Source organism: Ovis canadensis, chromosome 13 (assembly GCF_042477335.2).
Source record: "Ovis canadensis isolate MfBH-ARS-UI-01 breed Bighorn chromosome 13, ARS-UI_OviCan_v2, whole genome shotgun sequence".
Classification (NCBI taxonomy): Eukaryota; Metazoa; Chordata; class Mammalia; order Artiodactyla; family Bovidae; genus Ovis; species Ovis canadensis.
In genome coordinates, this window is record NC_091257.1 from 58,285,978 (window position 1) to 58,358,066 (window position 72,089).

At 41.3% G+C, this 72,089-nt stretch overlaps 1 protein-coding gene and 2 pseudogenes across 1 annotated transcript; all 3 read left to right on the forward strand.

Annotated features, from left to right (window-relative positions):
- The first annotated feature begins 7,218 nt into the window (after positions 1 to 7,218).
- Positions 7,219 to 20,039, forward strand: LOC138416994 (prostaglandin F synthase 1-like). Its single transcript, XM_069546554.1, has 9 exons — positions 7,219 to 7,302; positions 9,211 to 9,378; positions 9,664 to 9,780; positions 11,011 to 11,088; positions 11,504 to 11,626; positions 12,427 to 12,536; positions 13,433 to 13,598; positions 17,841 to 17,923; positions 19,997 to 20,039. The coding sequence occupies exons 1-9, from the start codon at positions 7,219 to 7,221 to the stop codon at positions 20,037 to 20,039; spliced, it is 972 nt and encodes a 323-aa protein (XP_069402655.1).
- An 18,036-nt stretch (positions 20,040 to 38,075) lies between these two features.
- LOC138416996 (dihydrodiol dehydrogenase 3-like) lies at positions 38,076 to 52,129 on the forward strand (annotated as a pseudogene).
- Positions 52,130 to 66,493: 14,364 nt separating this feature from the next.
- LOC138416995 (dihydrodiol dehydrogenase 3-like) overlaps positions 66,494 to 72,089 on the forward strand; it is a 15,338-nt pseudogene continuing 9,742 nt past the window's right edge.

Below are 72,089 nucleotides of genomic sequence, written 5' to 3' on the forward strand. Positions count from 1 at the left end.
GAAGAATCAACGTGCCTGACTTTAGGCTATACTACAAAGCCACAGTCATCAAGATAGTATGCTACTGCTGCTGCTGCTAAATTGCTTCAGTCGTGTCCGACTCTGTGCAACCCCATAGACGGCAGCCCACCAGGCTCCACCGTCCATGGGATTCTCCCGGCAAGAACACTGGAGTGGGTTGCCATTTCATTCTCCAATGCATGAAAGTGAAAAGGGAAAGTGAAGTCGCTCAGTTGTGTCTGACTCTTAGCGACCCCATGGACTGCAGCCTACCAGGCTCCTCCATCCATGGGATTTTCCAGGCAAGAGTACTGGAGTGGGGTGCCATTGTATGGTACTGGCACAAAGACAGAAATATAAATCAAGGGAACAAAATAGAAAGCCCAGAGATAAATCCACGCACCTATGGACACCTTATCTTTGACAAAGGAAGCAAGACTATGCAATGGAGAAAAGACAATCTCTTTAACAAGTGGTGCTGCAAAAACTGGTCAACCACTTGTAAAAGAATGAAACTAGAATACTTTCTAACACAATACACAAAAATAAACTCAAAATGGATTAAAGATCTAAATGTAAGACCAGAAACTATAAAACTCCTAGAGGAGAACATAGGCAAAACACTCTCTGACATAAATCACAGCAGGATCCTCTATGACCCACCTCCCAGAATATTGGAAATAAAAGCAAAAATAAATGAATGGACCTAGTTAAACTTAAAAGCTTCTGCACAACAAAGGAAACTATAAGCAAGGTGAAAAGACAGCCTTCGGAATGGGAGAAAATAATAGCAAATGAAGCAACTGACAAACAACTAATCTAAAAATATACAAGCAACTCATGCAGCTCAATTCCAGAAAAATAAACAACCCAATCAAAAAATGGGCCAAAGAACTAAACAGGCGTTTCTCCAAAGAAGACATACAGATGGCTAACAAACACATGAAAAGATGCTCAACATCACTCATTATCAGAGAAATGCAAATCAAAACCACAATGAGGTATCATTTCACACCAGTCAGAATGGCTGCGATCCAAAAGTCTACAAGCAATAAATGCTGGAGAGGGTGTGGAGAAAAGGGAACCCTCTTACACTGTTGGTAGGAATGCAAACTAGTACAGCCACTATGGAGAACAGTGTGAACTGCCTTATGACCCAGCAATCCCACTTCTGGGCATACACACGGAGGAAACCAGAATTGAAAGAGACATGTGTACCCCAATGTTCATTGCAGCACTGTTTATAATAGCCAGGACATGGAAGCAACCTGAATGTCCATCAGCAGATGAATGGATAAGAAAGCTGTGGTACATATACACAATGGAGTATTACTCAGCCATTAAAAATAATATATTTGAATCAGTTCTAATGAAGTGGATGAAACTGGAGCCTATCATACAGAGTGAAGTAAGCCAGAAAGTAAAACACCAGTACAGTATATTAATGCATATATATGGAATTTAGAAAGATGGTAACGATAACCCTGTATCAGTTCAGTTCAGTTCAGTTGCTCAGTTGTGTCCGACTCTTTGTGACCCCATGAATCGCAGCACACCAGGCCTCCCTGCCCATCACCAACTCCCGGAGTTCACTCAGACTCATGTCCATCGAGTCAGTGATGCCATCCAGCCATCTCATCCTCTGTCATCCCCCTCTCCTCCTGCCCCCAATCCCTCCCAGCATCAGAGTCTTTTCCAATGAGTCAACACTTCGCATCAGGTGGCCAAAGTACTGGAGTTTCAGCTTTAGCATCAGTCCTTCCAAAGAAATCCCAGGGCTGATCTCCTTCAGAATGGACTGGTTGGATATCCTTGCAGTCCAAGGGACTCTCAGGAGACTTCTTCAACACCGCAGTTCAAAAGCATCAATTCTTCAGCGCTCAGCCTTCTTCACAGTCCAACTTTCACATCCATACATGACCACTGAAAAAACCATAACCGTGACTAGACGGACTTTTGTTGGCAAAGTAATGTCTCTGCTTTTGAATATGTTGTCTAGGTTGGTCATAACTTTTCTGTATGCAAGAGAGAAAAAGAGACACAGATGTTTAGAACAGGCTTTTGGACTCTGTGGGAGAGGGAGAGGGTGGGATGATTTGGGAGAGTGGCATTGAATCATGTACAATATCATATAAGAAACGAATCGCCAGTCCAGGTTCGATGCAGGATACAGGATGCTTGTGGCTGGTGCACTGGGATGACCCAGAGGGATGGTATGGGGAGGGAGGTGGGAGGGGGGTTCAGGATGGGGAACACGTGTACACCCGTGGTGGATTCATGTTGATGTATGGCAAAAGCAATACAATATTGTAAAGTTAAAAAAAATCTAACATAAGCAGAGGAGATTAAGAAAAAAGTGGCAAGAATACACAGAAAAATTGTACAAAAAACGTTTTAATGACCTGTATAACCAGGGTGGTATGTTCACTCACCTAGAGCCAGACATCCTGGAGTGTGAAGTCAAGTGGGCCTTAGGAAGTATTACTATGAACAAAGTTATTGGAGGTGAAAGATTTCCAGCTGAGTTATTTCAAATGCTAAGGGATGATGTTGTTAAAGTGTTGCACTCAATATGGCAGCTAATTTGGAAAACTCAGCAGTGGACAAGGTCAGTTTTCTTTCTAATCCCAAAGAAGGGCAGTGCCAAACAATATTCAAACTACCACATAATTGTGCTCGTCTCACAGGCTACCAAGGTAATGCTAAAGATCCTTCTAGTTAATCTTCAATAGCAGATATACAAGTTGGATTTGGAAAAGGTAGAGGAACCAGAGATCAAATTGCCAACATCAATTTGATCACAGAAAATGCAAAATAATTCCTGAAAAACATCTTTTTCTGCTTTATTGACTAGGCTCATGCCTTTGACAGTATGGATCACAACAAATTGTGGATACATCTTAAAGAGTTGGCAATACCAGACCACCTTACCTGCCTCCTGAGAAACCTGTATGCAGGCCAAGAAGCAACAGTTAGAATTGGATATGGAATGACAGAGTGGTTCAAAATTGGGAAAGAGGCACATCAAGGTTATATGTTGTCACCATGCCAATCTATATTACATGCAGAGTACATCCTACAAAATGCCAAGCTGGATGAATCACAAGCTGGAAACAAGATTTGGGGAGAAATATCAATAACCACATGTATGCACTTGCCTGGAAAATCCCATGGACGGAGGAGCCTGAAGTCCCTGTGGTCCATGGGGTTGCTAAGAGTTGGACACGACTGAGAGACTTCACTTTCACTTTTCACTTTTATGCATTGGAGAAGGAAATGGCAACCCACTCCAGTGTTCTTGCCTGGAGAATCTGAGGGATGGGGGAGCCTGGTGGGCTGCCATCTATGGGGTCACACAGAGTCGGACACAACTGAAGTGACTTAGCAGCAGCAGCAGCATGTATGCAGATGATGCCACCCTTATGGCAGAAAGGGAAGAGGAACTAAAGAGCCTTTTGATAAGTTGAAATAGGAGAGTAAAAAAGCCAACATGAAACTCAACATTCAAAAAACTAAGATCATGGCATCTGGTCCCATCACTTCATGGCAAATAGATGGGGAAACAATGGAAACAATGACAGATTTTATTTTCTTGGGCTCCAAAATCACTGAGGATGCTGACCTTAGCCATAAAATTAAAAGCTCCTTGGAAGAAAAACTATGACAAACCTTTGCAGCATATTAAAAAGGAGAGATATCATTTTTCTGACACAGTTCTGTACAGTCAAAGCTCTGGTTTTTCCGGTAGTCATGTATGGATGTGAGAGTTGGCCCATAAAGAAGGCTGAGTGCGGAAGAATTGATGTTTTCAAACTGTGGTCCCAGAGAAGGCTCTTGAGAATTCCTTGGTCAGCAGGGGATCAAACCAGTCAATCCTAAAGGAAATCAACACTGAATATTCATTGGAAGGACTAATGCTGAAGCTGAAGCTCCAATACTTTGGTCATCTGACCAGAGGAGGCAACTCATTGGAATAAACTGTGATGTGGGGAATGATTAAGAAAAAGAGGAGAAGACGGTGATGGAGGATGAGGTGTTTAGATGGTATCACGAACTCGCTGGACATGAGTTTGAGCAAACTCTGGGAGACAGTGAAGGGCAGAAGTGTCTGGCATGCTGCAGTCCATGCTGTGGTAGAGCTGGACACCACTGAGGGACTGAACAGCAAAACACTCCCTCCATTCTTGGTCTAGTAGACTCTCCTGCCATCTCAGAGACAGCGCATAGTGTCTTCAAGTCTCTTATCTAATGCTCCTATCTTCCCACCTTCTCTTTGACTACAACCCTCCCAGGTCCCACGTATAAGGAGTTTGTGATTACACCAGGGTGACCAGGTTATCCAGGAACATCCCCATCTTATGGTTTTAATCATCTTTGCTAAGTAGTTCTCTGACCAGTTTCAGAACTTGTGCCCCCTCCAGTGGAAGCACAGAATCCTCACCACTGGACCATCAGGGAAGTCCCAGGTTCAGAAAATTTTAGCCATATTTTCATCAGATGCATTTTCTGCCCCTTTTCCTTCTCTTTCTGGAACCCCTATCATGTGAATGTTAGTATGTTCTATTCCCTAGTTAGACTAACATTCTTATTACTGTTCTGAATTCTGGTAAATTATTAATATCTATCTTATTAGCAGATTTTTTCAGGTTTTTTTTAAATTGTTTCATTTGAAACAGATTTCTCTGTCTTCTCATTTTGTTTAACATCCTCTGTCTCTATGAAATTAGGTGAAAAAGTTACCTGTCCTGGTTTTTTTGGGCTGTCCTTGTGTGGCTGTGTCCCTGTGCAGTCTGTGTGCCTAGAGGCTTTGGGGCAGAGCTGGAGCTGAGGTGGGCAGGGTCACCCCTTCCCATGGCGTGCTGGCAACTGTCACCTCAGTGGGACGGGGAGGGGAAGACTAGAGCCAGAGCCCAGTGTGAGCAAAGGCTTCTCCTGCGCTCAGTGGCTGTCCCCACCCTACTGGGCCAGGCGGGTCCCAAGATGCTGGAGCAGAACTCTAAGGGTTGGGTCCAGACTGGTTCCACCTCTTGTAAGTGTGCACCCCCCCCCCCCCCCCCACTCTGGCACCTTTGCCCCAGAGGGTGGCAAGCTGCAGGGAGGCATGCTGGAGCAGCTCCTGAGGTGGGCGGCCGTGCCTGTGTTGCAGCCTTGGCACACCGTCAGAGCCCCAGACCCTGCTCCTCAGGCCCGTCTGGCCTCCCTGCCCTGTCCAGATATGTGTGTGTTCCTGTGTGTGTGTGTGTGTGTGTGTGTGTGTGTGTTTGTGTGTGTGTGTGTGTTTGTGTGTGTTCATAATTGGCTACCTGAAACAGCAGGCAAATACTCTTGGTAGATCTTGTTCCCTGTCCTGACTGGCTTTCACTATTTGCCTGGCATTCTCCTTGTCCTTTCATCCCAACAGGAAAGCTAAGGGTGACTCAGTTCATTTCTGAGTCAGCGTCTTGCCTGGCCCATGGGTGGCTTTCTGAGTCCAGTGAACTTATGACTGTTTTTGAATGACTTATGGCTCCCAAATCCACACCCCAGTTCTACTCAGGGTTTTATCAATACATGGTCTAGTCTATGGCTCCACCCTTATTCCTTTGTCCTTGGCTCTGTGTGTATGTATGTATATATATATATATATAGTTCCCCTGCAGCAGCAATAGCCATTCCAGCTGCTCTTCATTTTAAGCTTAGAGTTAAGTGGAACAGGCACCAGTTCCCAGGCAGCCCCCAAGTTGGTTGGAACATTGCACAGTTGGTTTTCTTTGATCACTCTGGATTGAGGGAAGCAACTGGGGGCTGATCAAGAGTGCACTGTCCCAGGCAGGAGGAGGGTACAGGTGAGTAATACACGATGAAATTTCCTACCATTCTGTTCTGGATTTTTCCTAATTGTGTGTTCACTTTGTTGCTGTAGATCTTTGAGTGTTTTCCAGAGATCTTACTAGGTTTTTCAGCTGCTTTCTCTTTCTTTTCTAGCCTTTCCAAGGGAGAATTCAGTCATCTTACTTCACCATTTTGCTGACATCACTATATATGTTAAATTTTATTTAACTTCACCACAGCCCCACATATCAGTACATCACAATTTCCCTTACTCTTTCCAAATTTGTTATAATTTATGTAGCTTATGCAGGAGACTCGGGTTTGATCCCTGGGTCAGGAAGATCCCCTGGTGAAGGAAATAGCAAACTACTCCAGAATTTTTACCTGGAAAATCCCATGGCTGGAGGAGCCTGGTGGGCTACACCCCATGGGTCGCAAAGAGTCGGACACAACTGAGCGACTAACATACATGTAGTTTCTTGCATTTTCTTTTATGAATAATGTTCAACAAGTTAGTAAATTATGTAAAGTATGTATCAGTTACATTATGAAAGTACTCTGGGTGTGTGCTAAGCTGTTTTAGTCCCATCCAACTCTTTGCAACCCCATGGACTGCAGCCCACCAGACTCCTCTGTTCATGGGATTCCCCAGGCAAGAATACTGGAGTGGGTTGCCATGCCCTCCTTCAGGGGATCTTCCCAACCCAGGGATTGAACCCAGTGATTGAAACTGTACATCTCCTGCATTGGCAGCCAGGTTCTTTACCACTAGGGCCACCTGGAAAGCAAGCATACTGTAAAAGTTATATAACTAAGTACAACGTTCTCTTTGCACACTGCACATGGTATCCTAAAGCTATTAATAATTAACCTCTAATAAATACTTTTCCAAAATGTCTGGTTTAGGTATCCTGTTCAGGATTTCACCACAGTCAGGTCTGTAAAGCAAAATAATTTTGCTGGTGGGAAATGTAAAAAGGAAAATTTACTTTCACTTGAAGTTTTGATTCTTCATTAAGGGATAACATTTTCAAAAATGCTGTTATCACTTTACATTTTGTGATATGTGTATGTGTGCTGTTTGTACTGTAAGACAATTGTCTCAGTTTATGTTTGAGATTGGGCCTATAATAGAAAATATAAAAAACTGGAGTGTGGAAATTTCTAGTTTAACTAATGGTCATTAATTGCTCAGCCAATCTCACTTTATATAAAACTTTAGGTTATACTGATAAAAAAATCAAACAAGTTAACTCTCTGACTCCACGGGCATTAGTTTAATCACACTTCTCCTGCAATGCATCTGCTAACAATGGACAGTGCAGCTGGGGTGTTACCTTCTTGTTATTTATAACCTCTGAAGGCAGAAGAAAAAATCAATCTGCTTACTCAGAGGAACAACAGGCAATGGATCCCAAAAGCCAGAAGGTGAAGCTTAATGATGGCCACTTCATTCCTGTCCTGGGATTTGGAACCTATGCACCTCCAGAGGTAACAGTAGTGGTTTGGGGTTGAGATATAAATAGTAGTGGATGTGACATGAGCGAAAGGGACTTGGGTTGTCAAGCACTGAGCTCCTGTGTGACTCTGGGAGGGTGACGTGGTTCCACTAACCAGGTTAGAACCATGCCCTGTGAAAGGAGAAAGAGCATCGAATCTCCACTCTGCATCAGGGTCTGAAGCTGTGCTCACCCGCAGATTACTCTGGGTTTCCTTCCAGTTTCCATCTCTTTCCCAGCTTGGCAGAAGAGGTGAGACTTGGCTGTGGAGAACACTTACGGTCAGCTGCTTTGCTTTAAGGATGATTGCAATGGTGGGGTTTCTCTGTAGATTTTATTATTTCAAGAACTCTTTCCTCCTTCCAAAAAGATATGACCCAGAAAACTTTTTAGGTGGAAGGTCCTGAAGATGAGGTGACAGAAAAATAATGGGAGAAAATTGTTTTTCTACTGTGGGCTGCCTGGTAGGTGCCAGGGCAGAAAAACTTCAGCTGTGTTTTGCCCTGTGCTTCTGTTTCTGCTTGGAAACTTCTGATGGGAACTATAGTATCATTTGAGGTGATAATATGCAATCTTACAGGCCAGGTTTTGTAATGCATCTTTGTGTTGTGCTTTTATTTAAATATTGTTTTCAGTGCTGAGGTATAAGAGAGGAGCTAGTGGACAAGTCTATGCTGTAAGCCAGAAAATTTGCTATCCATCTTGTGTTTATAGTATGTAGTTGTGACAATGGACTGGTCCTTAAACGTTGAGCCTCATGTTTTTCATCTATAAAACCGATGGAACTAATTAGACGCATTTGGAGACAGAAGACAGTACTTTGTAGTACAAATTGGTGTGAGGGGAGGGAAGAGTCCAGGCTGTTACTGAAGCTCACTGGGTTCATTCCCTGGTAAACACACAAATGGCTGAGCATTTAAGAAAATCCAGGACTAACTCTAACAGAGAGAAGCTACACCAACTATCTACTTCCTTGAAACAGGAATGAGTCTGAATCACATAAAAAGAAATGGAATATTATTCAATATGAAAAATGAAATTAATCCCATCATTTCAAACCACACAGATGAACTAACTTTAAGCTAAGTGTAATAAGCCATAAATAGACAGTTACTGTATGATCTCCTTATAGGTGGAATCTAAAACAGTGGAACTCATAGGAGAAAGAGTAGGGTATTGTGACCAGAAGCTGGGGACAAGTCTAGGAAAAATGAAAAGATGTTGGTCAATAGTACAGACTTTCAGTACTAAAATGAATGTCTGAACACTTGATGTATAGCACGGTGATTATAATTAAAGACAATGGGCTATATCTTGAGATTTTGTAGAAACTAGACCTTAAATTTTCTTACAAACATGCTGTAAATTTAAGTATGTGAGGTGATGGATCTGTTGCCTAGGTTGATTGTGGTAATCATTAGCAATGTATACTTATATGAAAACATCACTTTATTCAATATATATGCTTTTTATTTGTATTCTGTGTGGCTTCATTGGTAGACAGAAGTCTTAGAAGCTTTCACATGATTCTTGATGCTCTTACCAGGGATTTTACACCTTTGTTGATTTTGCCTCAAACATCTCACGGTATAAATCTTATCCATGACTACAACTTTATGCTGAGTTCTTTGGGTCTTCCAGCAAACCACTGAACCTGGAGGTTGTCTTGGGGTCCTCTGAGGCCTGTGATCAACCACTGGCCATCTGGGATTGAAGTGTTCCTTGATACCCATTTAATCTCTGGCTGGGAACATTCAGAGAAACTATCATGAATTCATCACAACACTTGCAGAATGAACCATAAACACAAAGAAATGTTGATTCTTAGGAAGATCAATCTTGTGCCTTAGCAATCTCTTGATCATGTAGATATTAAACTTCTACGTTATTGCTTATGTAGGCTGCTAAGAGGGAAGCTCTGGAAATCACCAAATTTGCTATCGAGGTTGGGTTCCGCCATATTGACTGTGCTCATGTGTACCAAAATGAAGAGCAAGTTGGCCAGGCCATTCGAAGCAAGATCGCAGATGGCACTGTGAAGAGAGAAGACATATTCTACACCTCAAAGGTGCTGTGTGTTGAGTGTGTATAGATGTGTGCAAGTGATTTTGCCCAGGTGACAGTTATATAATAGGATCATTTTTCGGTGAATAATTGTTTGGTGAACTATTCTTACATACATTCCTGAAGTATTAGAGTTCCCTCATGGTTCAGTGGTTAAGAGTTGGTGCTTTAATGCCATGAGCCCAGATGTATCCTTGGTCAAGGTAGTAATATCCCACAAGCCAAGTGGTAAGGAAAAAAAGTTACCTAAAGTGTTATTAATACAACTTTCATTCTTTAACCTCTGCAGCTTTGGTTAACTTCCCTTCGACCAGAGTTGGTCCGACCAGCCTTGGAAAAATCACTGAAAAATCTTCAACTGGACTATGTTGATCTCTATATTATTCATATTCCAGTGGCTCTGAAGGTTAGAACTTTCTGCGCTCACATCATTTTGTATCTTGTGTTAGAATGTGCATCAACTTGCTTGGATGGTTGGATAAAGATTTTTTTTAGTAGATTGAAGGGATGATTACACTAGAGTAGAATCCCCCAAATAATCTTTTGTGATCATCTTTTTACTGAGTTTCTTTGAATCCCTTACAAGACTCCCAGGGAAAGGTATTAAATAATCTGAGTTTTTCTGCCTGAAGAGCTTGAGAAATAAGCCAGTTCTGCACACAGTCCTGGTTATGACTCCTGAGTCTCTGGGGATTTCATGAACCAAGAGTTTGGTGCAGCCGTGGTGAGCATGACACTGCCTTACATTGAACATGATGAGTTTATCTTGTCTTTCATCCTTTTAAGTTGAGCAGATTTGGTAGTGCTCCCTCTGGGTGCGTCTAAACCTCATACCTTTATAGGGACTTGGAAGACCTTGCCTACACTCTTGCCTGTCTTCAGGATGATGTTTGTAAATTGCACTTAGCCAATATGAACAGTTTACTTAGAATTCTTGATTTCAAGTTGTAGAAATCAACTCAAGTCTTCTGATGCAAAATCGCTTAGTGGACTAGGTGGATGGCAAGTCCCAGTCACAGACATATTTTAAGAGTTTCAGTACTCTTCAGAAACGTCTCCTAATTTCTATCCCTTATCATGGCTTTGCTCATGGTATGCTGTATGTTTACTGAACATTTTCCATTGGTGGCAAATATGGCCTTGGGGCTGTTCAAGGCTCATGGTCATGAATTTGAGAGCTTGTCTGGATCTTCCACATTCCATATCCACCTAACTTGAGCCTTGCTTGTTCATATGCCTGCCCTATGGCATCTGATCCTCAGAGGGAAAAGAAAGTGATTGCAATATTTATGCTGGAAATAAAGCCCGTATAACTTACTACCAGTTCTAGATCAAGAGAGGCATTTCAAAATAGACAAGTACAAGGAACAGACAAAATTCACAGAAATCACTGTGAGTCACTTTTAGGACCTAGAAAAATTGTATTTCTTCTGACATATATTAAGTATAAGAAATTAGAATAAGCCTTCATCCTAAAGACACTGCTTACAACTCCACAAACAAATCACTTTGCAGATATTAGCATCTAGAAAGTTTAAACCTATCTCATGGATGTTTAATTCCTGATGCCTTTCACCCTGGACAAGTGTTGGGAAATTATTTTGTAACATCTCTAAAACACCTGCTTCTGTTCCAGCCAGGGGAGGAATTATTTCCAAAAGATGAAAATGGAAAACTGATATTTGACTCAGTGGATCTCTGTCTTACATGGGAGGTGAGTCCAGGGAGGAGAGAATCAGGGGAGGAGCCAGGAGAGGGGGAACCTCCTTCATTTCTTCCACCTGTGAGAATGGGCTGTGGCCCATCAGACTCAGCAGTTCATGAATCTAAGGGTTGTGATGTTGAGGTTGTGGGGAGAAAACTGTTGCTGAAAAGTTCACAGAGAAGAACAAGGGAGGAGAATATGGGACAGTGCAGACAGGTATCTCTTTCCTTCCATGTGATATGTCTTCTCCAGGGTTTTTTTCTAAGGAGGAGACAGTAATTCTTCCTGTGTCATGACTTTCCCCACTTTTTTCTTCTTGATAATCAATGCTAATTCTTGATGGATGACAGTGATTACCGATGTTTCTCAGCATTTATTCTTGCTCTATCATTGCATGTAATTGTTCACCACCCCTCCCTCCCAGGCCCTGGAGAAGTGTAAGGATGCAGGGCTGACCAAGTCCATCGGGGTGTCCAACTTCAACCACAAGCAGCTGGAGAAGATCCTGAACAAGCCAGGGCTCAAGTACAAGCCTGTCTGCAACCAGGTGAGCAGCTTGGCTCCTCTCCCTCCTGCTCTTCACAACCTCCTTCTTGCACTGGAGCCTGATGTCTGTCTTTCCTCCCCTCCTGTTCATCCGACCTTTGTGGACAGAAGATTCTAGAGTGCAGAGCCTCTGTCTGGATAGTGTGAATAGAACCCAGAATGGTATCCTTGTCTGATAAATTTGGGTGGAAAAGGTGGGGAAAGCTTCTAGGTAAACTATGGGTAGAACCCAGAGGCATTTTTCTGAGATGAAATCATGACCACAAATTGGATGGAAAACTGCCTTGTAGCAAACCGTGTATAGGAAGGAAAACCATGAAAAGATGGAATGGGAAGTAAATAAATAAGACAAATCATGTAGGACTGGCTTAAGAAATTGTGTGGAGTTTTGACGGCTAAATCCTTAGTCTTGGGGGTCTCATCCTGTATGGGCCTTCAACAGGGAGCACAATACAAAAAAATGTGCTGGGGATGATGAAAACTGTCTAGGTTAGAGGGTGAAATTAAATGTTCATGGTAATATTAACAGTAGATAAAATATTTACTCTGAAACGTTTACTCAGATGTAGAGCCCATATTTTGATTACTCAATCTTGGGCTTGTTCTCCCATCCATTTCCATCATAAAATTAACTATATAAACACACTTTTCTCTATTTCACTCTTGCTGTTGATATTTCAATTTTTCAGTTAGTGTTACAGTTTTTCCCTCAGCATTTTTTTTAACCTTTTAATCTTTCTCTGTCCTGTTACTATTACCTTTGCATATAATCTGACACTCTTCTCTTTGGGCATTCTACAGGTGGAATGTCACCCTTATCTCAATCAGAGCAAACTGTTGGATTTCTGCAAGTCACATGGTATCGTTCTTGTTGCCTTTGGTGCTCTGGGATCCCAACGTGTAAAAGAATGGTACTGAATCCTATTGAAGAAAACTGGAATTTCCCCTGAAATTCAATTTTTGATGAAATAGTTTACATTGTACAGTGCTCAGATAGCTCTCATAGGCGGGGGCGGGGAGGGGGAGAGCGGGAAGGGATGGAATGAATTCTTCTCTTTTATCATCCCATCACCCAGGCTGTTTTTCCGCATTAAATTAGCTTGTCTACTCATCAGTAATAAATGTCTGCATTAAAATCTACATATAGTCCCCCAGTTGAGACCAGAGACACAGCATTATGTCATGATTTACTTATTTATTAACCAAGGAAAACATTTCTAAAAACAGATGTTCCAAGCCTCTTACCTTATGTCTAAAATTAGGATAATAATATGTATCTCATAGATCAATCATGTTAGAAAAAATTCGATGAACCATGTTTGTAAACATCTATAGTAGAATAATGATGAAATAAATGTCTCTTATTTTGAGACTTCTCAATTAGTACCTTAGAAAAGTGAAATTTAAAAATGATCCCTGTTTTTTTTTTTTTTTTTCTTCTTCTGTTTCTCTATTCATGCTCTTGATAATAGAAGAAAAACAACCTCTCAGATTTAAAGAACAATCCGTGAGTTTGGCAGTCCTGGTCTCAACTCAATAATGCATCTGAATCACCTGCAGAGCCCTGTAAACACAGAATGGGAGGTTACACAGTTGAGGTCCTGATTCAGTTTGTCTTCAGCTAAGGCATGGAATTTGTATTTCTTACAAGATCCCAAGTGATGCTGATGCTGTTGGTCCATGGACCACACTTTGAGAAGCCCTGTCTACAGTGGACCTTCTTGGTCTGTTTGAGAAGCTGAGACAAATGAGAAGACAAGTGAGCTCATTTGTCTCAGCTCCTCATCAATTCTGAATTTCCTTCCAGGGTGAACCTGAACCACCCCGTTCTCTTGGAGGACCCAGTTCTTTGTGCCATTGCCCAAAAGCACAAGCAAACCCCAGCTCTAGTTGCCCTTCGCTACCAGATACAACGTGGGGTTGTGGTTCTGACCAAGAGTTTCAACAAGAAGCGGGTCAAAGAGAACATACAGGTGATGATGAGTGGGGCCATGGGCAGAGGGCTTCTAGGGAATATCCTTCATGAGGGGCATTCTGTGTCCATCTCTCAAGACTTTCCTTGAGTCAAAATGAGTTACCTGCTCTTTCCCATGCATGAAAGGCTTGTGTGTATTCCTGGGGGTTTTCTCCACCTGATGTGACAACAGGAGAGTTAGCATGGCTGGAGAGGGTTATGGTTGGACAGAAAACAGAGATTTTTAACTCCAGTGCTATGTCTCCAATTTATTCTGTCATATTGTACAAATGATATCTTATTGTCTTTGTTCTCAATTGATGAAATTGCATTATGTGATTTTTTTAGACCTTTTTGTGTGTTTTAACAAAATACTACAGCCTGAGTGACTGATAAAAAAGTGAAATTTGTTTCTCACAGTTCTGAAGCTGGAGGTCTGAGGTCAGGGTGCCCGTGTGGTCAAGTGAGGGCCCCCCTCCAGGTCACAGGCTTCTCCTTGTACCTTAACATGGTGGAGGGGGCCACAGAGCTGTCCCAAGTCTCTTATATTATATGATATTGAAAAAATCTCATTCATGAGGGCTCCACAATCATGTCCTAATCACCTCTCAAAAACTCCTTTTCTAACACCATCAAGATGTGAATTTTGGGGCACACATTTATGGCAGTGATATTTAACTTCCTTTTTAAAATTAAATTAATTGATTTATTTTAATTGGAGGCTAGTTACTTTACAATACTGTGGTGGTTTTTGCCATACATTGACATGAATCAGCCATGGGTGTACATGTGTTCCCCATCCTGAACCCCCCTCCCACATCTCTCCCCATCCCATTCCTCAGGGTCACCCCAGTGCACCAGCCCCGAGCACCCTGTCTCATGCATTGAACCTGGACTGGCGATCGATTTCACTTATGATAATATACATGTTTCAATGCTATTCTCTCAAATCATCCCATCCTCACATTCTCCCACAGAGTCCAAAAGACTGTTCTTTACATCTGTGTCACTTTTGCGCTCTCACATATACAGTCATCATTACCATCTATATAAATTCCATATATATGCATTAGTATACTGTATTGGTGTTTTTCTTTATGGTTTACTTCAGTGTGTATAATAGGCTCTAGTTTCACCCACCTCATTGTAAATGATTCAAATGCATTCTTTTTAATGGCTGAGTAATATTCCATTGTGTATATGTACCACAGCTTTCTTATCTATTCTCTGCTGATGGACATCTAGGTTGCTTCTATGTTCTAGCTATTGTAAACAGTGCTTCAGTGAACATTAGGGTACACATGTCTATTTCAATTCTGGTTTCCTTGGTGTGTATGCCCAGCAGTGGGATTGCTGGGTCATATGGCAGTTCTGTTTCTGTTTTTTTAAAGAATCTCCACACTTTTCTCCATAGTGGCTGTACTAGTTTTCATTCCCACCAACAGTGTATGAGGAGTCCCTTTTTTCCACAACTTCTCCAGCCTATGTGGTTTGTAGACTTTTGGATAGCAGCCATTCTGACTGGCATGAAATGGTACCTCATTGTGGTTTTGATTTGCACTCTGATAATGAGTGATGTTGAGCATCATTCTATGTGTTTGTTAGCCATTTGTCTGTCTTTGGAGAAATGTCTGTTTAGTTCTTTGGCCCATTTTTTTGATTGGGTCATTCATTTTTCTGGAATTGAGCTGCAGGATTTGCTTGTATATTTTTGAGATTAGTTCTTTGTCAGTTGCTTCATTTGCTATTATTTTCTCCCATTCTGAAGGCTGTCTTTTCACCTTGCTTATAGTTTCCTTTGTTAATTTTAATTAGGTCCCATTCATTTATTTTTGCTTTTATTTCCAATATTCTGGGAGGTGGGTCATAGAGGATCCTGCTGTGATTTATGTAAGAGAGAATCCCTTGGACTACAAGGAGATCCAACCAGTCTATTCTAAAGGAGATCAGTCCTGGGTGTTCATTGAAAGGACTGATGCTAAAGCTGAAACTCCAATACTTTGGCTACCTGATACGAAAAGTTGACTCATTGGGAAAAACTCTGATGCTGGGAGGGATTGGGGCAGGAGGAGAAGGGGATGACAGAAGATGAGATGGCTGGGTGGCATCACCCACTTGGTGGATGTGAGTTTGAGTGAACTCCAGGAGCTGGTGATGGACAGGGAGGCCTGGCGTGCTGCAATTCACGGGGTCGCAAATAGTCAGACATGACTGAGTGACTGAACTGAACTGAGACTGTGACAACTATCTCAGCACAGCCCTATGATCCCGAGCCAGTCAATCAGTTTTGTTACTCAGTCATGTCTGACTCTTTGCAACCCCATGCACCGCAGCATGCCAGGCTTCCTGTCCACTGCCAACTCCTGGAGTTTACTCAAATTCATGTCCATCGAGTTGGTGATGCCATCCAACCATCTTATCCTCTGTTCTCCCCTTCTCCTCCTGCCTTCAGTCTTTCCCAGCATCAGGGTCTTATCCAATGAGTCAGCTCTTTCCATCAGGTGGCCAAAGTATTGGAGTTTTAGCTTCAGCATCAGTCCTTCCAAAGAATGTTCAGGAATTATTTCCTTTACAATTGACTGGTTTTATCTCCTTGCAGTCCAAGGGACTCTCAAGAGTCATTTCCAACACCACAGTTCAAAGCATCAGTTCTTTGGCACTCAGCTTTCTTTATAGTCCAACTCTCACATCCATACATGACTACTGAAAAAACCATAGCTTTGACTAGATGGACCTTTATCAGAAAAGTGACGTCTCTGCTTTTTAATATGCTGTCTAGGTTTGTCATCGGAGAAGGCAATGGCACCCCACTCCAGTACTCTTGCCTGGAAAATCACGTGGATGGAGGAGCCTGGAAGGCTGCAGTCCATGGGGTTGCTAAGAGTCAGACATGGCTGAGCAACTTCACTTTCACTTTTCACTTTCATGCATTGGAGAAGGAAATGGCAACCCACTCCAGTGTTCTTGCCTGGAGAATCCCAGGGACAGTGGAGCCTGATGGGCTGCCATCTATGGGGTCACACAGAGTCGGACATGATTGAAGCGACATAGCAGCAGCAGAGGGTTTGTCATAGCTTTTCTTCCAAGGAGCAAGTGTCTTTTAATTTCCCAATTATGATCCTAAGCTAGGGAGTAGGAAAAAAATCCTCTTCATTTCTAGACTCAGAACTAACTCACCATTTCTTCTGACAAATTTCACTGCCCAATGCAAGTTATGGTTCAGGCCAAGTCAAGGGTCAATTATATGGTCCCCTGAAAAATTGTTTTTGTGTTTGCATTCAAATTTGGCTCTGAAATACACCTGGAACTGATTTTGTAACATGATATAAAATGATTACCTATATATATTTTTTATTTAAATGGAAATCTAAGTGTCCACATTTTCCACCGATTTTCACTACTAACTCTGTTATATATCAAATGTTCGTAAATACATTTCTGGCCTCTCCCTTATATTTAACTATTCAGTTTTCTGTACTGTGTTAGAAAAGTATAAAATAAGTGTTGCTTCTCAGAATGGTATATTCTGCTTCTTTAAGGCTATCTTGACTGCTCTTGACTAGCTATTTCTAATTTCAAACAGTGTCACTTTATTGAATTCCACAAAATAATACGTGTTTAAGTCTTTGGTTCATGTTGCACTGAAACACTACATCACTTTGGAGAAAATGAATTTCTTGATAAAACTGAGCTTTCTGTTTCAAAATTATGATATGAATTTTTAATTATTTAGGTGTTCTCGAATGTCTAAAACACTTTTCATAGCTTTCTCCACAAAGGCATATACATAAAGTTTTTTAGATTCAATTATAGGTAATGAGTATGTTTGATATCAGATTCTTGAATAGGCTTTCATGGAGGAGTCTCCTTCTGACACTGCTTCAGCTGAATGCTGTCACCCTTAGGGCATGTTGAGGAGAGTTAATCAGTCTAATGTTAGCTCAGGTTCAGTATCGAGTCAGGAGTGTCCAACCACTGTACTTGGTAAAAGATTTTGATTTGTTTGTTTTTTCAAGTGATTCACTTAGAAAGACAAGGGACTGATGCATTGTAACATTTGTGAGATGGACAGAGAAGGAGAAGGTATGGGAAGGAGAGGTGAGAACTCAGCAGAGGCTCCCAGCCTTGTTCACCTGGAAGCTGAAGACAGACATGGCTTCCCTGTCCCCTCTTCTTGTCTCCATCCAGTGGGAAAGTCCTCCAGTCCCCAGGGGATGCCAGTTCTTGGGGGGATTTAACATGATTTTTTCCTTTCTTCCAGGTGTTTGACTTTGAACTGAGTCCAGAAGACATGAAAGCAATTGATGGCCTCAACAGAAATAGGAGATACTATGAATTTTTACCGTAAGTGACTTGCATGTTTCACACATATGTTATTTTCTGTAGCAGGCAGTTCAGTAGGGGAACTAAGCTTTTTAAAGCTTAATTCTTGGAAGACAGTCCTGATTTCCAGCATAGGAGTAAACCAGGGGCTTCCTGCAGACCTCACACCAGAGCTTTCCCCTAGGGCTTCATCTCGGACCAACCAAAATGTGATTCGAGCCCAGAACAGAGTATCAATAAAATCCCGAGTTCAAACATAGTGAATTCACTACTTTGTGCCCTTGATCCCTGTGCCTGGTGTACCTCCTCTCAGGGCTGAGAGACTCAGGAAACAGAGGGCACAGTGTCTGCAGCCCAGTGTTCATTCAAGGACTTGTGAACATGTTTCATCTTTAATTCTTTTTACATCAGGAAAATAATTATATTAATAATAACTATATAATAATGACTCCATCATGCATTACATTCTTGTTTTGTTGTTTTTGTTTAATCTCTAAGTCCTGTATGACTCTCTACCATCCCATGCGCTATAGCCCAATAGGCTCCTCTGTTCTTGGGATTTCCTTGGCAATAATACTGGAGTGGATTGCCATTTCCTTCTCCAGTGGATCTTGTGATCCTAGGGATCAAACCCAGGTCTCCTGCTTGGCAGGTGGATCCTTAACACTGAGCCACCTGGGAAGAAGGCATTCGTATTACACCTAACAAAATTACAAAATGTATTGTTGATATTTTTTGTGAAGATGGGCCCATGAAATCCAACGTACATCTGTGCTACGAAGTCCCAGGGGGCCTGCTTCCACTGTGTCCCCTAAGTGTCTGGTGGATTTTCTCCCTAATGGGCATTTTTTCTCCAAACCATCATCCATTTCTTTCAAATTGATCTCTCCATTGGCCTTTTTTTCCCTGTTACAACTCCCACATCTTCACCCTTGTTATCTCACAAAGCTGAATTACCAGTAGATCATGAGCTTAACTGACCCTCCAGTGAGTGACTGCTGTGTCCTTAGCAGGACAAACCCAGGTAAGATCATCTGGGTCTTCTGCTTTCTTGAGTAAAGACTCACGCCTGTGTTGTATCTGTTCTTCAGTGATCCATCCACTGTGGGGTCCCTACTTCCCGTACTTTGACTTAGTCACTAACATGGGATTCCAGCTGCCTAATTACTGCAGGAGGATGTCAAGACTGAAGAGACAGATGACTGATCAAACAGGGAGAAGCTGGAAGGGAGTTTAGAGAGAAGGGAATACAAATTATTGGTAAAATGAAGCCTTTGTTTCCAATGAAGGATCTCAAAACTCTCCCTATTGCTTGTAAAGCTGTATCATGCTTCTGAGAAAAGCCATGATAAAAGAAAAAATGTGGAAGGTTATTTTTCTGTACTTAGGGGCTCTTAAGTATAATTCTATGTTCTTCTTCATAGGCTGTGAATGCCTAGACTTACTCCTCTTTGTGGGCTTGGGTCAACAGCACAGCTCCTGGCACTTGGAATTGCTCAGAGTGCACTTTTTAATGAACTGAAAAGGACAAATTCAGAAAGAAAAGTAAAAAGGCCAAAAAAAGGAAAACAGAAGTAATACTAATACAATTGTTTTAATACACTATAAATTAAAAAAGGAATATTCTGACTTTGAGCTGTGCGATTATTCAGGTGCTTGTGGCAGCTCTTCAGTAGATGACAAGTTCCAGGCACTCTGTGTTTTTGGAGTGGTCATTTGCTTACCCATACACCATGGGTGTATGAAAAAGGGCAACCAATTTGTTCACTGTGCACCTTTCCATCATCTAGGGGCAGAAGTTTCACCTGCGTCTGAAATGACTGTTACCGTTACTGCCTGATCTTGTGGTCTCTTATAAATTGTAACGAGTCAAACTACCTGTCACTGTGGAGTGAATGTCACATGTGGATGTTGGGACTGGATGTGCAGGTGCCGTGTGCACATGGAGCAGGCACCTGCATGTGTGCTTGTTGGGGGAGAAGGAGGGACGTGTGTGTAGATTTGGAGTTTTAGCCCATCCTGACCGCATCATAGAGTAATGCTCTATGACAACATGACTGATTTAATAAATGAATCCTCCTCCTTCTCTTTCAGTGGTGTTGGTCACCCTGAGTATCCATTCTCTGAAGAATATTGACTCTCAACTCTCACTGAGATTCTTTGAGAATTTCTTGCATCTAGGGTGGTGAAGATTTTTGTACTTGGTGGAGGTACTTAAATGAAGTGTCTGTGCTGGGAGCCAGCGTGAGGAATCCCGTCCATGGCAAAGGTCATGAGGAAGTTGGCCTGACAATACGCAAAGGCGTGATCAAGCCTCAGGGGTCCCCCTGGAGATTCTCGAGCATCTACCCCTGAAACCAAAATCTGTCTGTTATACTACAGTCTTCTGACATTAACAGGGGCTATCCCCGACCACCTTTCTCTGGAAAATTAACTTAGAGCTCCAGATAATAATCTCCTGCATATAAAAGGAGTGTCTCAGGTCAAACCTCTCTGCTGGCAGACTAGCTTGTGTGACAGGATTATCCACACTCTTGCTACTATGTACATGATTGTTTACAATCTCTCAACCATAAACAGCACAGAGGGTCTGGAGTGTTTTGAAAGTCTTAGTTAGCATAGGGTTTTTCTAAAGATAAAAATCATGTTGGTGAAGTGTTTCATTACTGAGTTAATGATTGCTGCCAGGCCTCCATATCCTTAGGCACCTGGGAGTATGTTAATCAATGTAATTGGAATGTAGAAAAAGAAATATAGTAGTTTTGATGTTAGCAATACTAGACTTTTGAGTTAATGAATTTTCTCTTTGTTATAGATCACTGTACTCCTCTTTCTTTGTTATAAATCATTGTGTCCTTGCTATGTAAGAATGTAACTTTATCAGTGTCTTAAGACTAAGTAATCTTAAGGGAAAACAAGTTTTCTGATCGACTAACCTTTATCAATAGAAAGAAAGGTGGGGCCATAAAATGTTAATCGATCTCCAGAAGATATTGTAAACAAACGTAAGACCCTTGTAAGAACAAAGATATGCTGAGAACACTGTCTTTAGATAAGGGTCGGAGCAGCTGACCCTGCGTGACTCTGTTTCTTACATTTATCTCTGTGTACAACTAAAAGTATAAAAGTGAACCTGGAAAATAAAGAAATGGACCAATTCCTGGAAAGACTGGTTTCCCGCGTGTGGTCTTTTCTTGTTCTCTTCTTTTCTGGCTGAATTCCCATCTGGAGCGTGAAGGCTCGTCAAGCCTACTAATTTTGCCTGGGCTTCTAAGATCTGAACGGGGAGGCACTTTGTGCCTCCACTCCTTTGGGAGACTGGGAAGACGCCTGTGGCCTACGTAGGTGGTGTAAACTCTTGTCTCGGAGTTTTATTGGTTCTCTGCGTAAACCAAGGTATTCAGCCTCTTTTCTCCACTAATTTTCCTACTACACGATTCTTTCCTAATCTGTCTTTATATCTCTAATTAAATAGTTCTTTCCTAGATGCTGACTCAGTCCCCACTTCGAATTCCCTGGATCCACCGGTACTGGACCCCAGCATGTCTGAACTTTGGAAAGCTTGCCTTTCTCTTTTAAAAAATAAAAAGTTCATGAAACAATAAAGACTTCAAGTAAGAACTCTTGTTTCTGATCATTAAAATAATACCTCCAAATTATAGAAAATTTGGAAAATAGAAGGAACCAGATAGAAAATAAAGATCAGTTGTGTTTACCCATTAAAAATACTTGCCTTTGGTACATTTACTTTGTGATTTTCCTAGATAAATATGTGCATTTGTTTACTTACAAAGACAAATAAACTTTAATTGATAGGTTGTATACTTCTTTTGAAACTTAGCATACATATCTTGGTAAGCTAAAAGAATGATTAAAAAAAATCAGGTGTTGTATTTTGCTTCCTGTAAAGCAGCACATTTTACTCATTTACTCATTTTACTCATTACTCTGCCCCTGCTTAGCATTTTGATGAATCCTTACATATTTTGAGTTCGTTCACTGGTCATTCAGCAAAACTTTATTGAACATTCTTTAGAAAGACATTGTTTCATCAACAAATGTCAATAAGTGAGGTAAATTCTTGAGTCGTTAGTCTCATGGAGAATGAGACTGTGGATGATATCAGGAGAATTCAGCTGTTAGAAATGGGTGTGTCTGTTGAGATAGTTCTACATAACATCTTGCATTTCTGTACAACTATTCGGCAGAGACGCCAACTACCCTTGATCCCATACAACTTCTCATTTCTACAAAATAGCCTTGAAGATAGAGACAGTGATTCCTGCATTTCTCTGGAAGAGAAAATGCTTATTCCAGGAAGGAAGAGTGTTCATGGAACATTTTAGGGCCAGCAAGTTGGCTGATGTGGGTGGAGTTTAGTGAGGTGGGGAGACAGGAGCTGAAGACAAGTCAGAGAGCCGGTGGGGCAGGGGGTCCTTGTCACATAGGCTTTTAAAGGACTTTACTGTGAGGGAAATGGAGAAGGATACTTCCAGAACACTGCTCCTTGGGCCCCTCTCTGATAGCTGATGGCCACCCTGGCCTGTCCAGACGTGCTGCCTGTCTGAGCCGACTCTGCCAGCTGCCTACACTGCCCACTCTGCCCAGCATGGGTGGCCCTCTCCCTGGGGGTAGTAAACTGGATCCAGAGGCACTGAAGTGGTGTCTGTGGGCCGGGGAGCACACAGGCTGCCCAGTAAACTGGCCAAGTCCTGGACAACATCTGGCTGCCTCCTCAGCCTGTTCCAGGAGCAGGAGCAGGTGCATGTCTCAGGAGAGGAGTCAGGTTCCCCGGCCTCCTGTGGGTCCCCATGGGTTCACAGCAGCTGCGGGGCTGTGACCTCCCGGGGTCATCTCAGGGCTGCAGTGCCCAGTATGTGGTGTGCACGGGTCTCTCCAGGGAGGACCTCCGAGCCCCTGTTTCTCCTCGTCTGGGGGCACTTCTGTGGCCTAGTCCTGATCTGACGGCTTCTCTTCCTTTCTCATCCAGCTCCATGGGGATGGTTCTATCCAGCCTTGGTATGGAGGAGTCTTCCTGCTTGTGTCGTGTGTTTTCAGGAGGTGGGACCCCCTAATGTGCCTCTGGGGGAGGTGAGCTCAGCGTCCTCTTGCCCACCTGGAGCTCCTCCCCAGGACAGTGTGTGATACTCACTGTGCACTAAGTGTGGCTCCTGTGATTGTTCAGGAAGAGTCGATGCTGATTTCTTTTCTTCCTTACATGGATCAGGCTTTTCTGGTAGGGCAGTGGTAAAGAATCTGCCTGACAGTGCAGGAGATACAGGTTGCATCCCTGACCCAGGAAGATCCACTGGAAAAGGAAATGGCGGCCCACTCCAGTATTCTTGCCTGGAGAATACCATGGACAGAGAAACCTGTGGGGTCCATGGTGTCACAATGAGAGGTCTTGACTTAGCGCCTAAACATTAACAAAAAAAGTTTCATGGCTCATGTTTTTCTCTCTTTTTTCCTCTTTGTCTCTTTTTTTCAGCTTTGCTGTTTCAGCTTTCTTTATTGTATGCCTTTTCTCTCTCTCCCTCTGTGTGTTCATGACTGGATACTTGGACAAGAACAGGACACCCACTGTTTGCAGGTTCATACCACATCTTGATTGTCCTTCACTAGCTGGCGTGGCAGGTGCCTGGTCCTGGGATCAGCCCAACAGGAAACAAAGGGAAACTCAGTTCATTTCTGAGTCAACAAATTACCTGGCCCATGAGTGGCTTTCTGATTTTGGGAAATTTATGATTGTTTTTGAATGCCTTCAGTTCAGTTCAGTTCAGTCACTCAGTCGTGTCCAACTCTTTGCGACCCCATGAATCGCAGCACACCAGGCCTCCCTGTCCATCACCAACTCCTGGAGTTCACTCAAACTCATGTCCATTAAGTTGGTGATGCCATCCAGCCACCTCATCCTCTGTTGTCCCCTTTTCCTTCTGCCCCCAATACCTCCCAGCATCAGAGTCTTTTCCAATGAGTCAACTCGCCGCATGAGGTGGCCAAAGTACTGGAGTTTCAGCTTTGGCATCAGTCCTTCCAAAGAAATCCCAGGGCTGATCTCCTTTAGAATGGACTGGTTGGATCTCCTTGCAGTCCAAGGGACTCTCAAGAGTCTTCTCCAACACCACAGTTCAAAAGCATCAATTCTTCGGTGCTCAGCCTTCTTCACAGTCCAACTCTCACATCCATACATGACCACAGGAAAAACCATAGCCTTGACTAGACGGACCTTGGTAGGCAAAGTAATGTCTCTGCTTTTGAATATGTTATCTAGGTTGGTCATAACTTTTCTTCCAAGGAGTAAGCGTCTTTTATTTTTTATTTTTTTATTTTTATTTTTTTTTAGTTTTTTATTTTTTAAATTTTAAAATCTTTAATTCTTACATGCATTCCCAAACATGAACCCCCCTCCCACCTCCCTCCCCATAACATCTTTCTGGGTCATCCCCATGCACCAGCCCCAAGCATGCTGCATCCTGCGTCAGACATAGACTGGCGATTCAATTCACATGATAGTATACATGTTAGAATGTCATTCTCCCAAATCATCCCACCCTCTCCCTCTCCCTCTGAGTCCAAAAGTCCGTTGTACACATCTGTGTCTCTTTCCCTGTCTTGCATACAGGGTCGTCATTGCCATCTTCCTAAATTCCATATATATGTGTTAGTATACTGTATTGGTGTTTTTCTTTCTGGCTTACTTCACTCTGTATAATTGGCTCCAGTTTCATCCATCTCATCAGAACTGATTCAAATGAATTCTTTTTAACGGCTGAGTAATACTCCATTGTGTATATGTACCACAGCTTTCTTATCCATTCATCTGCTGATGGACATCTAGGTTGTTTCCATGTCCTGGCTATTATAAACAGTGCTGTGATGAACATTGGGGTACATGTGTCTCTTTCAATTCTGGTTTCCTCGGTGTGTATGCCCAGCAGTGGGATTGCTGGGTCATAAGGTAGTTCTATTTGCAATTTTTTAAGGAATCTCCACACTGTTCTCCATAGTGGCTGTACTAGTTTGCATTCCCACCAACAGTGTAGGAGGGTTCCCTTTTCTCCACACCCTCTCCAGCATTTGTTGCTTGCAGATTTTTGGATCGCAGCCATTCTGACTGGTGTGAAGTGGTACCTCATTGTGGTTTTGATTTGCATTTCTCTAATAATGAGTGATGTTGAGCATCTTTTCATGTGTTTGTTAGCCATCCGTATGTCTTCTTTGGAGAAATGTCTATTTAGTTCTTTGGCCCATTTTTTGATTGGGTCGTTAATTTTTCTGGAATTGAGCTGCATAAGTTGCTTGTATATTTTTGAGATTAGTTGTTTGTCAGTTGCTTCATTTGCTATTATTTTCTCCCATTCAGAAGGCTGTCTTTTCACCTTGCTTATATTTTCCTTTGTTGTGCAGAAGCTTTTAATTTTAATTAGATCCCATTTGTTTATTTTTGCTTTTATTTCCAGAATTCTGGGAGGTGGATCATAGAGGATCCTGCTGTGATTTATGTCTGAGAGTGTTTTGCCTATGTTCTCCTCTAGGAGTTTTATAGTTTCTGATCTTACATTTAGATCTTTAATCCATTTTGAGTTTATTTTTGTGTGCGGTGTAAGAAAGTGATCTAGTTTCATTCTTTTACAAGTGGTTGACCAGTTTTCCCAGCACCACTTGTTAAAGAGATTGTCTTTACTCCATTGTATATTCTTGCCTCCTTTGTCAAAGATAAGGTGTCCATATGTGTGTGGATTTATCTCTGGGCTTTCTATTTTGTTCCATTGATCTATATGTCTGTCTTTGTGCCAGTACCATACTGTCTTGATGACTGTGGCTTTGTAGTAGAGCCTGAAGTCAGGCAAGTTGATTCCTCCAGTTCCATTCTTCTTTCTCAAGATTGCTTTGGCTATTCGAGGTTTTTTGTATTTCCATACAAATCTTGAAATTATTTGTTCTAGTTCTGTGAAAAATGTGGCTGGTAGCTTGATAGGGATTGCATTGAATTTGTAAATTGCTTTGGGTAGTATACTCATTTTCACTATATTGATTCTTCTGATCCATGAACATGGTATATTTCTCCATCTATTAGTGTCCTCTTTGATTTCTTTCATCAGTGTTTTATAGTTTTCTATATAAAGGTCTTTAGTTTCTTTAGGTAGATATATTCCCAAGTATTTTATTCTTTTCGTTGCAATGGTGAATGGAATTGTTTCCTTAATTTCTTTTTCTACTTTCTCATTATTCATGTATAGGAATGCAAGGGATTTCTGTGTGTTGATTTTATATCCTGCAACTTTACTATACTCATTGATGAGCTCTAGTAATTTTCTGGTGGAGTCTTTAGGGTTTTCCATGTAGAGGATCATGTCATCTGCAAACAGTGAGAGTTTTACTTCTTCTTTTCCAATTTGGATTCCTTTTATTTCTTTTTCTGCTCTGATTGCTGTGGCCAAAACTTCCAAGGCGAAACACCCCAAGACACATATTAATCAAATTAACAAAGATCAAACACAAAGAACAAATATTAAAAGCAGCAAGGGAAAAACAACAAATAACACACAAGGGGATTCCCATAAGGATAACAGCTGATCTGTCAATAGAAACTCTTCAGGCCAGGAGGGAATGGCAAGACATACTTAAAGTGATGAAAGACAATAACCTACAGCCCAGATTACTGTACCCAGCAAGGATCTCATTCAAATACGAAGGAGAAATCAAAAGCTTTACAGACAAGCAAAAGCTGAGAGAATTCAGCACCACCAAACCAGCTCTCCAACAAATTCTAAAGGATATCCTCTAGACAGGAAACACGAAAAGGGTGTATAAACCCGAACCCAAAACAATAAAGTAAATGGCAACGGGATCATACTTATCAATAATTACCTTAAACGTAAATGGGTTGAACGCCCCAACCAAAAGACAAAGACTGTCCGAATGGATACAAAAACAAGACCCCTCTATATGCTGCTTACAAGAGACCCACCTCAAAACAAGGGACACATACAGACTGAAAGTGAAGGGCTGGAAAAAGATATACCACGCGAATAGAGACCAAAAGAAAGCGGGAGTGGCAATACTCATATCCGATAAAATAGACTTTAAAACAAAGGCTGTGAATAGAGACAAAGAAGGCCACTACATAATGATCAAAGGAACAATCCAAGAAGAAGACATAACAATTATAAATATATATGCACCCAATATAGGAGCACCACAATATGTAAGACAAATGCTAACAAGTATGAAAGGGGAAATCAACAATAACACAATAATAGTGGGAGACTTTAATACCCCACTCACACCTATGGACAGATCAACTAAACAGAAAATTAACAAAGAAACGCAAACTTTAAATGATACATTAGATCAGTTAGACCTAATTGATATCTATAGGACATTTCACCCCAAAACAATGAATTTCACCTTTTTTTCAAGTGCTCATGGAACCTTCTCCAGGATAGATCACATCCTGGGCCATAAATCTAAACTTGATAAATTCAAAAAAATCGAAATCATTCCAAGCATCTTTTCTGACCATAATGCATTAAGATTAGATCTCAATTACAGGAGAAAAACTATTAAAAATTCCAACATATGGAGGTTGAACAACACACTTCTGAATAACCAACAAATCACAGAAGAAATCAAAAAAGAAATCAAAATATGCATAGAAACGAATGAAAATGAAAACACAACAACCCAAAACCTGTGGGACACTATAAAAGCAGTGCTAAGAGGAAAGTTCATAGCAATACAGGCATACCTCAAGAAACAAGAAAAAAGTCAAATAAACAACCTAACTCTACAACTAAAGCAACTAGAAAAGGAAGAGTTGGAGAACCCCAGAGTTAGTAGAAGGAAAGAAATCTTAAAAATTAGGGCAGAAATAAATGCAAAAGAAACAAAAGAGACCATAGCAAAAATCAACAAAGCCAAAAGCTGGTTCTTTGAAAGGATAAATAAAATTGACAAACCATTAGCCAGACTCATCAAGAAGCAAAGAGAGAAAAATCAAATCAATAAAATTAGAAATGAAAATGGAGAGATCACAACAGACAACACAGAAATACAAAGGATCATAAGAGACTACTATCAGCAGTTGTATGCCAATAAAATGGACAACGTGGACAAAATGGACAAATTCTTAGAAAAGTACAATTTTCCAAAACTGAACCAGGAAGAAATAGAAAATCTTAACAGACCCATCACAAGCACGGAAATTGATACTGTAATCAGAAATCTTCCAGCAAACAAAAGCCCAGGTCCAGATGGCTTCACAGCTGAATTCTACCAAAAATTTAGAGAAGAGCTAACACCTATCCTCCTCAAACTCTTCCAGAAAATTGCAGAGGAAGGTAAACTTCCAAACTCATTCTATGAGGCCACCATCACCCTAATACCAAAACCTGACAAAGAGGTCACAAAAAAAGAAAACTACAGGCCAATATCTCTGATGAACATAGATGCAAAAATCCTCAACAAAATTCTAGCAATCAGAATCCAACAACACATTAAAAAGATCATACACCATGACCAAGTGGGCTTTATCCCAGGGATGCAAGGATTCTTCAATATCCGCAAATCAATCAATGTAATTCACCACATTAACAAATTGAAAAATAAAAACCATATGATTATCTCAATAGATGCAGAGAAGGCCTTTGACAAAATTCAACATCCATTTATGATTAAAAACTCTCCAGAAAGCAGGAATAGAAGGAACATACCTCAACATAATAAAAGCTATCTATGACAAACCCACAGCAAACATTATCCTCAATGGTGAAAAATTGAAAGCATTTCCCCTAAAGTCAGGAACAAGACAAGGGTGTCCACTTTCACCGCTACTATTCAACATAGTTCTGTAAGCGTCTTTTAATTTCATGGCAGCAATCACCACGTGCAGTGATTTTGGAGCCCCCCCCAAGTAAATTCTGACACTGCTTCCACTGTTTCCCCATGTATTTGCCATGAAGTGATGGGACCGGATGCCATGATCTTCGTTTTCTCAATGTTGAGCTTTAAGCCAACTTTTTCACTCTCTTTTTTCACTCTCATCAAGAGGCTTTTGAGTTCCTCTTAACTTTCTGCCATAAGGGTGGTGTCATCTGCATATCTGAGGCTATTGATATTTCTCCTGGCAATCTTGATTCCAGCTTGTGCTTCTTCCAGCCCAGCGTTTCTCATGATGTACTCTGCATAGAAGTTAAATAAGCAGGGTGACAATATACAAGCAGCCTTGACGTACTCCTTATCCTATTTGGAACCAGTCTGTTGATCCATGTCCAGTTCTAACTGTTGCTTCCTGACCTGCATACAGATTTCTCAAGAGGCAGGTCAGGTGGTCTGGTATTCCCACCTCTTTCAGAATTTTCCACAGTTTATTGTGATCCACACAGTCAAAGGCTTTGGCATAGTCAATAAAGCAGAAATAGATAATTTTCTGGAACTCTCTTGCTTTTTCCATGATCCAGTGGGTGTTGGCAATTTGATCACTGGTTCCTTTTCTAAAACCAGCTTGAACATCAGGAAGTGCACGGTTCAGATATTGCTGAAGCCTGGCTTGGAGAATTTTGAGCACTACTTTACTAGCATGTGAGATGAGTGCAATTGTGCAGTAGTTTGAGCATTCTTTGGCATTGCCTTTCTTTGGGATTGGAATGAAAACTGACCTTTTCCAGTCCTGTGGCCACTGCTGAGTTTTCCAAATTTGCTGGCATATTGATTGCAGCACTTTCACAGCATCATCTTTCAGAATTTAAAATAGCTCTACTGGAGTTCCATCACCTCTACTAGCTTTGTTCATAGTCGTGCTTTCTAAGGCCGACTTGACTTCACATTCCAGGATGTCTGGCTCTAGATGAGTGATCACACCATCGTGATAATCCGGGTAGTGAAGATCTTTTTTGTACAGTTCTTCCGTGTATTCTTGTCACCTCTTCTTAATATCTTATGCTTCTGTTAGGTCCATACCATGGCTGTCCTTTATTGAGCCCATCTTTACATGAAATGTTCCCTTGGTATCCCTAATTTTCTTGAAGAGATCTCTAGTCTTTCCCATTCTGTTGTTTTCCTCTATTTCTTTGCATTGATCACTGAAGAAGGCTTTCTTATCTCTTCTTGCTATTCTTTGAAACTCTGCATCCAGATGCTTTTATCTTTCCTTTTCTCCTTTGCTTTTTGCTTCTCTTCTTTTCACAGCTATTTGTAAGGCCTCCCCAGACAGCCATTTTGCTTTTTTGCATTTCTTTCCCAAGGGGATGATCTTGATCCCTGTCTCCTGTACAATGTCATGAACCTCATTCCATAGTTCATCAGGCACTCTATCTATCAGATCTGGGCCCTTAAATCTATTTCTCACTTCCACCGTATAATCATAAGGAATTTGATTTAGGTCATACCTGGATAGTCTAGCGGTTTTCCCTACTTTCTTCAATTTAAGTCTGAATTTGGCAAAGGAGTTCATGATCTGAGACACAGTCAGCTCCTGGTCTTGTTTTTGTTGACTGTTTAGAGCTTCTCCATCTTTGGCTGCAAAGAATATAATCAATCTGATTTCAGTGTTGAGGATCTGGTGATGTCCATGTGTAGAGTCTTCTCTTGTGTTGTTGGAAGTGTGTGTTTGCTATGACCAGTGCATTTTCTTGGCAAAACTCTACTAGTCTTTGCCCTGCTTCATTCCACATTCCAAGGCCAAATTTGCCTGTTACTTCAGGTGTTTCTTGCCTTCCTACTTTTACATTCCAGTCCCCTATAATGAAAAGGACACCTTTTTGGGTGTTAGTTCTAAAAGATCTTGTAGGTCTTCATAGAACTGTTCAACTTCAGCTCCTTCAGTATTACTGGTTGGGGCATAGACTTGGATTACTGTGATATTGAATGGTTTGCCTTGGAAACAAACAGAGATCATTCTGTCGTTTTTGAGATTGCATCCAAGTACTGCATTTCAGACTGTTTTGTTGACCATGATGGCTACTCCATTTCTTCTGAGGGATTCCTGCCCGCAGTAGTAGATATAATGGTCATCTGAGTTAAATTCACCTATTCCATTCCTTTTTAGTTCGCTCATTCTTAGAATGTCAATGTTCACTCTTGCCATCTCTTGTTTGACCACTTCCAATTTGCCTTGATTCATGGACCTGACGTTCCAGGTTCCTATGCAATGTTGCTCTTTACAGCATCGGACCTTGCTTCTATCACCATTCACATCCACAACTGTGTATTGTTTTTGATTTGGCTCCATCCCTTCATTCTTTCTGGAATTATTTCTCCACTGATCTCGTCCAAGTTAAGGAGCAGCGGCTGCACTTTGCTGGAGCAGCCTTGAAGTGATAGCCCACGCCCAAGGTAACAGAAACCCAGGTAGGATGGTAGCCGTTGCAAGAGGGCATCAGAGGGCAGACACACTGAAACCATACTCACAGAAAACTAGTCAATCTAATCACACTAGGACCACAGCCTTGTCTAACTAAATGAAACTAAGCCATGCCCGTGGGGTAACCCAAGATGGGCGGGTCATGGTGGGGAGGTCTGACAGAATGTGGTCCACTGGAGAAGGGAATGGCATGCCACTTCAGTATTCTTGCCTTGAGAACCCCATGAACAGTATGAAAAGGCAACATGATAGGATACCAAAAGAGGAACTCTCCAGGTCATTAGGTGCCCAATATGCTACTGGAGATCAGTGGAGAAATAACTCCAGAAAGAACCTTCCCCTTAGCACTGCTTTTACAGTTTCCCATAGGTTTTGGGTTGTTGTGTTTTCGTTTTCATTTGTTTCTATGCATATTTTGATTATTTTTTTATTTCTTCTGTGATTTGTTGGTTATTCAGCAGTGTGTTGTTCAGCCTCCATATGTTGGAAGTTTTAATAGTTTTTCTCCTGTAATTGAGATCTAATCTTAGTGCATTGTTGTCTGAAAAGATGCTTGGAATGATTTCAAGGTTTTTGAATTCACCAAGGCTAGATTTATGGCTCAGGATGCGATCTATCCTGGAGAAGGTTCCATGTGCACTTGGGAAAAAGTTGACATTCATTGTTTTGGGGTGAAATGTCCCATAGATATCAATTAGGCCTAACTGGTCTATTGTATCATTTAAAGTTTGTGTTTCCTTGTTAATTTTCTGTTTAATAGGTGTGAGTGGTGTATTAAAGTAGCCCACTATTATTGTGTTATTGTTAATTTCCCCTTTTATGTTTGTTAGCATTTGCCTTACATATTGCGGTGCTCCTATGTTGGGTGGATATATATTCATAATTGTTATATCTTCTTCTTGGATTAATCATTTGATCATTATGTAGTGTCCTTCTTTGTCTGTTTTCACACCCTTTATTTTAAAGCCTATTTTATCTGATATGAGTATTGCTCTCTTTTGGTCTCTGTTTGCATGGAATATCTTTTTCCAGCCCTTCACTTTTAGCCTGTATGTGTCCCTGTATTGAGGTGGGTCTCTTGTAGACAACACATATAGGAGTCTTGTTTTTGTATGCATTCAGCCAGTCTTTGTCTTTCGGTTGGGGCATTCAACCCATTTACATTTGAGGTAATTATTGATAAGTATGATCCCATTGCCATTCACTTCGTTGTTTTGAATTCAAGTTTATACACCCTTTCTGTGTTTCCTGCCTAGAGAACATCCTTTAGCATTTGTTGGAGAGCTGGTTTGGTGGTGCTGAATTCTCTCAGCTTTTGCTTTTCTTTAAAGCTTTTGATTTCTTGATGGAGAAGTTTAAGTAAAGTGTCGGAACTTCTGAAACCATGCCTTTCCTTTTAAAAATAAGCAGTTTATGAAACAGCATAGACTTAAAAGTAAAAATACTCTTGTTTCCTGATCATTGAAATAATACATAGGTATGACAGAATATTTAGATAGAGAAGGGACAGGATAGGAAATAAAGATCAGCTGTGTTTACCTATTCAATAATACTTACCTTTGGTGCATTTAGCTTGTAATTTTCCTAGACACATATGTGAGTTTGTTTGTTTACAAAGACATATAAACTTCAGTGTACAGATTGCAACTTCATTTAAAACAGCCTAAGTGTCTTGGTAAGCTAAAAATATGATTTAAAAAATCCAGTATTATATTTTGTTTCCTGTATAGCAAGCAGCACATCTTAGTCATTTATGTAATTTCTTATTTGTCTGCCCATGCTCAGCATTTTGATGAATCCTTACATATATTGAGTTTATTCATTGGTCATCAAGCAAAACTTTATTGACATTCTTTAGAAAGACATTGTCATATCAACAAGTGTCAATAAGTGAAATGAGAAACGTCTTGAGTCATTAGTCTCATGGAGAATGAGACTGTGAATGAAATCAGAAGAATTTAACTGTTAGAAATGGGTAAGTGCTTGTTGAGATAATTCTGCACAATCTCCCCCATTTCTATACTTCTGTTAGACAGAAGCATCAACTACACTTCATTTCACACAACTTTTCATTTGTAAAACACAGCCTTGAAACACAGAGACAGTGGCTCCCTGCATTTCTCTGGCACAGAGAATGCTTATTCCAGGAAGGAAGAGTGTTCATGGAACATTTAAGAGCCAGAAAGTGGACTGATGTGGGTGGAAGTTAGTGAAGTAGGGAGACAGGAGATGAAGACAGGTCAGAGAGCTGGTGGGGCAGAGGGTCCTTGTCACATAGGCTTTTAAAGGACTTACTGTGAGGAAAATGAAGAAGGATATTTCCAGAACCCTGCTCCCCAATCCCCCGTCATAGCCAATGGCCACCCTGGCCCATCCAGATAGCCGGCTCTATACCCTCACTGCCCACTCTGCCCATCATGGGTGGCCCTCGCCCCGGGGGGAGTGAACTGGATCCAGAGGCACTGAGGGGGCATCTGTGGGCTAGGGGGCACACAGACTGCCCAGTAAACGGGCTGAGTCCTGGGCAGTGTCTGGTGACTCCCTCAGCCTGTTTCAGGAGCAGGAACTGGTGCATGTCTCAGGAGAATAGTCATGTTCCCGGGCCTCCTGTGGGTCCCCCTGGGTTCACAGCAGCTGCGGGGCTGTGACCTCCTGGGGTCATCCCAGGGCTGCAGTGCCCAGTGTGTGGTGTCTCCAGGGTCTCTCCAGGGAGAACCTCTGAACCCCTGTTCCTCCTCCTCGTCTGGGGCACTCCTGTGGGCTCAGTCCTGATCTAACGGCTTCTCTTCCCTTCCCACCCAGCTCCATGGGGATGTTTCTATCCAGCCTTGGTATGGAGGAGTCTTCCTGCTTGTGTCGTGTGTTTTCAGGAGGTGGGACCCCCTAGTGCGCCTCTGGGGGAGCTGAGCTCAACATCCTCTTGCCCAACTGGAGCTCCTCCCCAGGACAGTGTTTGACATTCACTGTGCACTAAGTGTGGCTCCTGTGATTGTCTAGGAAGAGTCGGTGCTGATTTTGTTTCTTCCTTACATGGATCAGGCTTTTCTGGTAAGGCAGTGGTAAAGAATCTGCCTGACAGTGCTGGAGATACGGGTTCGATCTCAGATCCAGGAAAATCCACTGGAAAAGGAAATGGCAGCCCACTCCAGTGTTCTTAGCTGCAGAATCCCATGGACAGAGCAACCTGTGTGGTTACCTTCCATGGCATTGCAATAGTCTGACTTAGCGAATAAACAATAACAAAACTGTTTCATGGCTCGTGTTTTTTTCACCTTTTTTTTTTTTTAAGCTTTGTTGTTTCAGCTTTCTTTATTGTATGCCTTTTCTCTCTCTCCCTCTGTGTGTTCATGACTGGGTACTTGGACAAGAACAGGATACCCACTGTTTGCAGATTCATACCACATCCTGATTGTCCTTCACTAGCTGGCATGGCATGTGCCTGGTCATGGGATCAGCCCAACAGGAAACTAAGGGAAACTCAGTTCATTTCTGAGTCAACAACTTACCTGGCCCATGAGAGCCTTTCTGATTCTGGGGAATTTATGATTGTTTTTGAATGCCTTCGGTTCAGTTCAGTTGCTCAGTCGTGTCTGACTCTTTGTGACCCCATGAAACGCAGCACTCCAGGCCATCTTGTCCATCACCAGCTCCTGGAGTTTACCCAAACTCATGTCCATTGAGTTGGTGATGCCACCCAACCATCTCATCCTCTGCCGTTCCCTTCTCCTCCTGCTCCCAGTCTTTCCTACCATCATGGTCTTTTCCAGTGAGCCAGCCCTTCACATCAGGTTGCCAAAGCACTGGAGTTTCAGCTTCTACATCAGTCCTTCCAATGAACACCCAGTACTGATCTCCTTTAGGATGGACTGGTTGGATCTCCTTGCAGTCCAAGGGACTCTAAAGAGTCTTCTCAAACACCACAGTTCAAAAACATAAATTCTTTGGCACTCAGCTTTTTCATAGTCCAACTCTCACATCCATACATGACTACCAGAAAAACCATAGCCCTGACTAGATGGACCTTTGTTGACAAAGTAATGTCTCTACTTTTTAATATGCTGTCTGGGTTGGTCATAACTTTCTTTTCAAGGAGTCCAAGTAGTAAGCGTCTTTTAATTTCATGGCTGCAGTCACTATCTGCAGTGATTTTGGAGCCCCCCCCCCCCCCCCCCCGCCAAAATAAAATCAGCCACTGTGTCCCCATCTATTTGCCATGAAGTTGTGGGACTGGATGCCATGATCTTAGTTTTCTGAATGTTGAGCTTTAAGCCAACATTTTCACTTTCTTTCACTTTCCTCAAGAGGCTCTTTAGTTCTTTTTCACTTTCTGCCCATAACAATTCCTTACTATCCCCCAAATCCATACCCTCGTTCTATCAGAGTTTTACATGGTCTTGTGTGTGGCTCCACCCTTACTCCCTGGCCCTGGCCCCATATATATCTAGTTCCCCTGTAGCTGTAATGAGCCACTCCAGCTGCTCTTCAGTTCAAGCTCAGAAATAAGTGAAATGGACACCAGTTCCAGGCAAGTGCCAAGTAGGGGAAAATATTGCAGGTAAGGATTTCTGCGATGAGTCTGCTTTGAGGGAAGTAGCAGGGTGCTAAGCCACCACATTTTACAGATCAAGGTGGCTCTGTTCAAGTCAGGGGAGAGATGATTGTGAAAAGAAAAACACACAGAAATATCCTTGCAGTCTTCTGGATCTTCCCTAGTTGCGTGTTCACTTTGTTGCTGTAGGTGTTTGTTTGACTATTTCCCAGAACTCCTATGACGTTTTTCAGGTGCTTTCTCTTTCCATACTTTCCTTTCCAAGGGAGATGTCACTCCTCCTAGCTCACTATTTTGCTGACATCACTCTATGTGTTCAATTGAATTTTCCTTCACAACATCCGCTTGTACCAGTGCATCATGATTTCCCTTACTCTTCCCAAATTTGTTGCAATTTCAGATGTTTATAGGTTTTTCTTTTATGAATAATGCTTAGCACAATAATAAACTATGTAAAATATGTAATGATTACATAATAAGAGTACTCTAAAAAGTTATGTAACTTAGTACAAGGTATAAACAGTCAAGAGTCTGTTTGAACCTGCACATGGTATCCACAAATTGTTAATGATTAATGCCAATAAACACTTTGCCCAAATGTCTGGTTTTGGTATCCTTTTCAGAATTTCACCCTAGTCAGGTCTGTAAGGGTTTCTCAGGTGGCCCAGTGGTATGAATTCTCCTGCCAATGTAAGTGACACAAGAGACTTGGGTTGGATATCTGGATCAGGAAGATACTGTGTTGTTGGAAATGGCAACCCACTCCAGTATTCTAACCAGGAAATTCCATGAACTGTGGAGCCTGGCTGGGTACAGTCCATGGAGTTTTAAAAGAGTCAGACATGACTTACTGATTATACCTCCACCACCATAGGTGTGTAAAACAAAATAATATTGCTGATGGAAAACTTAAAAAGGCAAATTTGGTTTGTTTCACATTTTGATTCTTTATTAAGAGATTACATTTTGGAAAATGCTTAATAATTAACACTTAAAATTTTTTATTTATTTCTTTTTTAATTGTTATTATTATTTTTTTACTTTACAATATTGTATTGGTTTTGCCACACATCAACATGAATTCGCCATGGGTGTACATGTGTTCCCAATCCCAAACCTCCCTCCCACTCTCCCCCCCCCCACCCCCCCGACACCATCCCTCCGGGTCATCCTGGTGCACCAGCCCCAAGCATCCTGTACCCTGCTTTGAACCTAGACTGACGATTCGTTTCTTATATGATATTATACATGTTTCAATGCCATTCTCCCAAATCATCCCACTCTCTCCCTCTCCCACAGAGTCCAAAAGACTGTTCTATACATCTGTGTCTCTTTTGCTGTCTCGCATACAGGGTTATTGTTACCATCTTTCTAAATTCCATATATATGCATTAGTATACTGAATTGGTGTTTTTCTTTCTGGCTTAGTTCACTCTGTGTAATAGGCCCCAGTTTCATTCACCTCATTAAAACTGATTCAAATGTATTCTTTTTAATGGCTGAGTAATACTCCATTGTGTATATGTACCACAGCTTTCTTGTCCTTTCATCTGCTGATGGACATCTAGGTTGCTTCCATGTCCTGACTATTATAAACAGTGCTGTGATGAACATTGGGGTACACGTGTCTCTTTCAATTCTGGTTTCCTTGGTGTGTATGCCCAGAAGTGGGATTGCTGGGTCATAAGGCAGTTCTATTTCCAGTTTTTTAAGGAATCTCCACACTGTTCTCCATAGTGGCTGTACTAGTTTGCATTTCCACCAACAGTGTAAGAGGGTTCCCCTTTCTCCACACCCTCTCCAGCATTTATTACTTGTAGACTTTTGGATTGCAGCCATTCTGACTGGTGTGAAATGGTACCTCATTGTGGTTTTGATTTGCATTTCTTTGATATTTTAATTGTGTGACTAGTGTGTCTTTCTGTACTATGAAGTAGTTGTTTCAGTTGATGTTTGATCAAAAGTTGGCTTCATAATTAAAAAAGTGAATTGACTGATATGTGGAGGTGTCTGTGTAATGTTTGGTCAATAATTGTTTGGCAGATATTATCATTATATAATTTAAGTTTTTTCTGATTAAAAAAAAACAATTGTACTGGATTCAATTCTCTTCTTACTCTCTGGGCACTGGTTTAATCCTTATCCTCCTCCAATGTATCTGCTAACACTGGACAGTCAGCTGGGGTGTTAATGTCCTGTTATTTATAACCTGTAAAAGCAGAAGAAAAGATCAGTCTGCTTATTCAGGTTAGAAACAGGCAATGGATCCCAAAGGCCAGAGAGTGAAGCTAAATGATAGCCATTTCATTCCTGTCCTGGGATTTGGCATCACTGTACCTAAAGAGTAACAGAGGTGGTTTGAGGTTGAGATATAAATAGTAGTAGATGTAACATAATTGGAAAGGACTTGCATTGTCAAGCACTAAGCTCCTGTGTGACTCTGGGAGGGTCACATGGTTCCACTAACCAGGCTAGAACCATGCCTTGTGAAAGGGGAGAGAGCATCCAATCTTCACTCTGCATCAGGGTCTGAGGCTGTGCTCACCTGCAGATTTCTCTGGGTTCCCCTCCAGTTTCCATCTCTTTCCCAGCTTAGCAGAAGCAGTGAGACTCTGCTGTCCAGAACATTGACTGTCAGCTGCTTCTCTCTGAGGGGGATTGCAATGGCCAGGTTTCTCTGTATATTTTAGTAGTTTCAGAACTCCTTCCTCCTTCCAAAAAGACACGACCTAGAGAAATATTTGAGGTACAAGGTCCTGAAGATGCAATGGCTGAAAACTAATGGGAGGGAATTGCTTTTCTACTACGAGTGTCTGCTTGGTCCCAGGCCAGACACACTGCAGCTGCAGTTGTGTTTTTCACTCTACTTCCATTTCTGCTTGACTACTTCTTCTAATGGAAATTGTACTGTCATTTGAGGGGATAAGCTACAGTCTTACAGGCCAGGCTTTGTAAAGTATTTTTGGGTTTTGTTGTGTCTCTTTATTAAAGTATAGTTTTCATTGCTTGGAAATGAGGGGCTAGTGGACAAGTTTCTAGACTGGAAGCCAGACAGCTTTCTGTCCCTCTGGTCTTTAGAGTAGGTAGCTGTGACAAGGGGCTGCTACTGCTACTGCTAAGTCACTTCAGTCGTGTCCAACTCTGGGTGACCCCGTAGACGGCAATCCACCAGGCTCCCCCATCCCTGGGATTCTCCAGGCAAGAACACTGGAGTGGGTTGCCATTTCCTTCTCTAATGCATGAAAGTGAAAAGCGAAAGTGAAGTCACTCAGTTGTATCTGACTCTTAGCGACCCCATGGACTGCAGCCTACCAGGCTCCTCCATCCATGGGATTTTCCAGGCAAGAGTACTGGAGTTGGGTACCATCGCCTTCTCTGGACAAGGTGCTGACTGGTCCTTAACTTGTGTCTCACTTCTTTGTCTATAAAACAGAAGGAAATATTCAGAGACCTTTACAAGACAGAAGACAGGGCTTGTTTCCTTGTGGTGCAAAGTGGGATGAGGGGAGGGAAGGGACCAGGCTATACTGAAGCTTACTGGTTCATTTCTTGGTACATTCCCAAATAACTGAGTATTTAAGAAAAACCAGGGCCCAACAGAGGGAAGTCAGACCAGTTATCTAGTTCCTTGAAACAGGAAAGATTCTGAATCCGATAAAAAGAAATGGAGTATTATGCAGCACTAAAAACAAAGTTAATCCTGCCATTTGCAACCAAACAGATCAACCTGGAGAGAACATTAAGTGAAATGAGAGAAGCCAGAAATAGAAAGACAAATACTTCATGATCTCTATATGGGTGAAATCTAAAAAAGTGGAACTCACAGAAGAAGAGAGTAGAGAAATGGTGACCAGAAGTTGAGGACAAGGCTGGGAGAAAAGGGAAAGATGTTGGTCAAAGGGACAGACCTTCAGTTTGAGATGAATAAGTCTTGACCCCTGATGTTCAGGACGGTGACTCCAGTTGATAACAATGGATTCTATCTTGAGATTTGCAGATTTGAAAGCAGATCTTTAGTGTTCTCACAACCCCCCTCACAAGATAGCTATGTGAGGTGATGGATCTCCTGGTAGCTTGACTGCGATCATCAATAACAGTGGGTAATTATAAGCAGTACTGACAGTATTTTACCTCTAGTGCCACCTGGTGCTGGTTGTAAAGAACCTCGCTGCCAGTGCAGGAGACATAAGAGGTTAAGGGTTCAATCCCTGGGTTGGGAAGAACGCTGGAGGAGGGCATGGCCATCCACTCCTGGATTTTTGCCTGGAGAATCCCTTGAACAGAGGAGCCTGGTGGGCTTTGGTTGCCATAGGGTGGCAAAGAGTTGGACATGACTGAAGCACCTTAGCATGCATGCACTTTTATGAAAATATCACTTTGTATACCTTGACTATATATATATGCATATATATATATTTTTTTGGTGTATTCTGTGTGGCTTCACTGGTAGCCAGAAGTCTTAGAAGTTTTCACCTTGTTTCTTGATGCTTTTACCATACATCTCGTACCTTTGTCAATTTTGCTTCAGACATCTCAAAATATAAATCCTATCCATGGGTTCTAACAGCTAATCATTGAACCTGGAGGTAGCCTTCGGGTCCTCTGATCAACCACTGATTGCCTGAGGTTGATGAGTTCCTGGGTGTCCATTTAATTGCTGACCAGGGACATTCAGGAAACTGTCATGGGTTCATCACACACATACAGAACTACCCAAAGAAAAGTTGAATCTTGGGAAGATCAAAGCTTGTGCTTTAACAATCTTTTAACCCATGTGAATATGTAAGTATTACCTTTGTTGCTCATGTAGGTTACTAAGAGCGAAGCTCTGGAGGCAACCAAATTTGCTATAGGTTGGGTTCCACCATATTGACTGTGCTTGTGTGTACCAAAATGAAGAGCAGGTTGGCCAAGCCATTCGAAGCAAGATTGCAGATGGCACTGCAAAGAGAGAAGACATTTTCGATACTTCAAAAGTGCTATGTGCGTGGCATGTGTGTGCACATGTGGGCAACTGATTGTGCCCAGGTGACTATTGTATAATAAGATCATTGTTTGATAAAGAGTTGCTTGGTGACCCATGTTTATTGTTACATTCCTAAAGTATTAGAATTCCCTGGTGGTCCAATGGTTAAGACTCAGTGCTTTATTGCCATGAGCCCAGATTCAATCTTTGGTCAGTGAAGTAATACTCCAAAATCCATGTTTTAAGCAACTGCCACTGCCTCCCCCCCCCCCCCCAATTTTCCTAAAGTATTATTAACACAGCTTCCATTCTTTAATCTCTGCAGCTTTGGTGCACTTTCCTTTGACCAGATTTGGGCCGACCAGCCTTGGAAAAGTCACTGAAAGATCTCCAACTGGACTATGTTGATCTTTATCGCATTCATTTCCCAGTGGCCATGAAGGTTGGAAATTTGTGTAATCACTGCTATAGTACTTCTTTTTTGCAGAATGTGTATCAATTTGCATGGATTGTTGAATTAAAGATTTGTCTTAGTAGGTTATAGCAAGGGTTTCACTAGAGTAGAATCCCCCTAATAATCATTTGCTATCATCTTTTTACTGATTTTCTTTGAATCTGTTACAGGCCTCCCAGAGAAAGGAGTTAAAGAATCTCTCAATGTCTACCTCAAAAATTTGAGGAAATAGAAATAGGTAGGTTCTGCACATAGTCTTGAATATGACTCCTGAGACTCTAGGGATTTCATGAAACAAGAGTTTGGTGCAGCCATGATGAACAATGACACTATCTTACATCGAATGTGATGAGTTCTTATCCCTTTTCATCCTTTTGAGTTGAGCAGATTTGGTGGGTGCCCCATCTGGGTGCTAAAACTAGCAGACATCATAGGGACTTGGGAAACTTTGCCTACACTGTTGCTTGTCTCCATGATGAAGTTTGTAGACTGCACTTAGACTTTAAGAACTGTATTATTGTGCTGTATTATTATGTAGACGGGAGTTTCCTGGCAGTCCAGTAGTTATGACTCCATGCTTTCACTGCTGAGGCAAGTTGAGTTGAGGGAAGGTGTTCAATCTATGTTTGGGGAATTAAGATCCCACAAACCTGAGGGAAAAAACAAACAAACAAACCCCACAATGAAACTACAACAACAAAAAACTGTGTTATATAGAACTCTTGATTTTAAGTTACAGAAATCTACTCAAGCCATTCTATGCAAAATAGCTTAGAGGACTATGTAGATGGGAAGTCCAAGTCATGGATAGATTTAAGAATTTGCTATACTCTTCAGAAATGTCTATTTTTTTCTATCTCTTATCATGGCACTGGAGGCTTTCCCTGTGGCTCATCAGTAAAGAATCTGCCTGCAATGGAGGAGCTGCAGGAGATGTGGGTTTGATCTCTGGATGGGAAGATTCCCTGGAGGAGAGTCTGGCAACCCACTCCAGTATTCTTGCCTGGAGAATCCCATAGACAGAGGAGCCTGGTGGGCTACAGTCCATGGGGACACAAAGAGTCAGAAATGACTGAAGCAACTTAGCAAACACGCACATAATGGCATTACTCATGATTTGCTTTATTTTTACTGACATTTCGACTGGTGGCAAATATGGTCTTGGGGCAGCTCAAGGCTCATGGTCACGAACGTTTGAGAGCATGTCTGGATCTTCCATATTCCATATCAACCTAACCAGAGCCTTGCTGGTTCACATGCCTGCCTAGGGCATCTGATGCTCAGATGGAAAAGGAAGTCTGATTATCTAGTCACATCAAGATTGATATTTTTATTCTGGAAATTATGTCACATAACTTACTGCCTTTTCCAGCTCAAGAGAAGCATTTCAAAAGAGCCAAGTACAAGGAACAGACAAAATCTGCAAAAGTTGTGGGAATTTCCTTTTAGGACCTAGAAAAACATATTTATTACAACATATATATATATAATATATAATATATATATTAAGTGTAAGAGACTAGAATATGCCTCCCTCCTAAAGACATTGCTTACAACTCCATATATGCAAATACTAGTATCCAGAATATTGTAACACCTACCTCATGGAGGTTTACTACCTGGTGCCAAGCAGCCAGGCTAAATGTAGAGATATTACTTTGTGACATCTCTAAAATGACTACCTCTATTCCAGCCAGGGGAGGAATTACTTCCAAAAGATGAAAATGGAAAAATGATATTAGACTCAGTGGGTCTCTGTCGTACATGGGAGGTGAGTCTAGGGAGGAGCAAATCAGGGGAGGAGCCAGGAGAGGGAGGACCTCCTTCATTTCTTCCACCTGTGAGAATGGGCTGTGGACCATCAGACTCAGCAGTTCATGAATCTAAGGGTTGTGATGCTGGGGTTTGGGGGAGGAAACCATTGCTGGAATGCTCACAGAGAGGAACGAAGGAGGAGAATATGGGACAGGGAAGACGGGCATCTCTTTCCTTCCGTGTGATATGTCTTCTCAGGGATTTTTCTAAGGAGGAAGTGGTAATTGTTGCTTTTGTGTCACAAGTTCTTTTTTCCTCTTGATAAGCAATTGATTCTTGATGGGTGACCTTGTTGATAGATAATTTTTCAGCATTTATTTTTGCTCTATTGCCCATTCTAAATGACTGCGCACCCCCCCTTCTTCCCTAGGCCCTGGAGAAGTGTAAGGATGCAGGGCTGACCAAGTCCATCGGGGTGTCCAGCTTCAACCACAAGCAGCTGGACAAGCCGGGGCTCAAGTACAACCCCGTCTGCAACCAGGCGAGCAGCTCGGCTCCTCTCCCTCCTGCTCTTTACAACCTCCCTCTTGCCATGGAGCCTGATGTCTGTCTGTCCTCCCCTCCTGTTCATCCGACCTTTGTGGGCAGAATATTCTAGAGGGCAGAGCCTCTGTGTGGATGGAATACCATGAATAGAACCCACAGTGGTATCTCTGTTTGATAAAGTCTGGGTGGAAAAGCTGGCGGCGGGGGGTGGGTGGGGGGTCCTGCTAAATTGTGGTGGAGACTGAGGAAAGGTAAGGGAGGTGAAGAAGGGTTAGACTAGTCACCCAGAACTTAGAGGAAGGTGGTGTTCACCTGAGCCTAAAGGGTGTCCAGAAATGGATGTTGAAAGTGCCTGGGAGGGAACTTATGGACGGGAAGGAGGACCACGAAACATGGCATAGAGTGTAAAGAAAGTTAAATCGGACAATATTGGTTTAAAATTTGTGTGGGGTTTGGATGGCTGAATCCTTAGTCTTAGTGTTTCAGCTTTTCTGGGTCTTCAGTACCAAAAATGTGCTGAAAACTATGAAAGTCATCCAGGTGAAAGGCTGAATTTAACGGCTCACGGTGATATTAACAATCAATAAAATATTTACTCAGAAACATTTACTCATATGTAGAGCTCACCTTGTGATTACTCAAGCTTGGAATGGTTCTCTCATCCAAGTCTATCATAAAATTAACTTTTAAGTACACTTTTCTCTATTTTTATCTTGATGTTGATATTTCAAGTTTACATTTAAGTTGTAGTTTTTCCTTTAGCATTTTTTAAACTTTTAATTCTCTGTTTTATTAATATTACTTTCCCATATAATCTGACACTCTTCTCTGTTGGCATTCTACAGGTGGAATGTCACTCTTATCTCAATCAGGGTAAACTATTGGATTTCTGCAAGTCCCATGATATTGTTCTTGTTGCCTATAGTGCTCTGGGATCCCAAAGAATAAAAGGATGGTAATGAACCCTAAGGAAGACAACATGGTGTTTACCTAAAATTCAGTTTTTGATGAAATGGTTTAAATCATGCAGTACTCAACAATAACTGAGAAGTAAAGAAAAAATTCCACGAGTTTGGCAGTCTTGGTCTCAACTCAATCATGAATCTGAATTACATGCAGAACTTTGTAAACACAGAATGGGAGGTGACTCAGTTGAGGTTCTGATTCAGTTTGTCTTCAACTAAGTCATGGAATTTGTATTTCTAACAAGATTCCAGGTCATACTGATGATGCTGGTCCCTGGAGCACACTTTGAGAAGCACTGGTCTAGAGTGGACCTACTTGGTCTGTTTGAGAAGCCTCCTTAGACACTGAGAATTTAGTCTCAGTTCCTCAGCATTTCTGAATTTCCTTCCAGGGTGAACCAGAACCACCCCGTTCTCTTGGAGGACCCGGTTCTTTGTGCCATTGCCAAAAAGAACAAGCAGACCCCAGCTCTGGTTGCCCTCCTCTACCAGATACAACGTGGGGTTGTGGTTGTGATCAAGAGTTTCAACAAGAAGCAGATCAAAGAAAACATACAGGTGATGATGAGTGGGGTTGTGGGTAGAGGGCTTCTAAGGAATATCCTTCACGAGAGTCATTCTTTATCCGTCTCTCAAGACTTTCCTTGAGTCAAGACAAAGACACCTGTTCTCCCCTATGCATGAATACCTTGTGTGTGTTCCTGGTAGTTTTCTCCTCCTGATGTGGCAACAGGAAAGGTGGCATGGCTGGAGAGGGTTAATGTTGGACAGATGTGTGTGCTCAGCTGCTCAGTCTTGTCTGCTCTTTGTGACCCCATGGACTGTAGCCTGCCAGGCTGGTCTGTCCATGGGGGTTTTTAGGCAAGAATACTAGAGTGGGTCTCCATGCCCTCCTCCAAGGGATCTTCCCCACCCAGCGATTGAACTCAGGTCTCCCACATTGCAGGCAGATTCTTCACTGTCTGAGTCACCAGGGAAGCCCAAGAACACTGGAGTTGGTAACTTATTCCTTCTCCAGGGGATGTTCCTAACCCAGGAATTGAACTGGAGTCTCCTGCATTGCAGGCAGATTCTTTACCATCTGAGCCAAGGTTGGACAGATAACAGAGATTTATTTCCAGTGTTACTTCTGCAATTTATTCTGTCACCTTGTGCAAATGGCATCTTATTATCTTTGTTCTTAGTTGATGAAACTGTGAATTTTTTAGGCTGTTTGGACTGCTCCAACAAAATACCACGGATTGAGTGGCTGAGAAAAAATGAAATTTCTTTCTCCCATTTATGAAGCTGGAGTCTTGAGGTCAGGGGGCTTGTGTGGTTGGTTGAGGGCCCTGCTCCAGGTCACAAGCTTCTCCTTGTAATTTAACATGGTGGAGGGGAAAACAGAGTATTTCCCTGAATACTAACAAGGTTGCATGTTCATACATTTAATCTCCATGAGTTTCTGCCTTCAAGAAGCTCCTCTTCAAGACTTTGTCCACTTAGCTAGGTTGTTTCTTTTTAGACTTCTGTGTGGGAGACCTACATTTTCCCCTTAGTGTAGCTGCACAGAAAACTCCCCAATTTCAGAATTTAATGTAGAGAACAGTTATGCTTCTCTTGATTCTGTGGTTTGACAGTCAGCCTGCACTCAGCTAAGCTGTTGTCCTCTTAGCTGGGTTCACACATGCATTTACAGTTCAGTGCAGAGCAGCTCTGCAGTTCTGCTTTAGCAGGTGGATGTGGCTCTTGTTTGAGGAGCATGCACGCTTCTCTGCATAGTTTTTCATATATGTTTGGCTAGACTGTTGTCAACTGATTGGTCTTCATCTCAGCACAGTGCTGTGATCCCGTCAGTGATTAGGAAAAAAATCCTCTTCCTGTCTGAGATCAGATCTGGCTCAGCACTTCTGGGAAATATCACTGTTCAGTGCCACAGGTTACAGGTCAGGCCAAGTCAAGGGGAAGGGAAATTGTCCCCTGATCAATTGTTTCCATTTTTCCATTTAAATTGGTTCTGTAATCTAGCTGAAACTGATTATCTAAGATAATACGAAAATAGATACATACACTTTTCAGTTCAGTTCAGTTTAGTTCAGTCGCTCAGTCATGTCCAACTCTTTGGGACCCCATGAATCACAGCACACCAGGACTCCCTGTCCATCACCAACTCCCAGAGTTCACCCAAACCCATGTCCATTGAGTTGGTGATGCCGTCCAGCCATCTCATCCTCTGTTGTCCCCTTCTCCTCTTGCCCCCAATCCCTCCCAGCATCAGGGTCTTTTCCAGTGAGTCAACACTTCGCATGAGGTGGCCAAAGTACTGGAGTTTCAGCTTCAGCATCAGTCCTGATCTCCTTTAGAATGGGCTGGTTGGATCTCCTTGCAGTCCAAGGGACTCTCAAGAGTCTTCTCCAACACCACAGTTCAAAAGCATCAATTCTTTGGTGCTCACCTTTCTTCACAGTCCAACTCTGACATCCATACACGACTACTGGAAAAACCATAGCCTTGACTAGATGGGCCTTTGTTGGCAAAGTAATATCCCTGCTTTTGAATATGCTATCTAGGTTGGTCATATCTTTCCTTCCAAGGGGTAAGTGCCTTTTAATTTCATGGCTGCAATCACCATCTACAGTGATTTTGGAGCCCAGAAAAATAAAGTCTGACACTGTTTCCACTGTTTCCCCATCTATTTCCCATAAAGTGATGGGACCAGATGGCATGATCTTCGTTTTCTTAATGTTGAGCTTTAAGCCAACTTTTTCACTCTCTTCTTTCACTTTCATCAAGAGGCTTTTGAGTTCCTCTTCACTTTCTGCCATAAGGGTGGTGTCATCTGCATATCTGAGGCTATTGATATTTCTCCCGGCAATCTTGATTTCAACTTGTGCCTCTTCCAGCCTAGAGTTTCTTATGATGTACTCTGCATATAAGTTAAATAAGCAGGGTGACAATATACAGCCTTGATGTACTCTTTTTCCTATTTGGAACCAGTCTGTTGATACATGTCCAGTTCTAACTGTTGCTTCCTGACCTGCATACAGATTTCTTCAGAAGCAGGTCAGGTGGTCTGGTATTCCCACCTCTTTCAGAATTTTCCATAGTTTATTGTGATCCACACAGTCAAAGGCTTTGGCATAGTCAGTAAAGCAGAAATAGATAATTTTCTGGAACTGTCTTGCTTTTTCCATGATCCAGTGGGTGTTGGCAATTTGATCTCTGTTTCTTTTTCTAAAACCAGCTTGAACATCAGGAAGTTCACGGTTCAGATATTGCTGAAGCCTGACTTGGAGAATTTTGAGCACTACTTTACTAGCATGTGAGATGAGTGCAATTGTGCAGTAGTTTGAGCATTCTTTGGCATTGCCTTTCTTTGGGATTGGAATGAAAACTGACCTTTTCCAGTCCTGTGGCCCCTGCTGAGTTTTCCAAATTTGCTGGCATATTGATTGCAGCACTTTCACAGCATCATCTTTCAGGATTTGAAATAGCTCAACTGGAATTGCATCACCTCCACTAGCTTTGTTCATAGTCATGCTTTCTAAGGCCCACTTGACTTCACATTCTAGGATGTCTGGCTCTAGGTGTGTGATCACACCATCATTATTATCTGGGTCTGAAGATCTTTTTTGTACAGTTTTTGTATTCTTGCCACCTCTTCTTAATATCTTCTGCTTCTGTTAGGTCCATACTATTTCTGTCCTTTATCGAGCCCATCTTTACATGAAATGTTCCCTTGGTATCTCTAGTTTTCTTGAAGAGAGCTCTAGTCTTTCTCATTCTGTTATTTTCCTCTATTTCTTTGCAGTGATCACTGAGGAAGGCTTTTTTAATCTCTTCTTACTATTCTTTGGAACTCTGCATTCAGATGCTTATATCTTTCCTTTTCTCCTTTGCTTTTCACCTCTCTTCTTTTCACAGCTATTTTTAAGGGCTCCTCAGACAGCCATTTTGCTTTTTTGCATTTCTTTTCCATGGAGATATTCTTGATCCCTGTCTCCTGTACAATGCCATGAACCTCCGTCCATAGTTCACCAAGCACTGCTTATCACATATAGTTCCTTAAATCTATTTCTCACTTCCAATGTATAACCATAAGGGATTTGATTTAGGTCATACCTGAATGGTCTAGTGGTTTTTCCTACTTTCTTCAATTTAAGTCTGAATTTGGCAATAGAGTTCATGATCTGAGTTGCTGTCAGCTCCTGGTCTTGTTTTTGCTGACTGTATAGAGCTTCTCCATCTCTGGCTGCAAAGTGTATAATCAATCTGATATCGTATTGAGTCAGGAGTGTCCAAAGGCAATGTGTTTGGAAAAAGATTTTAGTTTGTTTTCTGTCACAAGTGATTCACTTAGAAAGATAAAGGACTGATGCACTATAATGTTTGTGAAGTGGCCAGAGAAGGAGAAGGTGTGGGAAGGAAAGATGAGAACTCAGGAGAGGGTCCCAGGTTGTTCTCCTGAAAGCTGAGGACAAACACGGCTTCCCTGTCCCCTTCTCGTGTCTCTATCCAGCTGGAAAATCCTCCAGTCTCCAGAGGGGAGGCTGTCTCCTTGGGGGAGAGGTTAATGCGATTGTTCCTTCCTTCCAGGTGTTTGACTTTGAGCTAAGTCCAGAGGACGTGAAAGCAATCGATGGCATCAACAGAAATATAAGATATAATGAGATACTATTGTAAGTGACTTGCAGATATTTCACACATACACTGTTTTCTGTAGCAGGCAGGTCAGCAGGAGAACTAAGCTTTTCAAAAGCTTAATTCTGGGAAGAGAGTCCTGATTTCCAGTGTAGGCATAAACCAGGGGCTTCCTGCAGAACTCAGATGAGAAGTTTCCTCCAAGGATCCATCTCTGACCAACAGAAATGTGACTTGTGCCCAGGACAGTCCATCAGTAGAATCCCCAGATTTGACATCATGGTGATTTCACTACTAGTGTGCCTCCTCTCAGGGTGGAGGGTCGAGGGACCCAGGATACACAAAGGGCACAGTGCCTGCAGCCCACTATTCTTTCAGGGACCTGTGAACGTGTTTCTTCTTTAATTCTTTTTGTATCAGGGGAAAATTATTATATTAGTAATAGCTATATTAATAACAGCTATATAAGAATGACTCCATCATGCATTACACACATGTTTTGTTGTTGTTCAGCTGCGAAGTCCTGTCTGACTCTTTTGCAACCCCATGGACTATAGCCTACCAGGCTCTTTTGTCCATGGGATTTCCCAGGCATTTCCCTCTCCGAGGGATCTTCCCACCCCAGGGGTTGAACCCATGTCTCCTGCATGGGCAGTGGGGTCCTTTACTACTGAACAACCTGGGAAGCCTGCGTTGGTGTTTGCCTACGTACAGTCATAAAATGTCATGTTAATGTTTTTCTGGAGGGATCCAGGCAGGCCAATGTGCATCAGTGCTCAGAAGTCACGGGGGACCTACTTCGACCCCCTCCCCTAAGTGGCTGGTGGGTTTTCTCCCTAATGGGCATTTCTTCTCCAAGACATTATCCATTTATTTCAAATTGATCTCTTCATTGGCCGTTTTCCATATTCCAACTCCCATTTCATCGTCCTTATAATTTCAAAAAACTGAATTACAAGTAGGTCATTAACTGACCCTCCACTGAATGACTTCTGTGTCCTTAGCAGGACACGCCCAGGGAAGATCGGCTGGGTGTTTGGTTTTCTGAGTTAACACTTACCCCACTGTAGTTTCTGTCCATCAGGGGTACATCCCTTTGGAAGCCCCTATCACCTGGATTTTGACTTAGTCACTAACATGCAACTCCAGCTGCCTAATTACTGAAGAAGGAGATCAGAATTGAAGAGACAAAATAGAAATTTGGAAGGGAGTTTTGAGAAATGAGAATACAAATAATGGCAAAATGAAGATTTAATTTCAGTGAAAGATCTCAAAACTGCCCCTGTTGTTGCAAAGCTATATCATGATTCTAAGAAAAGATATGAAACATGGAAAAAACATGGAAAGCTCCTCTTCTGTACTCAAAGGCTTTTAAGTTCCCTAAGGCTTTTTAATTCTATGTTCTCCTTCACTGGGCTGTGAATGCTTATCTTTGTGGGCTCAACTAAATAGCACAGCTCCTGGAAGATGGAATTGCTAAAAATGCACTTTATAATAAATTGGATTTAAAAGAACACATTAGAATGAAAAGTACAAACATGGAAAAAAGGAAAACGGCAGTAATACAAATTGCTGAATAAGTAATGTTTTAATATATTATAAAGTAAGAGACTCCTAGGACTGATCTCCTTTAGAATGGACTGGTTGGATCTCCTTGCAGTCCAAGGGACTCTCAAGAGTCTTCTCCAACACCACAGTTTAAAAGCATCAATTCTTTGGTGCTCACCTTTCTTCACAGTCCAACTCTGACATCCATACATGACTACTGGAAAAACCATAGCCTTGTCTAGACGGACCTTTGTTGGCAAAGTAATGTCTCTGCTTTTGAATATGCTATCTAGGTTGGTCATAACTTTCCTTCCAAGAGTAAGTGTTTTTAATTTCATGGCTGCAATCACCATCTACAGTGATTTTGGAGCCCCCCAAAATAAAGTTTGACACTGTTTCCACTGTTTCCCTGTCTATTGCCCATGAAGTGATGGGACCAGATGCCATGATCTTCGTTTTCTGAATGTTGAGCTTTAAGCCAACTTTTTCACTCTCCTCTTTCACTTTCATCAAGAAGCTTTTTAGCTCTTCTTCACTCTCTGCCATAAGGGTGGTGTCATCTGCATATTTGAGGTTATTGATATTTCTCCCAGCAATCTTGATTCCAGCTTGTGCCTCTTCCAGCCTAGCGTTTCTCATGATGTTCTATGCATATAAGTTAAATATGCAGGGAGTTGGTGATGGACAGGGAGGCCTTGAGTGCTGCAATTCATGGGGTCATAAAGAGTTGGACAGGACTGAGTGACTGAACTGAATTGAAAGTAAGAAAATAATGATCCCACTTTGTGCTGTGTGATTATTGAGGTGTACGTGGTATCTCTTCATCAGATGACAAATTCCTTAATGGAGACACCCTGAATTTTGGGGGGTTCTCAGTATCTGCTTATCCATGGATGTGTGAAAAAGAGTAGCTAATTTGTTCACTGTGATTCTTCTCCTCATCTAGGGACAGAAGTTCCACCTGTGTCTGAAATGATGCCCACAGTTAGTCCTATGTCTTGTGCTGTTGTATAAATTGTAACCTGAGTCAACCTACCTGTCACTGTGGAGTGAATGTTACACGTGAATGTTGGGACTGGACGTGCAGGTGCCGTGTGCACATGGAGCAGGCACCTGCAGGTGTGCTTGTCGGGGGAGAAGGAGGCACCTGTTTGTAGATTTAGAGTTTTAGCCCTTCCTGACCACATTCACAGAACAATGTTCTCTATGGCAACATGGCTGATTTAATAAATGAATCCTCCTTCTTCTCTTTCAGTGGTATTGGTCACCCAGAATATCCATTCTCTGAAGAATATTGACTCTCAGCTCTCACCGTGGTTCTTTGAGAATGTCTTGCTTCTAGGGTGGTGAAGATTTTTGTACTATGTGAAGGTGCTTAAATGAAGTGTCTGAAATTTTGAAAGCTTGCTTTTCCTTTTAAAACATTTAACACTTTACGAAACAATAAAGACTTCAAAGTAAGAATGCTTCTATTTTTCTGATAATTAAAGTAATACATAAAAATTACACAAAATTAGGAAAAAGAAGGCAAAGGATTGAAAATCAAAATAAGCTGTGCTTAACCATTTTAATAATACTTCCGTGCATTTTTCTCTGCAAATGTGTGTGATTTTTTATTTACAAAGAGAAGGAATCTTCAATCTACAGGTTGTATACTTATTTTTAAACAGTGTAATTATCTTGGTAAGATAAAAATACCATTTACAAATCCAGCATTATATTTTGCTTACTCTAAGGCAGCAAATCTTATTCACTTAATTTCTAATTGTGTGCCTAGAAATTGTTTTATCAATAGATATTAATTAAAATGAGAAATTCTTGAGTTGATTGTCCAGTGGAGGCTGAGACTGTGAACAAAATCAGGAGTATTTAGCTGTTAGAAATGGGCAAGTGCCTGTAGGAGATATTTCTACACCATCTCTCCCACTTCTGTACAGCTGTTGGCCAGAGGAGCCAACTACACTTCATCCCACACAACTTCTCATTTGTACAAGAAAGAGCCTTGAAACATAGAGATTGTGCTCCCTGCATTTCTCTGGAACAGAAAATACTAGTCAAGGAAGTAGGAGTATTCATGTAACATTTAAGGGCCAGCAAGTCAGCTGATGGTGTGTGGAGTTTCATGAGGTGGGGAGAGAGTATTTGAAGAGAAGGCCAGAGAGCTGGTGGGGCCCGGAGGTCTGTGTCATGTAAGTTTTTGACAGGACTTTACTCTGAGGGAAATGGAGAATTACATTTTGGGTTTTGAGCATAGTAGTTACATGAGCTGATGTTTTTTGAAAAGTCACTCTGTAGAGGAACAAGATGGCAGATGAGTAGGTGGACGTGGAGTACATCTCTCTCCTCAGATGCATCAGGAATACGCCTTCAGACACGGAAGTGCATACAGAACACCAGCTGAGAGCGGACAGGAGGACCGGATCAGCGGAAAAGAATATATGGAACCGCACAAAACTGTGTAGGACAAAGGAACTAGAGGGAAAAACTGGAGTGTTAGTAGGACTGGACCTGCTCTCACCGTGTGGGGAAACTGAAGCAGGGGTCCAGTCCCCACAGCGGGGCAATTGTCTGAGTCAGAGGAGAAACATTTAAGGCTGAGTGTGAAACAGTTGATCTGTGGCAGCCTGAATAGAATGAGAATCAGACAGTTCTTGCCACAGCCATACACACCCAGGACAGGGATGCAAGTCCCCTAGAAAGCGCAGTGGCTGGGAGCTGGAGCTTAGGGATTGTGGAGCAATCCCAGGGCAAGGGCTGCTGTGGAGAGACAGATGAGCTGTGAGGGAGGAGACTGTGGTGGGAAGCCAGGCAGACATGGTATCAAGGAGATACTACTGAGTCACGCATAGGGGCTGGAGCCATCACCATAGCCTCTCTCCCCATACACCAGCATGCGCAGCTGAACAAAAGAGAGGCTGATCCATCAAGCACCTGAGGCAGGGAACTATCAAGGAGGACCCCACTCAGAGTGCCTCTTTAAGTGCCTGATTGCTGATCTACAGAGTAGGACCCCAGCCCAGGGCAGGAAGGGGGGCCACTGGGAGAGGGGCTTCTATGTGTCTGATGCATAGAACAACAGAGAAGGACCCTAGCAAGGGAGCCCTTTCAGTGCCTGAATGGGCGGAGCTATGGACAAAGAGTAGGGAAAGAGGCCTTCTGATCGTCAGGTACCAGAGGCTTGAAAAAGGACTGTGATAGGGCCAATACTCCAGTGGCTGAGGCAGTCCGTATCCCTGCACACTTGACGCCACCATGGTCCCCACAACCCAAGCAGCGCTGTCACCTTCATGCTCAACCTTCACTGGGGCAGAGCTGTCACAGGCAAAAAAAAGTCTTGTGTCTATGCATATGGGGTCCCTTTGGTCGTGTGCAACTCTCTGTGACCCTGTGGACTGTGGCCTGCCAGGCTTTTCTATCAGGGGGTTCTCCAGGCAAGAATACTGGAGTGTATTGGCCAATACTGATTGCCATACCCTTCCAGAGCACTCTGTTTTCTGATACCCTAACTGCTAACTCTTCTGAGTACGTGGTGCTGCCAGAACCCCTGTGACCCAAGCAGCTTCACTGCATCCATACCTGGCCTTCCCTGGGACAAACCCAATTCCTCCAGGGAAGCCTCAGGAGCAAATGCCAGTGGATGACCCACATGTGGAGGTGGAAATAAAACCACAATTGAAATCCAGGGGCAGTGTGGCTAAGGAAAAACCCCAAACCTTCTCACCAGCTGTATAAGCTGCAGGTTAAGTCCACACAATCAACTATACACACTCTGTGTCTATGGAATATATAAAAGGCCATTGAGAGCTCCCACTAAAGAAAACACACTAGCTCTGATAGCTGTGGAATTGGAGGCAAGAACACACAAGAGTAGGACCAATTAGAATCTGAACTGCCCTCACAGCAGGTCTAGAGACCAGCACGGTGTTGGCTGGCATCCTAGGGAGGTGAGGTGGACTGTGACTTGAAGTGAAGGAAAGGATCCTGATAGCAGTGACTCAAAAAAAAAAAATTATTATTCTTATGTTTTGGCTTGTTCTGTGGTTTCTTTTGGATCTTTCTTCCCCCCTCCCCTCCATTCCTGTTGTAGTTGTTGATTTTATTGGCACTATGAAATCTAATTAAGATTTTGATTTTTTTTTAAATCTCACTTTTTATTGTTCTTATAAACCTCTGCCTCTACATTGGGCTTTTGCAGTTCTTTTGAGTTTTCCTTTTTTTTTTTCCTTCCTCTTCCCTTTTTTATTTTTTCTTCTAATTTTTTAAAAACTTTCCTTTATTTGCTTTTCCTACTGTTCTTTTCCCCTTGCAATTAATCTTTAATGTATATAAATCTTCTTCATCTATATCTATTTAACTTTGCATATCTATTCATTCTTTCTTTTCTTTCTTTCCTTTCCTCTCAACATATTTGCTAGTTTTGTTTTCAATGCTTTATTCCCCACTTGGCACCTTGCTTTAGTTTAGTTTTCCAGTTTGTGCTTTTGTTAGTTTTGTTTTTAACTGGTAGATATAATTTTTGGTTTCCTTTGTTCACTGGGTCAATTGAGCATACTTCATTTTTGTTGGACTCTCTTGCTTTTGCTTATGGATGTATATGTATATGTGTATAGTCCATCATTTTGATTATTACTTGCCTGATTTTGTAACTCCCATTTGTCTGAAGTTCATCTTTGGTTTCTCATTTTTGGGTATGTGTTTAATCTCACTTAATGCCCTAACAAACCACTTGTGGAATCTTTGTTCCTGACAAGAGATCAAGCCCTGAGCCTTTGGCATGGAAGTACTGATCCAAGACCCTAGACTACCAGAGAACTAACCCTAGGGAGTATCAAATAGTGAGAACTCCCACAAAGGAAACCCCTTGAATACAAGACCTGGCATCACCCAACCACCAGTAGCACTCTGTGCAGGACACCTCATCCAAACAACAAACAAAACAAAAATAAAAACCTAGTCATCAGCAGACAGGATTACCACCTCACTCAGCCTTGCCCATCAGAGGAAAAACAAACAAACAACAACAACAACAACAACAAAACCAGCGTAAATCTCACCCTATATGAAGCTTACACAAATCACTGCACCAACCTCGGTGGAGGGTGCGGTGGGCAGAAACCAAAAGGAAGAAAGAGTTCAACCTTGAAGTCTGGGAAAAGGAAACCTCAAGCACAATAAGTTTAAAGAAAAAAAGAATAAAGATGCAGATAAACACTGCAAAAATGAAGGAACAAACTTTCACAGAAGTCCAAATAAATGAAGAGGAAATAGGCAAACTACCTAATAAGGAATTCAGAATAATGATAGTAAAGATGATAAAAACCCTTGAAAACAGAATAGAGAAAATGCTCAAATCAATTAATAAAGACCTAGAAGAATTAAAGAATAAACATATGGAGACAAACAACACAATTACTGAAATTAAAAATACTCTAGAAGGAATCAATAGCAGAATATATGAAGCAGAAGAACGAATCAGTGAGCTGGAAGATAAAATGGTGGAAATAACTCTTGAAGAGCAGAATTAAGTAAAAAGAATGAAAAGAACTGAGGATAGTCTCAGAAACCTCTGGGACAATATAAAAAGCACCAACATACAAATTATAGGGGTCCGAGAAGAAGAGAGAAAGAAAGGTTATGAGAAACTTTTTGAAGAGATTATAGTTGAAAATTTCCCCAGCATGGGAAAGGAAATAGTCCAAGAGGCACAAAGAGTTCCATACACAGGATAAACCCAAGGAGAAACACATCAAGACACATACTAATCAAACTAACAAAGATTAAACACAAAGAAAGTATATTAAAAGCAGCAAGGGAAAAGCAACAAGTAACATACAAGGGAAACCCCATACATTTAACAGCTGATCTTGCAGCAGAAACTCTGAAGGCCAGAAGGGAATGGCAGAATATTTTTAAAGTACTGAAAGGTATAATATCATATAAGAAATGAATCACCAGTCTAGGTTTGATGCAGGATACAGGATGCTTGGGGCTGGTGCGCTGGGATGACCCAGAGGGATGGTATGGGGAGGGAGGTGGGAGAGGGGTTCAGGATTGGGAATATGTGTACACCTGTGGCAGATTCATGTTGATGTATGGCAAAACCAATACAATATTGTAAAGTGAAAAAAGAAAAGTGCTGAAAGGGAAAAATCTACAACCAAGATTACTCTACGTGGAAAGGATCTCATTCAAAATTGATGGAGAAATCAAAAGCTTTTTAGACAAGCAAAAGTTAAGAGAATTCAGTACCACCAAACCAGCTTTACAACAAATGTTAAAGGGACTTATATAGTCAAGAAATACAAGAGAAGAAAAAGATCTACAAAATCAAACCCTAACAATTAAGAAAATGGCAATAGGAACATATATGTCAATAATTACTTTACGTGTAAATGGATTAAATACTCCACCAAAAGATACAGATTGGCTGAAGGGATACAAAAACAAGACCCATATATATGCTGTCTACAAGAAACCCACTTCAGATCTCAAGACACATATAGACTGAAAGTGAGAGGATGGAGAAATATATTCCATGCAAATGGAAAGCAAATGAAAGCTGGAGTAGCAATCGTCACATTAGACAAAATGGACCTTAAAGAATATTTCAAGAATATCATTATTTCACTACATAATGATCAAGGGATCGATCCAAGAGGCAGATCTAACAACTGTAAATATCTATGCACCCAGCATAGGAGCACCTCAGTACATAAGACAAACAGTAACAGACATAAAAGGAGAAATTGACAGTAACACAATAATAGTAGGAGACTTTAACACCACAATCACACCAATGGACAGATCATCAAAACAGAAAATTAATAAGGAAGCAGGAGTCTTAAATGATACATTAGATGAGATGGACCTCATTGATATCTTCAGGACATTCCATCCAAATGCAGAAGAATACACTTTCTTCTCAAGTGCACATGAAACATTTTCCAGGATAGACCACATCTTGGGTCACAAATCACGTCTCAGTAAGTTTAAGAAAATTGAAATTTTATCAAGTATCTTTTTGGACCACAACACTATGAGATTAGAGATCAATTACAAGTAAAAACTATAAGAAACACAAACACATGGAAATTAAATAATACATTTCTAAATAACCAACAGATTACTGAATAAATCAGAAGGGAAATAAAAAGATTTCTAGAAATAAATGACAATGAAAACATGACAACTCAAAACCTATGGGATGCAGCAAAAGCAGTTCTAAGAGGGAAGCTTAGAGCAAGTACATTCCTACCTCAAGAAGCAAGAAAAACATAGAATAGACAGCATAACTTTACACCTAGAACAACTGGAAAAAGAAGAACCACTCCCCCTCCCCAAATAATTAGTAGAAGGAAAGAAGTTATAAAGATCAGACCAGAAATAAATGAAAAAGAGATAAAAGAGTCAATAGTAAAGATTAATAAAACTAAAAGCTGTTTCTTCGAGAAGATAAACAAAATTGACAAACCTTTAGCCAGACTCATCAAGAAAAAAAGAGAGAAAAATCAAATCAACAAAATTAGAAATGAAAAAGGAAAGGTTACAACAGAGAGTGCAGAAATATAGAGGATTATAAGAGACTATTATGAACAACTATATGGCAATAAAACAGATAACCTGGAAGAAATGGACAGATTCTTAGAGAAGTTCAATCTTCCCAGACTGAACCAGGAAGAAACAGAAATTATGAACAACACAATTACAAGCACTGAAATCAAAGCTGTGATCAAATATCTCCAAAATAATAAAAGCCCAGGACCCGATGTCTTCAAAGGAGAATTCTATCAAATATTTAGAGAAGAGCTAATTAATGCCTATCATTCTAAAACTCTTTCAAAAAATTGCAGAGGAAGGAACACTTCCAAACTGATTCTATGAGGCCACCATCACCCTGATCCCAAAACCAAAGACAACACACAAAAAGAAAACTACAGGCCAATATCACTGCTGATCATAGATGCAAAAATCCTCAACCAAATTTTAGCAAGCAGAAATCAACAACAAATTAAAAAGCTCATACACCATGATCAAGTTTGGTTCATTCCAGGGATGTAAGCATTCTTCCATATATGCGAGTCAATCAATGTGATACACCATATTAACAAATTGAAAGATAAAAAGCATATGATCATCTCAGTAGATGCAGAAAAAGCCTTTGACAAAATTCAGCACCCATTTATGATTAAAACTCTTCAAAAAATGGGCATAGAAGGAACGTATCTCAACATACTAAAATGTCTCTCCATTTGTTTATGACCCCATGAATCACAGCACGCCAGGCCCCCCGTCCATCACCAACTCCCAGAGTTCACCCAAACTCATGCCCATCGAGTCCGTGATGCCATCCAGCCATCTCATCCTCTGTTGTCCCCTTCTCCTGCTGCCCCCAATCCCTCCCAGCATCAGGGTTTTTTCCGATGAGTCAACTCTTCGCATGAGGTGGCCAATGTATTGGAGTTTCTGCTTCAGCCTCAGTCCTTCCAATGAACACCCAGGACTGATCTCCTTTAGGATGGACTGATTGGATCTCCTTGCAGTCCAAGGGACTCTCAAGAGTCTTCTTCAACACCACAGTTCAAAAGCATTGATTCTTTACTCAGCTATTAAAAAGAATGCATTTGAGTCAGTTCTAATGAGGTGGATGAAACTGAAGCCTATTATACAGAGTGAAGTAAGTCAGAAAGAACAACACCAATACAATATATTAACGCATCTATATGAAATTTAGAAAAATGCTAATGGTGACTCTATATGCAAGACAGCAAAAGAGACACAGATATAAAGAACAGACTTTTGGACTTCGTGGGAGAAGGCGAGGGTGAGAGGATTAGAGAGAATAGCACTGAAACATGTATATTACCCTATGTGAAATATATGATGAGACCAAGCTTGATGAATGAAACAGGGCACTCAAAGCTGGTGCATTGGGATAACCCAGAGGGATGGGATGGGGAGGGTGGTGGGAGGGGGTTCAAGACAGGGGGACATATGTATACCCATAGCTGATTCATGTCAATGTATGGCAAAAACCTTTACAATATTGTAAAGTAAGTAGTTTCCAATTAAAGTATATAAATTAATTTTAAAAAAGGAAGCTAGGTATTTTTCTTTAAGTGAAAGAACCATCAAAAGAGGCTGAAAAGGCGAGGCTAGTGAGGTGGAAAGGACTGTTCTTAGAAGGCATGTGAAGTAAATGAGTGGAGGAAAGAAGAGTCCAATGCTTCCAAAGGGACAAGTAAGAGAAGACTGAAAAATGACTACTGGATTTGGCAGTTAACCCTGGCAAGGTCAAGTGCAGATTTGATAAGAGTGGTAAAGGAAAACCTGAGTAGAGTGGGTTTAAGAAATGGCATGAAGAGACCAATGATAGAGTATACACAGTTTTCAAAGACTTTTGCTGTATTGAGGACCACAGAATTGAGCAGTTGCTGAAGAAAGTGGAAAAGGCTCCCAGTTGGGGGAGATGACCAACTGTCTCTGAGGTCAGAGGAATGATCTAGCAGAGAGACGAAAACCTATGATGCAGCAGACGGAGGTGGGTTGACTTGAATCACATCTGTATTAGTTAATTCTGCTGCTCCAACAAATGGCCAAAAATTTTGTGGATTGACACACCAATTTGTTAGTTTACATTTGTGGAGGTCAGAAATTCAAAATCAATGGGCTAAAATCAGAGGCCAGCAGGCCTGCACTGTTTTCTGGAACTTGTAGGGGGCAACCTATTTTGTCACCTTTTGCAGCCCCTAGAGAACAGGTCTTGTGTTGTTGGAAGAGGTTGTGTGCTATGACTAGAGTGTTCTCGTGACAGAACTCGGTTAGCCTTGGCCCTGGGTTGTTTGTGCTCCAAGGCCAACCTTGCCTGTTACTCCAGGTATCTCTTGACTTCCTACTTTTGGATTCCAGCTCCCTATGATGAAAAGGACATCTTTTTTTGGTTAGAAGGTCTTGAAGGTCTTCACAGAACCTTTCAACTTTAGCTTCTTCAGCATTTGTGGTTGGGGCATAGAATTCCATTACTGTGATGTTGAATGATTTCCCTTGGAAGTGAACCAAGATCATTCTGTCATTTTTGAGATTGTACCCAAGTACTGCATTTTGGAGTCTTTTTTTACTATGAGGGCTTTTCCTTTTATTCTAAGGGATTCTTGCCCACAGTAGTAGATATAATGGTCATGTGAATTAAATTTGCCCATTTCTGTCCATTTTAGTTCACTGATTCCTACAATGTCCGTGTTTCCTCTTGCAATCTCCTGTTTGTCCACACCCAGTTTATCTGGACTAGAGACCTAATGCTCCAGGTTCCTATGCAATATTATTCTTTACAGCATCAGACTTTACTTTCACCAACAGATACCTCTACACCTGGGCATTAATTCTGCTTTGGCACAGCCTCTTGATTCTTTCTGGTGCCATTTCTCCCTCTTCCCTAGTAGCACATTGGGCACCTAACTGACCTGGGGAGTTCATTCTTCAGTGTCATATCTTTTGGGCCTTTTCATTCTGTTCATGGGGTTCTCACAGCAAGAATGTTAAAGTGGTTTTCCATTGCCTTCTCTAGTGACCCACATTTTGCTGGAACTCTCCACCATGACTTGCCCATCTTGGGTGGCCCTGTATGGCATGACTCATAGTTTCATGAGTTACAGAAGACTGTGATCCCATGTGATCATTTTGGTTAGTTTTCTGTGATTGTGGTTTTCATTCTGAGGGCCATAGGATTGAAATTCTTGCTCCTCTGTCTGCCATGTGATGGATTTTCAAGCTTCCTGATGGGAGGGACTGACTGTGGGGAAAACTGAGTCTTACTCTGGTAGGCAGTGTCATGCTCAGTAAATCTTTTATCCAATTTTCTGTTGATGGGTGGGCCTGTATTCCTTCCCTGTAGTAGGAAAATCACTAGACCATTCACATATGACCTAAATAAAATCCCTTATGATGGTATAATAGAAATGATTAATAGACTCAAGGGATTAAATTGATAGAGTGCCTGAAACTATGGATGACATTTGTAACACTGTACAGGAGGTGGTGAAAAAACCATCCCGAAGAAAAAGAAATGCAAGAAGGCAAAATGGCTGTCTGAGGAGACCTTGCAAATAGCTGAGGAAAGAGGAAATGGGAAAGGAAATGAGTAAGGGAAAGATATACCCAACTGAGTGCAGAGTTCCAAGGAATAGCAAGGAGAGATAAGAAAGCCTTCTTAAGTGAACAATGCAAAGAAATAGACTAAAACAATAGAATGGGAAAGACTAGATGTCTCTTCAAGAAAATTAGAGATCCCAAGGAAACTTTTCATTAAAGATGAGGACAGTAAAGGAAAAAAATGGTAAGGACCTAGTAAAAGCAGGGGAGATTAAAAAGAGGTGCAAGAATACACAGAAGAACTGTACAGAAAAGGTCTTAATGACCTGGATAACCACGATGGTGTGGTCACTTAGCTCTAGCCAGAATCCTGGAGTGTGAAGTCTAGCCAGCCCAAGGAAGCATTACTATGAACAAAGTTAGTGGATATGATGGAATTCTAGCTGAGCTATTTCATATCCTAAAAGATGATGCTGTTAAAGTGCTGCATTCAATATGCCAGCAAATTTGGAAAGCAAAGCAGTGACCACAGGACTGGGAAAAGTCAGATTTTATTCCAATCACAAAAAAGGGCAATGCCAAAGTATGTTCAAACTACTGCAAGTTGCACTCATTTCACATGCTAGCAAAGTAATGCTCAAAATCCTTCAAGCTAGACTTTAGAAATATGTGAACTGAGAACGTTTACAGGTTGGATTTAGAAAAAGTGGAGGAAGCAATGATCTAATTGCCAATATCTCTTGGATCATAGAAAAGCAAGGGAATTCCATAAAAACATCTACTTCTGCTTCCATGACTACTTTAAAGTCTTTGACTGTGTGGATCAGAACAAACTGTAGAAAATTCTTAAAGAGATAAGAATAACAGAAAACCTTACCTGCCTCCTGAGAAACCTGTATGCAGGTCAAGAAACAAAAATTAGAACCAGACATGGAACAATGAACTGGTTTAAGATCGGGAAAGGAATATGTCAAGGCTGTATATTGCCACCCTGCATATTTGACTTATATGTGGAGTACATCAAGCTAAGTGCAGGGTTGGATGAATCACAGGCTGGAATCAAGATTGATGGGAGAAATATCAATAACTTCGGTTATGCAGATAACTTCACGTTTCGGGCAGAAAGTGAAGAGGAACTAAAGAGCCTCTTGATGAAGGTGGTAGAGGAGAGCGAAAAACCTGGCTTAAATTTCAGCATTCAAGAAAATAAGATCATTGCAATCAGTCACATCATGCGTGAGTGCATGCTAAGTCGCTTCAGTCATGTCCGACTCTTTGCGACCCTATGGACTGTAGCTGGCCAGGCTCCACTGTCCATGGGATTCTCTGAGCAAGAATACTGGTGTGGGTTGCCATGCCTTCCTTCAGGGGGTCTTCCTGACCCAGGTGTAGAACCCATGCCACTTATGTCTCCTGCATTGGCAGGTTCTTTACCAGTAGGCCCACCTGGAAGCCCATACAGTCCCATCACTTTGTGACAAATAGATGGGAAAAAAATGGGAACAGTGACAGACTTATTTTCTTGGGCTCCAAAATCGCTGTGAACCATGACTGCAGCCAGGAAATTAAGACACTTGGTCCTTGGAAAAAAAAAAAATCCAAGACACACCTAGACAGCGTATTAAGCAGAGACATCACTTTGCCCACCAAGTTTCATTTAGTAAAAAATATGGTTTTTTCAGTAGTCATGTATGGATGTGAGAATTGAACCATAAAGAAGGCCGAAGATTTGATGTTTTTGAATGGTGGTATTGGAGAAGATTCAGTCCCTCAACGGCAAGGAGAACAAAGCAGTCAATCCTACAGGAAAACAACCTTGAATATTCATTGGAAGGACTGATGCTGAAGCTGAAGCTCCAATATTTTTCACCCTAGTGCAAAGAGCTGACTCATTGGAAAAGACCCTGATGCAAGAAAGACTGAGGGCAGGAGAAGAAGGGTGCAACAGAGGATGAGCTGGTTTGATGGCATCATTGACTCAATGGACATGAGTTAGAGCAAACCCCAGGAGACAGTGAAGGATAGGGAATCCTTGTGTGTTATAGTCCATCGGGTGCAAAGAGTCATACGTGACTATGTCACTATACAAGAGAATGCTTCATTTTCTGTCTTGGACACTCTTCCAACATCTTCAGAGACAGCCCATAGTGTCTTTGATTCTCTTATCTAATGCTCCTATCTTCCCACCTTCTCTTCGACTACAGCCCTCCCAGGTCCCATGTATAAGGACTCTGTGAATATACCAGAGTGATCCAGGTAATCCAGGAATATCTCGCATCTCATGATTTTAATCACCTTTGGTAAGTAGTTTCCCGACCAGGTTCAGAACCTGTGCCCCGTGCAGTGAAAGCACAGAGTCCTCACCACTGGACCACCAGGGAAATCCTAGGTTAAGAAAATTTTAGCCATATTTTCATCAGATACATTTTCTGCCCTTTTCCTCCTCTCTTCTGCTTCTGAAACCCCTACACTGTGAATGTTAGTATGTTCCATTCCCTAGTTAAGGTAGCATTCTTCTGTTTCTCCATTCCGGTCAATTATATTGGTAAACTATCAATGTCTATCTCATAGCTGATTTTTTCTCTGGTGTTTATTCTTATTGTTTCATTGGACACAAATTCTTCTCTCTTCTCTTTAACTTCCTCTCTCCCTGTGAAGTGAAAGTTGCTCAATCGGGTCTGACTCTTTGTGACCGCATGGACTGTACAGTCCATGGAATTCTCCAGGCCAGAATACTGGAGTGGGTAGCTGTTCCCTTCTCCAGGGGATCTTCCCAAGCCAGAGATCGATCCAGGTCTCCCACACTGCAGGCAGATTCTTTACCAGCTGAGCCACCAAGGAAGCATCCCTATGAAATTAGGTGAAAAACTTGTTTTGGTCTTGCAGGGGTGTCCATGTGTGGACAGGTCCCTGTGCAGTCCCTGTGCAGTCAGAGGATCTGGGGGCAGAGCTGGAGCTGATGTTGACAGGTCACCCCTTCCCCAGGGCATGCTGGCAGCTTGGTGGGAGGGGAGAGAGAGGTTACACCAGAGCCAAGTGTGAGCAGAGGCTTCTGTGCTCACTGGGTGTACCCACCCTACTGGACCGTGTGAGTCCCAAGGTGCTGGAGCAGAACTCTGATGGCTGGGTCCAAACTCATTCCATCCCTTATAAGTGTGCACTGCCCCATCCAGATGTGTGTGTGTATGTTCCTGTGTGTGTTGCTGTGTGTGTGTGTGTGTGTGTGTATTCCTGTCTGTGTTCCTGTGTTGTTTGTGTTCATCATTGGGTACTTGAAACAGCAGGCAAAAATTTGCTCTTGGTAGATTTGTTTCTTGTCATGACTTCTTCATTAGTTTGCTTATCATGCTCCTAGTCCTGGGATCAGCCCAGCAAGAAAGCTAAGGGGGTCTCAGTCATTTCTGAGTCATCATCGTGCCTGGCCTGAGAATTGCTTTCTGATTCCGGTAAATTTATGACTGTTTTTTGAATGTCCTGTGTCCTCCAAAGCCACACCCCAGTTCTCTTCAGGGTTTTATTAATACATGGTCTAGTCTGTGTCTCCACCTTTATTCCTTTGTCCTTGAGTCCCTGTATGTATGTATATGTATATACATACATACATACATACATACATATACACACACACACACACACACATATATATATATATATATATATATACATATACATACATATATACTATACATGCATACATACATCCCCAGGTAGGTTGGAACATTGCACATAAGGTTTTCTCTGATCATTCTGGTTTGAGGGAGGCAACTGGAACTGATCAAGACTGCACTGCCCCAGGCAGGAGGAGGGTACAGGTGAGTAATATATGATGAAATTTTCTGTAATTCTGTTCTGGATTTTTCCTAGTTGCCTGTTCACATTTTTTTTGGCTATAGATCTTTGTGTGACTGTTTTCCAGAGCTCCTACGAGGTTTTTCAGCTGCCTTCTCTTTCTTTTCTTGTCTTTCCATGGGAGATTTCCATCCTCCCATCTCACCATTTTGCTGACATCACAGCACATGTTAAATTTTATTTGTCTTCACAATATCCCTGTGTATAAGTGCATCACAATTTCCATTACTCTTTCCAAATTTGTTGTATTTTAATTTGTTTATAGGTTTTTCTTTTATGAATAATGTGGAACAGTTTTTAAATTATGTAAAATATGTGTCAGTTACATTATGAGAGTACTATTAGAGTTATATAACTAAGTACAGGTATGAACAGTCAGAGTTTGCACACTGTACATAATATCCTAAAACTATTAATAATTAACCTCCAATAAGCACTTTGGCCAAATGTCTAGTTTCCATATCATGTTCAGGATTTCACCAGTCAGGTCTGTAAAGCATAATAATTTTGCTGGTGGAAAATGTAAAAAGGCAAATTTATTTTCATTTGAAGTTTTGATTCTTCATTAAAGGTTAACATTTTAAAAAATGCTTATTAAACACTTTTGCATTGTATGATTTGTGTATTCGTGTATGTTTGTACTGTAAGACTGTTGTTTCAACTGACGTTTGATCGAGATTGGCTTTGTAATAGATAAATAAAAAATATTGCTCTTGTGGAAGTTTCTAGTCTAAAATATAGTCAATAATTATTCAGCACATATCATCATTATATAATAGTGTTTTACTGCTAAAAAAAGAAAAAAGCAAACAAGCTAATTGATTTCAATCCTGTTCTTACTCAATGGAAACTGGTTTAATCATGCTCCTCCTGCAATATATCTGCTAACATTGGATGGTGCATCTGGGGTGTTACCTTCCTGTTATTCTTAACCTGGGAAAAAAGAAGAAAAACATCAGTCTGCTTACTCCAAGGAGAAATAGGCAATGGATCCCAAAAGCCGGAGAGTGAAACTTAATGACGGCCACTTCATTCCTGTCCTGGGATTTGGAACCTATGCACCTCCAGAGGTAACAGTAGCAGTTGTAGGTCGAGATATAAATAGTAGTGGATGTAACATGAGTGAAAGGGACTTGGGTTGTCAAGCACTGAGCTCCTGTGTGACTCTGGGAGGATCACATCGTTCCACTAACCAGGCCAGAACCATGCCCTATGAAAGAAGAGAGAGCATTCAGTCTTCACTCTGCCTCAGGGTTATGAAACTGTGCTCATCTGTAGATTACTCTGGGTCTGGGTTCCCCTCCACTTTCCATCTCTTTCCCAGCTTGGCAGAAGAGGTGAGACTCGGCTGTCAAGATCACTGACTGTCAGCTGCTTTCCTTTGTGGGTGACTACAGTTGCAAGGTTTTTATGTATGTTTCATTAGTTCAAGAGCTCTTTCCTGCTTCCAATAATACATGACCCAGAGAAGTATTTGAGGTGGAAGGTCCTGAAGATGAGGTGACTGAAAACTAATGAAAGAGAATTGCTTTTCTACTGTGGGATATCTGCTTGGTGCCAGGCAAGAAGCACTCCAGCTGCATTTTGCCTTGTGCTCCTGTTTCTGTTTGGAAACTTCTTCGGATGGGAACCTTAGTATCACTTGAGGGGATAAGATACAGTCTTTCAGGCCAGGTTTTGTAATGTATCCTGGGGTTTTGCAATGTGTTTTTATTAAAGTATGGTCTGCAGTGCTTGGTCATAAGAGGGGTTAGTGGACAAGTCTCTAGACTGGAAGCCAGAAAGTTTGCTGTCTATCTTGTCTTTAGAGTAGATGTGACAAGGGACTGGACTTATACTTTGAGGCTCACTATTCTAATTTATAAAATGGAAAAATTATTAAGAGACACTTTGCAGATAGAAGACAGAACTTGTTTACTTCATAAAGCACATTGGATTGAGGAGAGGAAGGGGACAGAGCTGTTACTGAAGCTCATGGGCTCATTCCCAGGTACATCCCTGAAAGTGAACATCACTCAGTCATGTCTGACTCTTTGTGATCCCATGCACTGTATAGTCTGTGGAATTCTCCAGGCAAGAATACTGGAGTGGGTAGCCTTTCTCTTCTCCAGGGGATCTCCTATCCTGGGGATTGAACCCAGGTCTCCTGCATTGCAGGCAGATTCTATACCGTTTGAGCCACCAGGGAAGCCCATCCCCACATATCTGGGCATTTAAGAAAAACCAGAACTAGACACAGCAGAAGTCTGTTACCCCAATTTTCTACCTCCTTGAAATGAGAAAGATTCTGAATCATATAAAAAGAAATGGAATATTATTGAGCACTGAAGACACAGTTAGTCCATTTGCAATCACAAGTGAAGTAAGCCAGAAATAGAAAGACAAATACTGCATGATCTCTTTGTAGGTGGAATCTAAAATAGTGGTACTCATAGAAGGGAGAGTAGCATTATGGTGACCAGAAGCTGGTGACAAGCCTGGGAAAAATGGAAAGATGTTGGTCAAGGGTACAACCTTCTGTTGTAAGAGGCATAATTCTGGAGACCTGATGTACAGCAAGTTGACTATAGTTAAAAATAATGGGCTATCTCTTGAGATTTTGTAGAGACTAGATCTATATCTTCTTACAAGCACTTCTAAAAGGTAGCCATGTGAGATGATGGTGTTAACTAGCTTGCTTGTGGTAATTATTAAGAATGGATACTTATATGAGTAAGCACAATCCTGAGAAATGCCAGGCTGGATGAAGCTCAAGCTGGAATCAAGATTGCTGTGAGAAATATCAGTAACCTGAGATATGCAAATGACACCACCATAATGGCAGAAAATGAAGAGGAATTAAACAGCCTCTTGATGAAGGTGAAAGTGGAGAGTGAAAAACTTGGTTTACAATTCCACATTTGAAAAACTATGGCACCCTGTCCCATAACTTCATGGCAAATTGATGGGGAAACAATGGAAACAGTGACAGACTATTTTTTTTTTTTGTCTCCAAAATTACTGTGAATGATGTGTAGCCAGAAAATTAAAAGACACTTGCTCTTTGGAAGAAAAGTTATAACAATCTTGGACAGTGTATTAAAAAGCAGAGACATTACTTTGCCCGCAGAGGTACATATTGTCAAAGCTATGGTTTTTTCCAGTAGTCATGTTCGTGTATGGATGTAAGTGCTGGACCATAAAGAAGGCTGTGCACCAAAGAATTGATGCATTTGTCCAGTTCCATTCGTCTTTCTCAAGATTGCTTTGGCTATTTGAGTTTTTTTTTTTGTATTTCCATACAAGTTGTGAAATTATTTGTTCTAGCTCTGTGAAAAATACCGCTGGTAGCTTGATAGGGGTTGCATTGAATCTGTAGATTGCTTTGGGTAGTATACTCATTTTCATTATATTAATTCTTCCGATCCATGAACATGGTATATTTCTCCATTTATTAGTGTCCTCTTTGATTTCTTTCACCAGTGTTTTATAGTTATATATATATATATATATTATATATATAATATATATATATTATATATATATATATGTTTTTAGTTTCTTTAGGTAGATATATTCCTAAGTATTTTATTCTTTTCGTTGCAATGGTGAATGGAATTCTTTCCTTAATTTCGTTTTCTACTTTCTCATTATTAGTGTATAGGAATGCAAGGGATTTCTGTGTGTTGATTTTATATCCTGCAACTTTACTATATTCATTGATTAGCTCTTGTAATTTTCTGGTGGAGTCTTTAGGGTTTTCTATGTAGAGAATCATGTCATCTGCAAACAGTGAGAGTTTTACTTCTTCTTTTCCAATTTGGATTCTTTTTATTTCTTTTTCTGCTCTGATTGCTATGACCAAAACTTCCAGAACTATGTTGAATAGTAGTGGTGAAAGTGGGCACCCTTGTCTTGATCCTGACTTTAGGGGAAATGCTTTCAATTTTTCACCATTGAGGATAATGGTTGCTGTGGGTTTGTCATATATTTATTGTGTTGAGGTATGTCCCTTCTATTCCTGCTTTCTGGAGAGTTTTTTTTTTTTTATCATAAATGGATGTTGAATTTTGTCAAAGGCTTTCTCTGCATCTATTGAGATAATCATATGGCTTTTATTTTTCAACTTCTTAATGAGGTGAATTACATTGATTGATTTGCAGATATTGAAGAATCCTTGCATCCCTGGGATAAAGCCCACTTGGTCATGGTGAATGATCTTTTTATTGTGTTGTTGGATTCTGATTGCTAGAATTTTGTTAAGGATTTTTGCATCTATGTTCAACAGTGATATTGGCCTGTAGTTTTCTTTTTTTGTGGCATCTTTGTCAGGTTTTGGTATTAGGGTGATGGTGGCCTCATAGAATGAGTTTGGAAGTTTACCTTCCTCTGCAATTTTCTGTAAGAGTTTGAGTAGGATAGGTGTTAGCTCTTCTTCCTGGTTCAGTTTTGGAAAGTTGTGCTTTTCTAAGAATTTGTCCATTTTTTTCCACGTTGTCCATTTTATTGGCATATAATTGCTGAGAGTAGTCTCTTACGATCCTTTGTATTTCTACATTGTCCGTTGTGATCTCTCCATTTTCATTTCTAATTTTATTGATTTGATTTTTCTGCCTTTGTTTCTTGATGAGTCTGGCTAATGGTTTGTCAATTTTATTTATCCTTTCAAAGAATCAGCTTTGGCTTTGTTGATTTTTGCTATGGTCTCTTTTGTTTATTTTTCATTTATTTCTGCCCTAATTTTTAAGATTTCTTTCCTTCTACTAACTCTGGGGCTCTCCATTTCTTCCTTTTCTAGTTGCTTTAGGTGTAGAGTTAGGTTATTTATTTTACTTTTTTCTTGTTTCTCGAGGTATGCCTTTATTGCTATGAACTTGACTTCAGGATCTACTACAAAGCCACAGTCATCAAGACAGTATTGTACTGGCACAAAGACAGAAATATAGATCAATGGAACAAAATAGAAAGCCCAGAGATAAATCCACGCACCTATGGACACCTTATCTTTAAAAGAGGTAAGAATATACAATGGAGAAAAGACAATCTCTTTAACAAGTGGTGCTGGGAAAACCGATCAACCACTTGTAAAAGAATGAAACTAGAACACTTTCTAACACCATACACAAAAATAAACTCAAAATGGATTAAAGATTTTTTTTGTTTGTTTTTTGTTTTATTTATTTAAAAAAAATTTAAAATCTTTAATTCTTACATGCGTTCCCAAACATGAACCCCCCTCCCACCTACATCCCCATAACATCTCTCTGGGTCATCCCATGCACCAGCCCCAAGCATGCTGTATCCTGCCTCAGACACAGACTGGCGATTTGATTCTTAAGGCCAGAAACTGTAAAACTCCTAGAGGAGAACATAGGCCAAACACTCTCCAACATAAATCACAGCAGGATCCTCTATGACCCACCTTCCAGAATACTGGAAATAAAAGCAAACATAAAAAAATGGGGTATAATTAAAATTAAAAGCTTCTGCACAACAAAGGAAACTATAAGCAAGGTGAAAAGACAGCCTTCGAAATGGGAGATAATAATAGCAAATGAAGCAACTGACAAACAACTAATCTCAAAAATATACAAGCAACTTATACAGCTCAATTCCAGAAAAATAAATGACCCAATCAAAAAATGGGCCAAAGATCTAAATAGACAGTTTTCCAAAGAAGACATACAGATGGCTAACAAACACATGAAAAGATGCTCACATCATTCATCATCAGAGAAATGCAAATCAAAACCACAATGAGGTACCACTTCACACCAGTCAGAATGGCTGTGATCCAAAAGTCTACAAGCAATAAATGCTGGAGAGGGTGTGGAGAAAAGGGAACCCTCTTACACTGTTGGTGGGAATGCAAACTAGTACAGCCACTATGGAGAACAGTGTGGAGATTCCTTAAAAAATTGGAAATAGAACTGCCTTATGACCCAGCAATCCCACTGCTGGGCATACACACCAAGGAAACCAGAATTGAAAGAGACACATGTACCCCAATGTTCATCACAGCACTGTTTATAATAGCCAGGACATGGAAGCAACCTAGATGTCCATCAGCAGATGAAAGGATAAGAAAGCTGTGGTACATATACAAATGGAGTATTACTCAGCCATTAAAAAGAACACATTTGAATCAGTTCTAATGAGGTGGATGAAACTGGAGCCGATTATACAGAGTGAAGTAAGCCAGAAAGAAAAACACCAATATAGTATACTAATGCATATATATGGAATTTAGAAAGATGGCAATGATAACCCTGTATGTGAGACAGCAAAAGAGACACAGATGTATAGAACAGACTTTTGGACTCTGGGAGAAGGAGAGGGTGGGATGATTTGGGAAAATGGCATTGAAACATGTATAATATCATGTAAGAAATGAATCACCAGTCCCAGTCTAGGTTCAGTGCAGGATATATAATGCTTGGGGCTGGTGCACTGGGATGACCCAGAGGGATGGTATAGGGAGGGAGGTGGGACTGGCGTTCAGGATTTG

Coding starts and splice junctions, on each gene's coding strand:
- LOC138416994 (XM_069546554.1), top strand. CDS start 7,219: ATGGATCCCAAAAGCCAGAAGGTGAAGCTTAATGATGGCCACTTCATT. Junction 9,379..9,663: donor ACATATTCTACACCTCAAAG/GTGCTGTGTGTT, acceptor TAACCTCTGCAG/CTTTGGTTAACTTCCCTTCG. Junction 11,089..11,503: donor ATCTCTGTCTTACATGGGAG/GTGAGTCCAGGG, acceptor CCTCCCTCCCAG/GCCCTGGAGAAGTGTAAGGA.